Source organism: Schistocerca gregaria, chromosome 3 (assembly GCF_023897955.1).
Source record: "Schistocerca gregaria isolate iqSchGreg1 chromosome 3, iqSchGreg1.2, whole genome shotgun sequence".
Taxonomy (NCBI): domain Eukaryota; kingdom Metazoa; phylum Arthropoda; class Insecta; order Orthoptera; family Acrididae; genus Schistocerca; species Schistocerca gregaria.
The window spans coordinates 677,066,079-677,138,167 of NC_064922.1; the positions used below are offsets into that span (position 1 = coordinate 677,066,079).

The window sequence follows — 72,089 nt, forward strand, 5'->3', positions numbered from 1 at the left end:
ACTGTACAAAATTGCAGTTAATCCGTCCGACCACTGTTCACTGGAAACGTCCTGTTTTTACCCCGTCCACAGTTTCGACGATATTAATTGCAATTGCCTTCCATTAGCTGCATTCAGCTGAAACTGATTGCCTATGGCCTCTGACAATTTTAAGAGTACTGCCGCCACTTTACGTCAGTACCTGCTGCCTATACATCTCGCACAAAGTCAATTATTTGTCTTCGTGTATAAGTTTTTGAATGGAAATGTTCGCCACAGATTTATCTGCAAGACATTGTTTTGTGATTAATTTTCAATTCAGTGACGAAGCAACCTTTTAATTCATTATTAATTAATTAAATATTTATGGTACATTATTTCACAATAATTTCCAAAGTACTGTGAATTACTGCAGAATATTGTGCGTTATAGCACAATAATTGTCTACCATGTGGCACTGCCGTACTGCAGACAAATGGCTGTCCACTAAAATCGCGGAAATACGCACACGCAAATATTTTAAACTCCTTAACTGTAGTACCGTTTATAAAAGTGGGGCCACGCAGAGGAAACTCTATAACGGAAGATTTCGGTTATCAGTAGTAGTTAAGTCTAAATACGTGGTTAGGCAGGTTAAAACTGTCGTAAACATACATTCTGTAGTGCTGCCTGCCACATTTTATCTTAAAAACGGAGCAGGATCGCTGTCAAATACTAAACAGGCGGCACAAAATTTAAAAAAAATATGGTTGTTCAATTAACGGTTTGCCGGCAATTGTCATGGGACGTATTACATAGGTTTGAGACTGGAATGTCACCTAAATACTGGACAAGGAAGCACCAGCGCCATGTACACAAGAACCCTTGGGCCTAATCTGTTTCCATAGTTAAGTGGTCAGCAGTGCAGAAGGCCATCGGTATGGTCCAGCATGGTTCTATTTCTAAGCGGGTCGTAGATTTTCTACCCAAGAGGACTGAGTATTGTGCTGTCATCATGAAAACTTTGTCCTCAATGGCACGTTGGTCAGCAAAGTGGCTTCAACTAAAAAGATTTGCATCAGACGACCGGTCTAAGCGACAGGAGGCCCAAGCCTCACGCAAATTTCTGTTCTAGGGACTAATGTCGGGCCAAGCACCTTTTTCTGTTATGTATCATATTTCTGCTAAGTGTATGTCTGAGTGGTGTCTGTTCTGTAGGACATGCCCGGCAGAAGGAACATCTCTCAAGTGTATACATTTCTGAAAAAGACGGTAACGGCTCCTCGATGTCTGTTTCAGTGTGAATGCCCAAATATTGTCCGAACTCCTAAGGGTATCATAATTTCCTAACAGAGAATTTAATGGACGATGGATGCTGTGCTGCCGCGTGCCATAAATTGGAAAGCTTAGTCAGTCAGGGACCGGACCCAGATGATCGAAGCGGTTAAGAAGGCATCCCCTCATGAGAAGTGGTAAGTCAGTGTTCGAGTCACAGTATTCAAGTCCCAATGCGATACAAATTTTAAACTTCTGTCATTGCATTACCACAGTGCCCTATGCCGTCACGATTTACCACCCTTTATTCCCTTTCTACATTTCATGTTTACTTATTTCTCTTATATTCAGATTTTGAACCGAGTTGGCCCAATGCGCGCCAGGGGCTATAGCGGTGCTTAGACCACACGGCTCTGACACCGCGTTTGGTTTCGTGGCAACATATGTTGGCAACAGTCTACAGACACAGCTCCACTTTGCCACTGAGACTCGGCACCTCATACGTAAGTCTTCTTAGTCTGTTTCACTAGTCACTTGTGAGTAAGGTTTGTAAAAATAACACGATCGGCAGCCCCATATTGAAGGAATATTTACAGAAGTGAGGAGAAGAAAAAGGTTTGTGTATCAAGTAGCTTACATAGCTCTCACCCTTGACAAACAAGTGAGTGGCCACAAATACATCGCTCTAGTCCCAAGTAACATTACCTCTAGGCTGGAATACGGCCCCGTTTTGGCGAGGAAAAGATTGTTCGACTTTTTTCGGGTGTGCCATATCCAGCTGAAGCCACCATGATTGTTAGGGGTACCAAATTGTGAAGAAGTTGCATACCACGATTCGCCCGTGGTTTCACAGCTAAGGTACGATGCGATATCTGTGCGCCTAGGAACTAATGTGTGCAACAAAGTGAACGCAGTTCCTGCAACTTCGAAGATTGGAATGGCTACAGCATACTCACCACGATACTGCAGAAGAACAGGCAATACCGAGAAGGATTAAATAAATGCTGGAATCCAAGCGACGGAGTGAAAAACATCACAGAACCAAGTACAAACTGAACGAGACCCTCCACAAACAGCGATTTCAACAGATCAGTTTCACTGATCAACCAGAACATTATGACCACTTACCTAATAACTGGTATGTCTACTTTTCTCACAGTTAACAACGGCGACGCGTTATGGAGTGGGAGCAGTGAGATCATCGTAAGTCGCTGGAAGTAGTTGTCACGACATTTGCACCCACGTCACCTGATTTCAGAGAGGTGGGTGATGAGCTCTGACGCCGTCTTCAGTCACATCCCAGATGTTAACGATCGGGTTCACGCCTGGCGATTTGGGAGGCCATCACATCAATGGGAACAAGCCACCGTGTTCCTGGAACCACCCCACCACATCCGTGGCCTTGTGACCTGCCGCATTATCTGGCTGAAAAATGCCACTGCCTTCGGGAAACATGATCATCAAGAAGGGGTGCACGTGGTCTAAAACCAGAGTGTTACACTCCTTGGCTATCATGGTGCTTTGCATGAGCTCCACTAGATCCATGGATGTCCACAAGCATGTTCCCCAGAGTATAATGGAGTCGCCGACAGCTTCTGCCTCAGATCTAACGTCCAGTGCTACTGGTCACATGCCCATTTCGTTCGTAGTTGCCGAAGTCATTGTGTGAACATTGGCATAGGCGTGGGTCGTCGGCTGCGGAGGCCAATTGTTAAGTGTTCAGAGCGCTGGGTGTTAGAACGCGTACTATGCCCAGAATTAGCCCTTTAACTGCTCTGAACGTGTTTACACGATCGCCTTAGTACTTATCGCCGTATCCTCTGAACGTGTTAACGCGTGCCAGCAGCCTTTCTACCTGGTAGTCTGAACGTGCCTAAACGTAGACGACACGTTCAGAGTACCAGTTAGAACGATTGGTGGCGCGCGTTAACACGTTCAGAGCACTCAGCGACAGGTACAAAGGCACGCGCAGTAACACGTCCAGTGCAGTTAAAAGGTTAAAGTCTGACATCAGTTCCGCCACACCTCACCACCTTTCCTGTTTTCCCAGTCCACCCAGCCTACGACATCCGACGTCTGACTGACATTTGTCCCCACTACGTCGGGACGTCGTTTCACCTTGGTTTCTCCACATGTTCAAGACACTCACCACAGCACTACTCAGACATCCGACAAGTGTGCAGTTTCCAAAATGCTCGTGCCGATCCTCCAGGACATCACAATATGCCTCGTCGAACAGCCGACAAGTCCTGCAGTTTGCTAAATGGTTGTGGAGGTCCTCCAGGCCATCACAATCTGCTCTCAGTCAAACCAAGATACATTGGCGCCTCCCACATTTTCTTGTGGACAACACACTCATTGATACTACGTGCACCGTGCGTGTGTCACACTAGCAATCGTTCCACGCCTGGGAGGTCTTATTGCGACAGTAGATCGGTGGTCGTAAAGTTATGGCTGACCAGTGTGAGTGGTGAAGCACACCGGGACTTGAATAGAATGAAAAATAGCAAGCCGCACGAGGTAGCAGTGTGATCTAAGGCGTCCTATCACGGTTCGCGTGGCTCCTCCGGTCGGAGGTTCGTGTCCTCCCTCGGCCATGGGTGTGTGTGTTGTCATTAGCATAAGTTAGCTTCACTTAGATTAAGTATTGCGTAAGCTTAGCGACCGATGACCTCAGCAGTTTGGTCCCATATGGTATTACCACAAATTTTAAAAAAATTGCAAATGCCCTGACTTTGTCGGACACGTCTCTACTACTAACGTCCATTGACGACCTGCCGCTTCCTATACAGCGGTGAGCCATCGTCTTTTGCCGATTACCTGACTCATAATATCCATTGTATACCGTTCCCAACGCAATATTCCTTCGGAATAGAGATCTAATGATCCTGCCTCCATGAAAAACAGTGATTCCTGTCAGATTTTAAATTGATAGAGTGTGACATTCTTCTCCATTCCCTTTTTTTTACGATGTTTTTACGATCCCTGTTCTTATTCCGTGCTACATGACAGCGAATGGTTATCATTCGTCATAAATACTTGAAGAAAAGCGTTTTTATAGCAATCATCTGTACATATTGAACGTTAAATTTCTGTTCCGACACTAACAATGTTGAGTGTTTGTGGAAAAAGTTCAAGGCAATAGTAAAATGCGTTTTAGACAGGTACGTGCCGAGTAAAACTGTGATGGACGGGAGAAACCCTCAGTGGTCCAACAACAAAGTTAGGAAACTAGTGCGAAAGCTGTGAGAGCCTCACTCCAAGTTTAAACGCGGCCAAAACCTATCAGACAAACAGAAGCTAAACGATGTCAAAGTTAGCGTAAGGATGGCTATGCGTGAAGCGTTCAGTGAATTCGAAAGTAAAATTCTATGTACCGACTTGACAGAAAATCCTAGGAAGTTCTGGTCTTACGTTAAATCAGTAAGTGGCTCGAAACAGCAGACACTCCGGGCTGATGATAGCATTGAAACAGAGGATGACACGCGTAAAGCTGAAATACTAAACTCGTTTTTCCAAAGCTGTTTCATAGATGAAGACCGCACTGCCGTTTCTTCTCTAAATCCTCGCACAAACAAAAAAATGGCTGACATCCAAGGAATAGAAAAGCAACTTGAATCATTCAACAGAGGAAAGTCCACTAGGACCTGACGGGATACCAATTCGATTCTACACAGAGTACGGGAAAGAACCTGCCCCCCTTCTAACAGCCGTGTACCGCAAGTCTCTAGCGGAACGGCAGGTTCCTAATGATTGGAAAAGAGCACAGGTAGTCCCAGTCTTCAAGAAGGGTCGTCGAGCAGATGCGCAAAACTATAGACCTATATCTCTGGCGTCGATCTGTTGTAGAATTTTAGAACATGTTTTTTGCTCGCGTGTCATGTCATGTCTGGACACCCAGAATCTACTCTGTGGGAACCAACATGTATTCCGGACACAGCGATCGTGTGAGACCCAACTCGCTTTGTTTGTTCATGAGACCCAGAAAATATTATATACAGGCTACCAAGTAGATGCTATTTTCCTTGAGTTTCGGAAGGCGTTCGATACAGTTCCACACTGTCGCCTGATGAACAAAGTAAGAGCCTACGGAATATCATACCAGCTGTGTGACTGGATTGAAGAGTTTTTAGCAAACAGAACACAGCATGTTGTTATCAATGGAGAGACGTCTACAGACGTTAAAGTAAACTCTGGTGTGCCACAAGGGAGTGTTATGGGAACATTGCTTTTTACAGTATATATAAATGACATAGTGGATAGTGTCGCAAGTTCCATGCGGCTTTTCGCGGATGATGCTGTAGTATACAGAGAAGTTGCAGCATTAGAGGATTGTAGCGAAATGCAGGAAGACCTGCAGCGGATAGACACTTGGTGCAGGGAGTGGCAACTGACCCTTAACATAGACAAATGTAATGTATTGCTAATACATAGAAAGAAGGATCCTTTATTGTATGATTATATGATTGCGGAACAAACACTGGTAGCAGTTACTTCTGTAAAATATCAGGGAGTATGCGTAGGGAACGATTTGAAGTGGAGTGAAAACGTAAAATTAATTGTTGGTAAGGCGGGTACCAGGTTGAGATTCATAGGGAGAGTCCTTAGAAAATGTAGTCCATCAACAAAGGAGGTGGCTTACCAAACACTCGTTCGACCTATACTTGAGTATTGCTCATCAGTGTGGGATCCGTACCAGATCGGGTTGACGGAGAAAATAGAGAAGATCGAAAGAAAGCGCGTTTCGTCACAGGGTTATTTGGTAACCGCGATAGCGTTACGGGGGTGTTTAACAAACTCAAGTGGCAAACTCTGCAAAAGAGGCGCTCTGCATCGCAATTTAGCTGGCTCGCCAGGTTTCGAGAGGGTGCGTTTCTGGATGAGGTATCGAATATATTGCTTCCCCCTACCTATACCTCATGAGGAGATCATGAAAGTAAAATTAGAGACATTAGAGCGCGCACGGAGGCTTTCAGACAGTCGTTCTTCCCGCGAACCATACGAGACTGGAACAGGAAAGAAAGGTTATGACAGTGGCACGTAAAGTGCCCTCCGCCACACAACGTTGGGTGGTTTGCGGAGTATAAATGTAGATGTAGATGTAGATGTACTTTTTTTCGGATATGGCTATGGAAATGAAAAAGACGGTAAGGTTAATATCCTTGACTTGGCTTTTTCCAAAGATAATAATAAACATGACATGATAATTTTAGAGAACAGACAACTCCTGATGTAATCATTTATAAATCCTCTTTGCATCCATTCCATTTTATATAAAACATAATTACTTCCGTGTGATGATAGAAAGAGTACTTAAGAACCAACGACTGCTGATAATATAGGTACAGAATCAGCTACAATAAAATACGTGGCAGTACGCAATGGATGTGACGCCAAGATAATAGCAGAACATTCAAAAATAATGATAAAATGAAAGAAATCGACAAGAACAAAGTGAATACTCTCACAAAAGTCAGAGAGTAAAAGCAAAATAGGTACGTCACCTTCCACAACGTAGGGAAATTTCAGACAAAATTAATCACATTTTTATAATCTTTCTGGACTGAGAATGGCGTTAAAACAAACTTGGAAAAGAAACCAACATCTGAGCAGGAAGGAGATCGTAAAATTAAATGTGAACAGTGTGAGAAGTTAAACATTGGTCAAACAGGCAGGAAAGTTAACAGTAGATTTCAAGAACAACTCCGCCATTCTAATTCACCAAATGTAAGTGTTCATTTGAAAACTTGCAAACATACGAAAAGTCAAATGAGGAATAAGGTGAAATTACTACATATAGAAAGTGAGGTCACCGGTATGGATCTATTAGAAAAACTGAGATTTTCTTTAAGTTACACCCAGATTAAGTTTTAAATTAACAAAAAGGTTTAAAAACATAATTTTTAAGATATTTGGATAAAATATTGCAATTTTGGAAGAAGCATATTTTAATGAACTTCAATATTCTGTGTGTGCCCATGTATGTATATGAGGCCAGTAACTCAGATCTTGGTGCCTATGTAACTACGGTTACAGTTATTTTTACATGAGGTATTATCTTAGTAGTCTTCATATTATTTTACAATGTCGTTAATAAATTGGAAATCTGAACACAGAGTCTAAGACAACATATTTAGACACTGATGCATACGCACTATTTCTGGTCAATACCAAAATGACACAAGCCCAGGAATAGATTTACCAAGATTCTGACACAGTTGCCTTCCAAAATGATGAATGTCTAGTAATATGAGGCAATCGGTTTTATAAATGACTTTTTTCATCTTTTTCTTGTATAACTGTAGCTTTACTATTCATCCCTTGCCACTTATTGGTCAGAAAACTAATCAGCTGCTGTTGAACCCCCATCAGTGACATGTAATTGTGCTGACAGCCGAGATTCATAACATTTGTAATCTGATATCTAAGTTTATACTCAGTTCTGTTTGTATAACATTGACTTGCATTATCAAATTGTATTCTCTAAAATTTTACATTTACCTCCTGTGTAATATTATTGACATGGTAAGGCGAAACAAATGCTGTATCACTTGTGGGGTACAGCGGTAAGAGAGTGTGCTACGGCTTACCCCAGTTAATTACTACCAGTCCCACGTCGTCATAACGCGCCTGTGCTTAGCATACAAATAAGTGCACCATAATTTAAAAATTAAATTAAAAATTAAAGTAACTTTTCAATACTTCGTTAATGTATGCTTAAGTATTTTAATGTTAACGTTGTAAAATCTCAGAGTGATGGAATGAACTTATTAAGCAAAATATGGCATCTTAAGAAAGAAATAAGTGGCGTTGAATAATAAAATTAGAAAGCTAGAAATTGGTCTAAATAAGCAAATGTATGTCACAATTATAAGTGACAGTCTCAGCTTGATCAGAGAAATATTTGTGTTAAAATCGTTGTTTTTACGAAAACCTGAAGCCGTTAAATATTGCACTCAGAAAGCTATAAACTCACATGTAGCCTCAGTTTCATGTAAAAACATTGACTATGTGACACCATTAATCGATCTATTTTAGTTTTCAAGTTACTTACTATAACCCAAATTTCGAACAAAAAAGTTCTTCTTCGTGATGGATTAAGTAGCTTTTGTATTTATGATGGAAAGTTCTAATTACAGCACTCGATTACGATAATGCAATGATACAGCTTACGAAGTTTCAGGAATTTATTGTATGTTGCAGTGAATACAAGTAATTTTAAAGGTCGCATTGGGTAGCCGCACGGTCTCGGCGCCTTGTCGCGGTTCAAACGGCTTCCCCAGTCGGAGGTACGTGTGCTCCCGCGGACATGGGTATATGGGTGTTGTCCTTAGTGTCCGTTAGTTTCAATTAGATTAAGTAGTTTGGAAGCATAAGGATCAATGACCCCAGAAGTTCGGTCCCGTAGGAACTTACTTCTACTAATCTTAAAGAGGCTGTCATGCTCTACTCTCGGTTCTATTCGAAAAAAATTTACTGGTAAGGTTTAAATGCAGTCTAGCTAAAGCTATTCATACAAACATTATGAAGACTGTAAATTATTAAACGACAGAGCTGTGAATTAGGGCGGTTGATAGTATGAATACAGCCAGAGAGGCACTGGGAGGAGACACTTCGCACCGAGACATCAAACTGTTCGCGCCATTCAATCGCAGACGTGCATTGTGCCTCCGTTGACGTCAGAGCTGGACAGACTTTAATGCGTTTTCGGTGAAAGTAGAAAGCGAACTAGAGAAGACTGTACACCGTCCTTTTCACGGAAGTAACTGTTCGTGTGCCGCGAGTATTACTGACGAAACAGCGTGGCAAGTGGCGAGATTATTTACCGCTTCTAAGGCGAGCAATTAACTTGGTGATTAGAAGTCAGGGTGACCGAATATTTTACTTGGAACTTCCCGCAGAGGTCGCCACTGAACTGTTAATAGTGCTGTTTACGACAGGGATATTAGTTACAGTAGTAAGACATATTTTGTGCATGTGAACTTTTACAGAATATTCAACCACTTAAAATTCCAAACTTTTATTTATAGTCATAGTTCCTGACCTCTGTGAGCGGGCTGTTCACATCTGTAGTTTTCAGGCTCTTGTAGATGGCGAAGGTAAGTGGTCCTACAAACCCTCCTCCCTACCAAGTCAGTAAAGCAGCGATGAGCCATTAATTACTCTCTGTGAGGTATCTTCTTTAAATAAATGAATGATTGATTTACGTCTCCCTCACTGCCGTGAAAGAGGCACACTTCTGTTTTACGCCTACTAGCGACTAGGCACCTTTTCTATTAGAGGTATGGTAACACTTTTGTAACATGTAACATCTGTGTAAATATCGAAAAATATATCTAAGTTAATTTAATCTGTTGTTCTAATAATTTAATTAATCTTAATCACCATTATATTAAATAATTATCTATGATACTCGTGACAGCTTTGGATTATGGGACTTCGCCATTTGGCGATAACAAGAAAGAGATGCATTTCGCCAGCAGAAATTGTCAAAGCTGTTAGTGCAGATTGCGCGGCGAAAAGAGAACCTCGTCTCCTGGAGCGTTTAATTTGGGCATTTCAAAGTCAAATACCTTCAAATTTTTCTGTCATTACTTCCGTTTCAAATAACACGGTCATGGCATCCCTTTGTTACACAGACAATGGCACAATTGCTAGTCTTTTGTCAGTAAGGTTACAGGTCTTCCAGCTAGTCTTACGCACTTACGTTGATACATAAGTACGACGTTTCTTTATATCTCATCCTTTAATTTGTGCCAAATTTTATCACAATTACTGCTTCCGAAATCCAATATCCAACCTCAAACCTTTCGAGGGATCAACTGGTAGACATCATTATCCTCTCTTCATGTCATCCCGTCTTGGTAAAAGGACAGACACAAACAGACGAAATACACGAGGGAAAAATGTACAGATGAATCGAAAAGTACGCACAGACAATTTAAGTGCGTTTACATAATGACATGATGAAGTAATGTCCACTTGATTCCCTTCTTCTAGTCAAGTTGTGCCACAAACTTCTCTTCTCCCCAATCCTATTCAATACCTCCTCATTAGTTACGTGATCTATCCACCTTATCTTCAGGATTCTTCTGTAGCACCACATTTCGAAAGCTTCTATTCTCTTCTTGTCCAAACTAGTTATCGTCCATGTTTCACTTCCATACATGGCTACACTCCAAACAAATACTTTCAGAAATGACTTCCTGATACATAGATCTATATTCGATGTTAACAAATTTCTCTTCTTCAGAAACGCTTTCCTTGCCATTGCCAGTCTACATTTTATATCCTCTCTACTTCGACCATCATCAGTTATTTTACTTCCTAAATAGCAAAACTCCTTTACTACTTTAAGTGTCTCATTTCCTAATCTAATTCCCTCAGCATCACCCGATTTAATTTGACTACATTCCATTATCCTCGTTTTGCTTTTGTTAATGTTCATCTTATATCCTCCTTTCAAGACACTGTCCATTCCGTTCAACTGCTCTTTCAAGTCCGTAGTACACTCGTGAAATGATGGTACGGAAAATTCCCCACTTCATCGCAGACTCGGAGATGCCATGTCCCATCTCTCGTGGCCGACTCTAACACCAAGTTCAAACTCACTTAAATCTTGATAGCCTGCCATTGTAGCAGCAATAACCGATCTAACAATTGCGCCAGACACATGTTGTCTTAACATAGGCGTTGCCGACCGCAATGCCGTATTCTGCCTGTTTACTTATCTCTGTATTTGAATAGGCATGCCGATACCAGTTTCTTTGGTTGGTCAGTGTAGTAGTCCTTTATAGTTATCCTGTCCATTTTTGTTACCATTCCAACATCCGCTCCCACCTCTATCACTGGCAACACAGATAATGAAGTTTCCTGAATACATATAAGGTCTGACCTAATTAACAGTAGTACCTAATGTTTGAGTGTTCTGTAGCCTGTGGAGTAGGTATACACACATTGCTGCTTGTTGCCCGTTTGACTTGATTTGAAAGTGTACATTTTTTATTCCGGTCTATGGCTGTTTTCTTATAATTCATATACTTACTCAATCATACCAGGTGTTTTATTACTGACCGGTTACGTTTATATTATCTGTAACCCGATGTTTATGTCACTTAAAATGCTGGACCTAGGTTTGTTGCATTCATGTCACTCTAAACCTGATGTCTAAATTAGCTGCATTTAAATATTTATTATTGACTTGTAATTTTATATCTATAATGTGTATAGTTCCTTAATATGTTTTGTTTGTAGGATTACTGAAATGTATAAGGTCAGCTTTAATTTTTGTAATCAGTTAAACCCAAAGTTTATGTCATCTGTAGTCCAAAGCCAAAACTTTATTGCTTTCTTGTTTCATTGTAGGCCAATAATATGAGTCCATGTACTATATAAGTTCATGATACGTTTTCATTTCTTGTGCTATTGTATAAAAAACTTTTTCGATTATCTCACTGTCTCCAGCATTCGATGTTTACATTTATTTGTAACTTGCCTTTCACATTATATGTCTGTTTATTTTGACAAATGTCAAGGTCAGTTTACAGTTATTATTTGTATTCTACGTACAGGGTGCCACAGAAAACAGTGAAACCAAAACAAGAAAAAAGATCTCTAGTAAGTTTGGGCTGTAAGCTGCATATCTTATGACAGCTTGTTCAGTAGAAGAGATGTGTTTCACGCTATCGAAGATGAGCAAGTGCTCGTAGCTCTTAAGGTATGCATTTTAGACCCCGTGTTTAGTGACCATATTTTCCTTGTTTTTATCCATACTACCTCCATCCAGAATTAGTTCTCCCAGTTGAAGAGATGTGTTTCGTAGTATCGAAAATCAGTAAGTTCTGACAGCCCATAAGGTATGCATTTTCGATCCCCTGTTTACTAGACTTTTGTCCTGTTTAGTGTTGTGAAACTGGCCCTATAGCGTGTCGGTGTTTCTTGGAATACCCTGTATGTACAGTGTTCAACCTCAATCATACAGACTGCCGACAGTCGTCCATGTACAAGTAGAAACTTTGGTTCCAGTATGCCTCCTCTGTAGTTTTGACCTCATATATGAGTCGATATCATTAACTTTTCTTACATTTATAAAAAGAACGGCACTTGATAACGTGTTTTAAATATGGAATTGTGGCACTGAGTCACTATAATGACAACTTCATTGATCCTGTCTTGGGCATGGATGTGTGTGACGTCCTTAGGTTAGTTAGGTTAAAATAGTTGTAAGTTCTAGGGGACTAATGACCTCAGATGTTAAGTCCCATAGTGCTCAGAGCCATTTTTTACATACAAATCTGTTATATGTAGAGCCACCGTAATGCCGAAAATATAGTGACTTTCTTTCACTTTTAAAGCATATGACTTATTCAGCTGCCATATTCTTACGACTTAGCGTTGTCTAGGATAGTCCTCCTCATTCTACATTTAATGTAGTTCGATCGTTTACCACAGCCTGTTACCAAAATTGAAATATTATTTTATTAATCATACTCTCTTTCTTTTTCCATTGTCTGTGGTATAGAGTTGCACGACTCTGATATAGAACTTCATATGTTTTAGTCGTTGATATTGTAGTCTTTTGTCATCTTTGGTCACATATAAATTTGATGACACTGCTTCACAACTTTGAGCAGTCTTTACGCAACCTATTATGTATTGGAATTTGACTACTTGCATAATTTATAACATTACCCAAATTACCTGTATTGTATACACCGCCGTGGAACATCGTTTATTTGGTGTGTTGTTGGGTCATTTATGAGTGGTATGCATTTTTTACCGATCTGATGTATTGTTTTGTAAACAGTTACCATCATTTCGATGTACAGAAGTATAGTTTTGAGATTCTTACTTTTATTGGTCTGTTGATACTACATATGTTTCTTCTTTTTTCCTTAGTCTTCCCATGATGATGGGCAAAATAACCGAAACTGATGAAGAATAAAATAGAATATCTACATCTGAAGGCTATGAAAAGTTCTTTTCTTTCAAGCTATCTGTGTAAAGTAATCTCATAAATACATTGAACATTAAGCGTTGTACACCTAAACGTAGAGTAAATTCTGTCATAATGTGGTAGTGTGCATTATCAAGCAGGGTAGCACTTTCCTGCCATTCTGTCACATCTCCAGAGCGACCACACTTATTGCGCTTCTTCCGTACAATCGACTGGTGCATACTGCGGTATAACAGATCGATACCACACTCACCAGCGTCTCACAGTCGACAACAGAAATGGACGTTTCATACAGACGCCGATAACGGTCGCGCGGGGGACGATGGATCTAACGACGCGTACCCACTGCGCCACGCCTTCAGCAGCTCAGACTGCAAGCGCTGTCTGTCGCCACAATGTAGGACGGCCAGTGGCATCTGCGTGTGTCTCTCTCAGTCTTCGACAGTCTTCAGTCTTAACAGTACGCTTACACATTAATAGCAAGAACCTCACACCACACGATGCTCTTAATTTGCTTCTTACAACGGCTGGACTTGGAGAAAGCTACAAATTAACTAAAACTTTTTCTGAATTTATGAGTTCACTAATAATTTCTGCTCCTGTCCACCTTCCCTACCATGACAGCTGCTGCACCACCCTGAATCCCACCTCTTCATACAATTCTATACGACGTAGTACCGAGCACACTTCACTGTCATGACATATGTCAGCAATGGATGGTCACATGGCCAGCTCATAGCAGTTCCACACCATCTACAGCGCTCCGAAGAAAACTGTCCTCAATTTTATTTTCTATTTTTCTGTGTATTATTCTTGTCAACAACTTGAGTGCATGAACTATGAAGCTGACTGCGGGATAATTTTCGTCCTTTTCGGCTCTTGCTATTTTCTGAATTGCGTGGATAATGGTTTTCCGAAAGTCAGATGGTATATTGCTTGACCTATACATTCTGCAAACCAACGTGAATAGTCGTTTTATTGACACTTCCATCAATGATTTTAATAATTCTTATGCAGTGTTATCTATCCCTTCTGCCATATTCGATCTTAAGCCTTCCCAAGCTCGTTTAATTCCGATTCTAGTACTGGACATCTATCTCCTAATCGACTTCTGCCTCTTCTTCTAACACGTTATCAGACAATTCTTCCCTCTCATATAGGTCTTCAATGTACTCATTCCACCCATCCGCTCTTTCCTCTACATTCAACTCGGCAATTTCCACTGCACAAATAACGTTACCATCCCTGCTTTTTATTAGGTCGAAGGTTGTTTTGACTTCTGTAAATGCTGAGACAGTCCTTCCGGCAACAATTTCTTTTTGTTATCTTCACATTTTCAACCGGCATTTCGCCTTAGCTTCCCTGCACTTCGTATGAACTTAGTTTAGTTTTAATTTTGTTATCTCTAAGTATTTTAATTGGTAGTTTTAACATGTTTGATTTTATAAATTATCAGCTTTATTGTTGATTCATTATTACTTCTTTTCCTTTAGCTTTAACTTGTTTTGCTACTTGTTTAGTTTTTCATTCTTAAATACTTGTATTTCAGTATTCCTGAATTTCCCTGAATATTCTTGTACTTCCTTCTTTCATAAATAACTGAAGTATTTCTTTTGTTACCCGCTGCGGGTGGTAGCCGCGCGGTCTGGGCACCTTGCCACAGTTCGTGTGGCTCCCCTCGTCGGAGGTTCGAGTCATGCCTCGGGTTTGGGTGTACGTGTTGTCCTTAGCGTAAGTTAGCCTAAGTTAGATTAAGTAGTGTGTAAGCCTAGTGACCGATGATCTCAGCAGTTTGAACCCACAGGAACTTACCACAAATTTCTAATTTTGTTACCCATAGTGTCTTCGCAGTTACGTTCTTTGTACCATTGTTTTTCTTTCCAAATTCTGTGACTGACCTTATTAAAAATGTCCATTCCTCTCCAAGTGAAATGCCTACTGAGCTATTTCTTATCACACTGTCTACAACTTCAGACTAAGTCAAGCATTTCTGTTTATTATTTTGCACTTCCATTTCACACTTCTTTGAGCATTGGGACTTCCTGGCAAGTCTCATGAACTTCAGCCTACTCTTCATATCTACTAAACTGTGATGTGAGTCTGTTTCTGCTCCTGGGTACGTCTTACAAATTCTCTGTTGCTATCTTACATTTATTGCACAACTCAATTAGTCTTTCTCGTCTCTCATTCCTAGTACCAAGCCCATATCCTCGCGTACCCTTTTCTTCTACTCCTTTCCCTAAAATCTCATTCCAGTCCTCCATGACTATCAGATTATCATGTCCCTTTACGTTCTGAATTACCCACTCAATATAATCACATACTATATCTGTCTCTTAATCTTCGGCCTGTGACGTCGCCATGTATACCCGTACTATTGTTGCCAGCGTTGGTTTTCTGTCGATTATGATAACAACAACCCTATCACTGAACTGTTCACTGTAACACTCTTTCATGAGAGAACCATCGAGGGAAATAAATCTTCAAGGCTGAAGTTAAAATTCAAGGTGAAATGATGTCAATGATAAGATTCTCTGGTGACATTGCCATTCTCAGTAGAAGTGATGAAGAATTACAGGATTTGGTGTATGTAACGAACAGTCTAGTGGATACAGAATACGGATTGCGAGTAAATAGAAGGAAGACGAAAGTAAGGAGAAGTCGCAAAAACGTTTGAACCCGCTGTTCCCGTATCCCTACAAGCATGAAGGTACGTCTTTGCTCCTGCTCAATGTGCAAGTCCCGCCTCCATACCTATGAGGGCTTTGGATAGTGAACAGTATGAAACGTACATTGTTCATTTTGACTGAAGACATTGAAATAAATCGAAAACTACACATCAGATCAAAAGTAGTTATCACTGCAATTTCCAATTTGTTTGTCTCGGGGGAGGACATCCAACTATACCATACTCGACCCCCTGCTCAAACCTGTGGGTGGGTGGCGGGAAGCAACTTAGAAATCTTCAGTATGAACCACACGTGTTTGGTTGCGGATTACAATTCTACGGAAGAATCTACATGCGTTTTGTCAGAAGCATTTTCTTCGTTTCGCCACACATGACGCTGTAATCGGAGGAATAGATATGGGTGCACAATCGCAACTTAGGACATGCTACTCAGCGGCTCTTGAATATCCAAAACGGCACGTGGTACCCAATCCGTGCTTCGAAGATAGGACAGACAGTATTTCGTAATTTATAATAGGAAACTCCATTCCCAACGTCGTATTCCTGCGACATAGCGAGCGGGGAAGTACTCGACATGGCACCGTGGCATTGTAACGAACTACGACTCGTCACAACAGACAGTATACTGCGACCAGAGCTCACGTATCGGGCAGACGCAGAAGTTATATCGGATGTACTCATTACAATACTTGTGCAGTGTTTATTGCTTGCACACCTACCTATCATCCGGAGAAGAGATGAATGTTGCAACCACAGAAGAAAATAGTGAAATGATCCTGGGTATGTAGATAAATATTCAGCCTGCTTTTGTCTACATCTACATCTACATTCATACCCCGCAAGTCACCCAACGGTGTGTGGCGGAGGGCACTTTACGTGCCACTGTCATTGTCTCCCTTTCCTGTTCCAGTCGCGTATGGTTCACGGGAAGAACCACTGCTGCAAAGCCTGCGTACGCGCTGGAATCTCTCTAATTTTACATTCGTGATCTCCTCGGGATGTATAAGTAGAGGGAAGCAATATATTCGGTACCTCATCCAGAAACGCACCCTCTCGAAACCTGGACAGAAAGCTACACCGCGATGCAGAGCGCCTCTGCCATTTGAGTTTGCTAAACGTCTCTGTAACGCTATCACGCTCACCACATACCCTGTGATGAAACGCTCCGCTCTTCTTTGGATCTTCTCTATATCCTCCGTCAACCCGGTTTGGTACGGGTCCCACACTGATGAGAAATACTCAAGTACAGGTCGAATGAGTGTTTTGTAAGCCACCCCCTTTGTTGGTGGACTACATTTTCTAAGGACTCTCCCAATTAATCTCAACCTTGGTACCCATCTTACCAACAATTAATTTTACATTTTCATTCCACTTCAAATCGTTCCCTACGCATACTCCTTGATATTTTACAGAAGTAACTGCTACCAGTGTTTGTTCTGGTATCATATAATCACGCAATAAAGGATCCTTCTTTCTATGTATTTTCAATACATTACATTTGTCTATGTTAAGGGTCATTTGCCACTCCCTGCACCAAGTGCATATCCGCTGCGGATCTTCCTGCATTTCGCTGCAATTTTCTAATGCTGCAACTTCTCTGTATGCTACAGCATCATCCGCGAAAAGCCGCATGAAACTTCCGACACTATCTACTAGGCCATTTATATATATTGTAAACAGCAATGTTCCCATAACACTCCCCTGTGGCACGCCAGAGGTTACTTAAACATCTGTAGACGTGTCTCCATTGAGAACAACATGCTTTGTTCTGTTTGCTAAAAACTTTTCAATCCGGCCACACAGCTGGTCTGATATTCCGTAGGCTCTTACTTTGTTCATCAGGCGACAGTGTGGAACTGTATCGAACGCCTTCCGAAACTCAAGGAAAATAGCATCTACTTGGTAGCCTGTATATAATATTTTCTGGGTCTCATGAACAAACAAAGCGAGTTGGGTCTCACACGATCGCTGTGTCCGGAATACATGTTGGTTCCCACAGAGTAGATTCTGGGTGTCCAGACATGACATGACACGCGAGCAAAAAACATGTTCTAAAATTCTACAACAGATCGATGTCAGAGATATATGCCTATAGTTTTGGGCATCTGCTCTACGACCCTTCTTGAAAACTGGGACTACCTGTGCTCTTTTCCATTCATTTGGAACCTTCCGTTCCTCTATAGACTTGCGGTACACGGCTGTTAGAGAGGGGCAAGTTCTTTCGTGTACTCTGTGTAGAATCGAACTGGTATCCCGTCAGGTTCAGGACTATCCTCTGTTGAGTGATTTCAGTTGCTTTTCTATTGCTTGGACACTTATTTCCACGTCAGCTATTTTTTCGTTCGTGCGAGGATTTAGAGAAGGAACTGCAGTGCGGTCTTTCTCTGTGAAACAGCTTTGGAAAAAGGTGTTTATTATTTCAGCTTTACGCGTGTCTTCCTCAGTTCCAATGCCATCTTCATCATCTCAGAGTGTCTGGATATGCTGTTTCGATCCACTTACTGATTTAAAGTAAGACCAGAACTTCCTAGGATTTTCTGTCCAGTCGGTACATAGAATTGTACTTTCGAATTCACTGAACGCTTCACGCATAGCCCTTCTTACGCTAACTTTGACATCGTTTAGTTTCTGTTTGTCTGAGAGGTTTTGATTGCATTTCAACTTGCAGTGAAGCTCTCTCTTCTTTCGCAGTAGTTTCCTAACTTTGCTGTTGAACCACAATGGGTTTTTCCCGTCCATCACAGTTCTACTCGGCACGTACCTGTGTAAAACGCATTTTACGATGGCCTTGAACTTTTCCTATAAACACTCAACATTGTCAGTGTCGGAACAGGAATTTTCGTTTTGATCTGTTAGGTAGTCTGAAATCTGCCTCCTATTACTCTTCATAAACAGATAAACCCTCCTCCCTTTTTTCATAATCCTATTTACTTCCATATTCAGGGACGCTGTAACTGCCTTATGATCAGTGATTCCCTGTTATGCGCTTACTGAGTCGAAAAGTTCGGGTCTGTTTCTTATCAGTAGGTCCAAGATGTTATCTCCACTAGTCGGTTCTCTGTTTAATTGCTCTATGTAATTTTCGAATAGCGCACTCAGTATAATGTCACTCGATGCTGTGTCCATACCACCCGTCCTAAACATCTGAGTTTCCCAGTCTGTATCTGGTAAATTGAAATCTCCACATAAGGCTATAACATGGTGAGGAAATTTATGTGAAATGTATTCCAGATTTTGTCTCAGTTGTTCTGCCACTAATGCTGCTGAGTCGGGAGGTCGGTAATAGGAGCCAATTATTAACTTACCTCGGTTGTTGAATATAACCTCCACCCATAATAATTCACAGGAACTATCCACTTCTATTTCACTACAGGATAAACTACTGCTAACAGCGACAAACACGCCTCCACCGGTTGCATGCAATCTGTCCTTTCTAAACTGTCTTGTATGGCGAGCGTTTTCCAGACTAAGCTTGCTGTCGTTCGTCCTTTTACAAGGTTGTGCACGCCATTATGTCTGATGGCAGCGCACAGACCGGTTAAAGGAAAGAAGCTATAGTCTTGCAGAAGAAGCTAATGAGGTAGCTGCACTTGCACCACAATCCACTATAAGTTCCCAGAAATTACTCCGCTATTCCGTTATGTCCGTGGGTAGCATTGTCACAATACTGTATCGTAACAATACTGTTTCGTAATAAGTATCATCCCATACCACGTGTGGCTGAATGAAGAATTCCATGCCGCCGGTTTCAGTAACCGGGTCGTGGCTTGTGAATGGTCAGCCACCCGTTGTGGCCGAGCGGTTCTAGGCGCTTCAGTCCGGAACCCGTTGCTGCTACGGTCTCAGGTGCGAATCCTGCCTCGAGCATAGATTTGTGTGCTGTCCTTCGGTTAGTTAGGTATAAGTAGTTAGTCTAGGGGACTGATGTCCTCAGATGTTACGTCCCATATTGCTCACAGTCATCTGAATTTGTGAATGGTCACGTCAACAAATCCATACGACCCACAGGCTCTTCGCCAAGGTACTATTTTCCGATGAGTCTACATTCACAAACCATAGTTGCGTTAACCGGCATAACATGCATTACTGGAGTGTTGACAGTCTCCACTGGTTACGCCAAGTTGACCATCAGCGTCCCAGGTTCCCGTGTTCGATTTCCGGCGGGGTAAGGGATTTTCTCTGCCTCGTGATGGCTGGGTGTTGTGTGATGTCCTTAGGTTAGTTAGGTTTATGTAGTTCTAAGTTCTAGGGGACTGATGACCTAAGGTGTTAAGTCTTATAGTGCTCAGAGCCATTTGAACCATTTGAACCATCAGCGTGCTTGGTAGGTTAACTTATAGTGTGGCATCTTGGGGAGTTAACGCAATGTTCCGTATTACATCGACAGACACTTTTGGAATAGAAAGTATCGGTACTGCTGTAGGATGCTGCCCTGGGCGTTCGACAACGTATGTGGATTCAGAGTGACGGTTGCCCTGCGCAGTACATTATTGAAGCACAGGAGATATTAGACCGCGTTTACACTGGTCTGTCGATCGGCACAGGTGGCCCTATTAATTGGTCGCTAGATTTGATGTCTACGGATTTCTTTATGTGTGGATATTTAAAAGATAAGATGTTGAAGCAAGTGCCAATAGGTCGTGAAGACATGGTCGATCGCATCAGAAAATCTGTGCTGACATTTCCACCGGCATGCTTCTGTCCTGTGTGCGCTCATTTACAAAGTGCGTCACTAAGTGCACTGAAGTTGATGGTACTACATTTGAACACTTGCTCCTAATTGGAAAAGTAGAGTAGCGTCACCTCGAAGCATGGTCACAATAGCGCGTCGAGTTGTCCTTTGTTCGATATGTCAGAGGAATACAACATTGCGAATGGGATTTGGAATTAGATGTTATGAAACAGTAGTCTCTCTTCCCCCACCCCCCCCCCCCCCCACCCACCCACCCCTTGCGCCATCGCGGTGGGTCCCACGTGCCACTGGATATTCAAAGGTCATTGTCTAGTACAATACGATTGTATTCACATTTCTATATCTCGTATCACACAGCCATGTGTGGCGAAACGAAGAAAATGCTTCTGACAAAGCGAATGTGGATTTTGCCGTACAATCGTAATCTGCCATAAAAGACGGCAGTTCCAAATGGAAGTTTCAAAATAACCCCCCGCCATCCACGCACAGGGTGGGGTGGGGGTGGATTGTTGTTTTCATTCTATGTCCTCCACCGAGACAAACAAATTATGATTATAAATATTTTTTCATCCGATGTGTAGTTTTCGAGATCTTTCAATTTCTTCGCTTAAAATGGACTTCCTGTACAACCAGAACACCCAACCAGCCCTGGCAGCAATTGATTTTAACTCTTGAGGGCGATGGTAGGGACTTCTGTCGAAAGCTATAGTGCTTTTTTTCGAAATGACGAGGCATGTAAACCGATAAAATTTGATAGAAACGTGTTTCTCTCTTAATTTCCAGGCTTTGCTACGTCAGTTACAAATTTTTGCAATTAAACCGTGGTTATTTAAATTTTTGGTCCTTCTTTCACCTGTGCCTCCGGAAGAAAGATATAAAGTTTCAGAAACAGTTATCCGCTGATACATAACGCTGGCATTATTAAATACGACTGTATCGTAGCTTTCATCGACTACAAGGCGAATCTATCTTTATTCGCTCGAACTGATGAAGTGTGGTTTGCACGCAGTTCTTGCCCCAAATTCGACGGACTGGCATTGTACACAGCATTTTAGGGGTAACTAGAAGTTCCACCTTAAGTCGGCTAAGAATTTTTCTATAGCATTATGTATTAATTATATCATCTGCACACATTCCTTTAATTGAAGAGAACTTAGCAATATTGTGACTTTCTTTTCTGTATGACTTCCTCAATTTGTTTCAGTATGTCTAAGAACCCTTGAAATCAGAAATGTTCATCGTACTTGCAGTTCAGAGGGTCCTGTCTCCTCGATCTCACTTGATAATTGTGAATCGTTCGAATAATTTTTCTTTTACACCTTCACGTGTTTCATTTTGACACGTTTTTCGTAGTGGGTCTAATCTTTCTTCCACGTATACAATTGAGATTCACATTTTACGAAACCAACTGTGCACATTCCTTAACCATAAACATTTGTTCTTTGTTTCGTTTGACCAGAGGATTAAATCTGACACTAAAAACTGTTACTCGTAAGTACTCAATGATATATTTCTTTTATTTCTTGGTCTTCGCAAATTAATTTGAAAAGACAGCGATGTTTTATTGAATGAGTAGTAATACTGTTATTAAGAGGATAGCACTCACGTACATTTGGACTTGTAATGAAGTTGATTTCAGTTTTACCTTCAGAAGTAATAGAAAAATAAAATCTTTGTCATAATTGTATGATTTGTTTTACACTCCTCTCTTGTTATCCATTCTTATGCTTTCGTTCCTGGTTATATCAGTACGGACATATGGTCCGTTTAAGTCTCCTTAGTGAACAATATGGTAATATGAAAAGGAATCCGCTGCATTGTTGTCTGTTATTTTAATCACAATATTACATTTCAATAGTGCTTCTCGTATGACAGTTTGTGATCTTTTTGTAATCGGAATAAGCTGATATGCTCTCGATCAGTTACGGCGCAATTGTGGCCATTTCGTTAAGAAAATTATAATTTACGTACATTACATTGAACCTGCTTTTTTTGGTATTGACGAACTCCCATTTGCTCGCGCGATTACAAATTTCTGCACGCGTCATTTTAAATTTCACTGTAATTCACTAAGCGTGCTAATTCCAAAGGAAACACTTCGTGTTCAATATACTAATTTACAGGGTAAGAGAAAGTCATTTTGTCATAAGACATTGTAATGAAAAATTTTTGCGTATTCTTCTCTCTGGCCGATGTGAAGCGCGTTTGTTGTAACCTGAAACCACGATTCGTTCATGAATCGGTCGGACTTCGGATAGAATGTAGTCAGAATGAATTTTCGCGATTTTTCACTACTCAAACTGCAAATAGCGGGTATTACATAACGGAATGTTTTCTTTCGGCTAGCGAGGTACACTAATTTTGTTCTGGATTGTAATTAGCACAACAATCACCGTTCAAATTAGAAATCATGGAGTCGTCAAAATTATTTCCTGTTTCTTCTAATATTTCCACAATTTCTGACGATATTTCGACATCAAATATGGCTCCAAGCACTATACGACTTCACATCTGAGGTCATCAGTCCCCTATAGAACCACTTAAACCTTACTAATCTCAGGACATCACACACAGCCATTCCCGAGGCAGAATTCGAACCTGCGACAGTAGCAGCAGCGTGGCTCAGGACTGAAGCTCCTAGAACAACTCGGCCACAGCATGAGGATAATGCGAACATCATTCGAATTAATGTCCAAGGAAATACTTACTAAATAGCAGGTAAGTAAATCTTCAGGAGAAGTAGGTATTTCGATTGTATACTATGTTCTTCATGTTTCATCTTTGCAGAGTTCAACACATTGATTGGATTCCATAGTACTGTGAAACTCTGGAGTTTTCACGGAGGCACATACTATTAGTAAGCGTCTCAAAGGGAACACAAAGAAATTTAGCTCAGTTTTATCGCCATTGCAAAGGCAACTGATAATTATTATGGATGTTATGTGAAAAGCAGATCCGAGATAACAGAAACTGTGAGCAGTTTTGTCAGAGAAACTATCAACGGAAACTGAAATTCGCTTGACAAATTAAGATAAGATTGTGCAGTGTTCGCTTATCCTTGCGCCTTCAAATAGCCAATCAGGACTATGCATCTGCCGTGTTGGCCATGAGGTATCTGCCACAGCTACCGTAGGGATGTACATTTCTGCAGCAGCCCGGTAAGCTACGAATTTGGTAATTCTCAACGTTTTTCATAAAATACTTGCAGAGCTTCTAATCAGTGACATAATTTTTCTTTCCGTGTATTGTTCCTGTACAAAACAATTCTAGGCAGATTTCGACATGTAGGATGGGATCGTTCCCTTGTAAGATCTATTGTTTTTTCGTTTGCAGTGCAGGAGTGCGCTCTCATGGATGAAATTATCACTCAAACGATTAATGAGAGTTTTAATAGCTGAGTTTAATAACTGTCAAGATCTACATCTAAATGTGGATGTGGTGCCTTTAACGAATTTTCTCTGTTTCTCGTGAAATTACTTTAAGATATCATTGGGCATATACTGTGGATTTTTTACGCGAGCTCTGGAGAACTGTCAATACAAGAAAGTCAGGGAAGACATTAGCAGCCTGAGAATCTCCCATTATGGTTTCAGGGCTATTTTACTCACCTAAGCGTTGTGCATTTACCTCTCATACAGTACTTATCGAAATGGTATACCCGTTTGGCTGTTGCCAGTGTTAAGAGCTTCTAGCGTTCCCAATTACATCCGTATAATGATACTTTGACGAAGTTAGGCGGCACAATTGTTAGCACAGTGGACTCGCACTGCGGAGGACAACTCAATCCCGAGTCGGGTCATCTTGATTTAGCGAATGTAACTCCATCCTCTGGAGTGTGATACTACGGCTGGCCAATTTCCAGTAATACAATGAAAATAGCCGTTATTTAGGTTTTATTTTTAGGCTACCAGTTTCGACTTTACATTAAGTCATCTTCAGGCCTACTTAAAACGAGTAACTTTGGTGTTAAAAAGCACAGCAGCACTGTAACTGGTCTCGTGAAGATTATTACGGACATGGGCGCTCCTTGGACAGCTGTTTTGTATGACGTAAGTTACTCGATTTAAGCAGGCCTGTAAAGTCGAAACTGGTAGCCTAAAAACAAAACGTAAATAACTGCTATTGGTGTTGTATTATTGGGGACCCTGATTTATATTTTCCGTGATTTCCGTAAATCGGTTCCGGCAAATGCCGGGGTAGTTCCTTTGAAAGGGCGTTGCTGACTCTTTCCCCATCCTTCCTCAATCCGCCGGTGAAGACCCCCCCCCCCCCCCCCGCTAACCAATAATACTTAGCCAGTGTTAGGAATAGTATGACACCCAATCCTATTAAGGAATCAAAGCGGTAGTTTCTTTTGTTTCTGGTACATCATGAGTGAGTTATGAAATGAGAGGCTGAAGTACAAAAAATGTTAAATTTTGCTGAAAGTAATTCATTTGCCCCCCCCCCCCCCATCCACATGCATTGATTAAAACTCATCTTGCAACCTCTGTATGATCAGCAGTAAAGAAAATGCCAGCTTGAGAAATGAATAGCGAAGTCTGATACCATCCTTTCCCTAGCCTGTCGAGTGAAATTGTATTCAAACTCCGTTTCACATGACATCGCACCTGAGTGGAATTAGGACACAGTGTGGCTTTGCGTGATTCCAAAATGCGCCTATGGGATATGGCGGAAAGGTAGGTCCCATAAATAACGAATAATAGAAATTAATTTACAAACGAGAATGATATAGACATCTTTAACTACTATTGCTACATCCTTTAGATGTTCAAAATACGAATCTATATCAGCATTGCACAGATATTGAGAGCTGCTGATTTCGTCTAAAATGTCTGCTGATTGAGCACATAGAACTCAAGGTTGATAAATATTTGCCATAATACTGATAATCGTTCATACCTTAGGCAGTCTACTCTATTGGCTCAATCGATTCTTAATTTTTGCGCTTTTACAAATTTTTACAACCATTCGTTTCACGGACCTTCTCGCTGAATGTACGGAGGCTACATTACCCGTTTTACACCGTTAGGCTACCTGGCCTATCTAGTTCTTACTTGTCCACGTACATAATTATTCTGTCGTTGTTTTTGGGTTAATCTCCAACACAGCATGCGATGATTTAGTTTCTCTTGGATCTAGCTCCGAGAAACAATTTGGTGTGTTTCATGAAATAGCTTTTATATTCTTTTCAAAAGGTTTATTCATAGCTAACTTCAGATGCCTTCTCAGAGGTACTTTGGTTTGTGGTATCCTGTTCTTTTACTAAGGGATCAGGTTCTCCTGTTGGTTCACATTTTAAAAATTGATTTAGATCCGTGTTTTGTAAAAGCATTTTGTAACTACCTTCCGATTCTGTTTCTAGAATGAAAACATTGTTAACAGTTGTGCTTTTCAAATTGATTCTGTATTTTCATGGGTGGACTTGTTCGTTAAATTTCTGCGTACTGTGTTTCATTTGATTGCTGTTCTTCGGACGATCAAACGTAGTGCACCCAGCTTCGTCCTGTGTTGATACTGTTTTTGCAGCTGTGGCGACCTCCACTAACGTGGAATTCGGATTTCCTCACTGTAACACGATTGAACGTCTGAACGTCTGTCTTGAGATTTCTTTCCTCAGGGCCTATCTTTCTCTGCTCCTACTATATTCTATCTGAGCATCTGTTTTTATTTTTCTACCTTTTGGTGACTCCTTCGCTTTGTTCAGTCCCCACAATGCTAATTAATTCTTAAGTTCAGACACATTTGCAACATTTAGTTACATTTCATCATCTCCACATTTTGTTGTCTCTAGGAGCTTTCTCGCTATCTGTACTTGGGCCGTCCTCTATTGAATCGTATCTCGTTCTGTTACGTTTTGAATGCTACCTCGAACATTCCGTCATTCTCTCCGCTTTCGATACTGGTGACTTTTTCTTCTGTGTATACATGAGTAGAGACATAGCCTAACATGTACTGTAGCGCTCAGAACCACTGAAGATGGCTGTTTATAGCTGAAGTCTCGATATGCAAGAACAATAAAAAATCAGTCGGAATGCAACTGATTGCTGTGTTGCTATCCTTCCTTATATTGGGCATAGTTATTACTTAATATCGTGACTCATTGTACTAGAAATCGAAACTAAACAACTGGTTGCTGGTCACTTGTTCTGTGCCGCTGAGGAAGACTTCCCCGGCGGCAAGTAGTGTGTCCGCTATCTTTGCTATGATGCAAGCTGTTCTTTCATCCTGAACTCTGATGCTGTGCAGTGCAGCACGAGGCGTTACGCCACCAACAGCATAGAGGACTATAACAAGCAGGGAATATTTACACGTCAATAATAATAATTATTATTATTATCACAATAATTTCTGCACGCGCCAGTTCGTGTTATCCTACTACATTCCCTCACTGCAACTCCAAACGCTTATAGCTTCCAATTTTCAACTACTTAGTACAAGAGCGGGTGTTAAGCCACTATAGGCAATATCACTATAAACACGGCGACAATTTCGACCAACATCTCCACTTATCGAACATAACGTCACGCGTTATAAGCGAAGTCCTTTTTTGTCTTTAAGAAAATTTGCAGTAAAATTCGCTGTATGTATGCATTAAGGTGTGTATTTCGTTTACTGTCCTTTCTAATATTTGAAGTCACTCCGTCGACGATGTCTGTCTTCGTTTCAGTTGATCTCTATGCTGATGTTGACCGGGATTGCCGTATTCACGTGTTGTTTCGTATTACAGGTCTACCTGTCTTTTTCATGGTAAAAAACTGCTGTGCAGCATTTTGACTTGCTCGCAAGATCACAATTTTCCAGCGTCTAATACACTGAAAACTAAGCGCGAATTGTAGACCCAAAATGTTTCGTTCGAGCTCATTCACACGTTTGTCTGTCACGGCGAGGTAATAATGTGTATGACGCCGTTTTTGTATCTAACAGGGCACATTCATTTGACCGTATCTTTGCTACACGCTTTCAACACCTTCGAAGAACAAAGCAGTTTTTCCTATAAATTTTGTAAAAAACCTAATGAGCACACGATATTTTACGGATGCCGTGATAGAGAGCTTTAGTAAGTCAACTGAAACGTGTGCAGTTTGCCATATGGGTGCCGGCCGCGGTGGTATAGCGGTTCAGGAGCTCAGTCCGGAACCGCGGGACTGCTACGGTCGCAGGTTCGAATCCTGCCTCGGGCATGGATGTGTGTGATGTCCTTAGGTTAGTTAGGTTTAAGTAGTTCTAAGTTCTAGGGGACTAATGACCTCAGATGTTAAATCCCATAGTGCTCAGAGCCATTTGAACAATTTTTTTTTGCCATATGGGTATTGGTCAGTTTGGGAGGAAGCCTGCACTATGAAAACTCTCAGAAAATGTAGGCTCCCGAAGATCGTCGGATATCGCACTTCATGTGGCATATCTGCATTTTTTTTCTTCTTTCTCGAAATACAAGACATGCTACGTTCTTCATCTAAGTGTTATTAACAGCTGAGTGTCACTTAAGGAGTGTCGCTTATTTAAACTGTACGATTATTAATCGCCGACTCTCTGATAATCGAAATGCGACTGCTGCTAAATCTCACCAACAAAGATTTTACACAAAGAAATGGGATGGAAGGGTTGATAGTCATCTTCTATGACTTGTACTTCTGACGACTATTAGTTTCTGCATATCGCACTCGTGATGTCTATTCGTTGGAACACTGGACCAGTTGACCTAAAATTGTGTTGCGACTTGTGCGTTCATTTCAACGAACACCCCTTTTTTTTAGAATCCAACATTCATGTTGCGCGTTACTCTAAATGCTCCCAAGTGGGATGACAGCCTGAATTAATTATGTGTTTGACACGTGAAATGAAAGTTTCATAATAGAAAAGAGTATACTTGCCTGTGTCTATTACGTGTCTGACGAAATAAAACAGAATCTGTGCCCACAGCTATTATTTGTTTGACGTCATGAAATAGTCCAGTCATTCTCGTTAGAGTAGGACAGTCACTGCTGTAAATGCTAATTGTTTAAACAAGTGTTGTAATTTTAGTCAAACGTGCCCGTAATAAAATGTAATTTGTGTTCACTTTAACAGGCGCTTTCCTCATCAGGAAAGGCACCTAGATCTGATGCCCAATTATTTAGTTGGAGCCTTCCAGAAGCTCTTCAATTACATGACAACCCATATGTTATTATGTTGTCATACTCCTCAGTTAGCTATTCCTCAACAGCTCGCGAAACAGATATGTTCTTTTTGTTTGTGATCTAAGAATGATCTTCCATATAGTAATTCGGCTAACTTCTGTTAACCACTTGGCAGTCTATTTTCTTTCTGTGATGAGAGATTAAAACATAATGTAGACATACGGGTGAGAAGTTTGGGGGAGGGAGTGTCAAACTGATAAACCTGCAGTTTCTGGGCCAAAAATCTTGTTTAATTAATGCAGTTTGTTTGTTTTTCCTTTAATGGAAGATTATTTTCGTCTTTTGCAGGATTTCTCTTAAATGCGGTTTTATCAAATTAGCCAACAAGATAGTGCACACTAGTTATTATTTGCTCATTTAAAAGTTATTACATAACAAAAACTACTTCTTACATACTAGAAAACGCTGACCATAGGCTTTTTTTTAATGTGAAGTGGGATTTTGGTACAGTACCACCAACTTCCTACTCTTGGTGTGATTGTAATTTAGTTCTTGGCATGCAATGTTCATTCCGTGTTTCCGTCACAGTAGCAAATCGTGACATATAAACAAATAGATTGTTTCACATGTTCCTGACACAACTAGAAACTTGTTTTCTGATTTGGTTTCGATCACTATACCATCAATGGAGTTGTTTTCTTGCACAGAGTGTTCTCGTAGCTAACTATCCACGTAAAACGCAGGGACTCTTTTTTTTCCGTTACAGTGTCAGTAGTTTCATACATGGTCAAAAGCAATAGTCAAGTACCATACTGTGAACTCTCCCCATGGCTCAGTTCGAGCCTGCAAATTAGTGCTGGCTTTCTCGTGGCTACTCTTTAAAAAAAGTACCTGACATTTTAATTCAGGTACCGGTTTCTTTTCAAAATATAAGGTTAGTGCTTCTTAAAATTATCAACAAAATTTGATTAGTAATAGTTGACGATAGACATTTCTCGACAAAGATTTATGTGATGATGAAATCTTCCTGTATCTCCACATGAACTGAACACACAACACTATCCATTAAAAAAGCAATATAAAGTTAATAATTCCGGAGATCAAGTTGTCACTTGACTTACGTTACTCTAAAATGTGTAGTGATATAGCGATAACAATAGGCAATATCAACTCCACTTTTGTACTGGCCTGCGAAATTTTCCCTTAGATCTCCTAAACGATACCGCATTTTTTATGACAACATTTTATTTCTTCATTTAGCTCTTCTCCCCATTTTTATTTCAGTTTCTTCTGCCTTCCTTTTCACTTTTTCTTCTAGCTTCATATGCTGACTTCAATCCCCTCTTTTTTCGTTTCTTGAGCACACAAATGACCTACGACGAAACGTCTTGCAGATTAACACGGTGAGCCGGATCGACGATCGAACTCAAGATCTTCGCTTTTTGATGTCAATTTGGTCTGCTGTCTTTATTACCCAACCAAGACTCACGACCTGTCTTCAGAGCATTATATTCGTGAGTAACTCATCTCTTGCCTTCGAAACTACACTGCTTTCAAGCCAAACTTCTGGGAAGTTGGCATTGTGTTAATGAGTCCTGGTACTGTCGGATGTAAAGCTTCGAGGAAGAAGCGTGGCTCAGTGTGTTCGGCCAGAGGGCTGCCTACCCTCAGTAATAAAAAAAAGTAAAAAATAATAATAATAAACATGAAAATAATTGAGTGAACCTTTCAGCGACAAATTCGAGGGGGTCTCATGTGACGTCCGTCCCTGCGAAGTAATGAGAACAACGACGATCAAAGTGAAGAAAAAGTCAAATAAAAAAAATCGGTAGAGTACTTACCCATAAAATGCAAAGGTCATGAGTTTGAGTCTCGTTACTCCACAAAGCTTTTATCTGTCAAGAGGCTGCACATCAGCGCACCCTCGCGGCAGCGTAAAATATTCACTATGAATCCACGATGAGTCCGACATCCTGCTTGCAATTTTCAATAGAAGCATAGTTTCCGATAACGCATTACTGTTATATGATGCCAGTTTTGTGTCACGAGAAATATAGCAATAGTTTCTTTAATAGGACATCTGCTGATACAACTGTTTTTACTATACTCGTATTTACAAATCTTATCGACTTCCACAGCACTGTGGTTACTATGCTCTTATTTTTATAAACGTATTCTTATTGTTTATTGGCTTCTTGTGGCTATGTGTTCTGTACAATTTTTTTGCAAATAAAACTTGTCGAAAAGCATCTGGTTGTATATTTGGGAAACACTTCAAGATATCGAAACAGACACCAAATTAAGGAGATTAATAGTTTTGCAAAAAATACATTTGTAAAATGATGGTAGAAAACGATTTTTTTTCATTGTGGTTACCCGTAAACTTTTCGCGTGCCAAGATTGTTTAAATCCCATATACAGCAGGTGCCCATTTAATCCAAAAGTATAGTTGGTAAAAACCAGCATCTTCGCCATCATTGATTTAATAATGGGACAAGAACACTGCAAGAATATAAAATCAACATTGTAGTGTTGCAACGTCATTTAATATGCTGACACTTTACAGTTTTAAGAAACACTCGTTACTTAAATATTCCACACTCAACCAGTAATTTTATAGATCAGTCCTAGATGAACGTATGTATGTGTTTGTGTGTATTTGTACGTTCGATCACGTTTGTGTGAATGAGTCTGTGTGTACGTACACATACTTATCATTGTCCCACTGTAATAAGTAACTTTTTATTCTATATTTATGTCTCAGTCTTAATTATGTCGAACGCCCCATAGGTCATTGTCAACTAGTTAATGGATTCCAGCAAAGCGGTTTCATAACAGAGCTGCCAAGTAATGTCAGGAAAATTATGAGTTGCTGCAAGTTCCTTATAATATGTCCGCCAAGCTGGGCCATACTTGGTGACTAGGGGAAACGGATGAGGTTCCAGGAGCGTCGTCGCCTGGACGACTCGGCGGGAACATCCGGCTGCGGCGGAGACCACATACCAGCGAATCCTCTGTCGGGCACGCACTTGGCGTTGACGGGCCAGTCGCAGATGCCTTCGGCCTTGTTGTACTGCAGCCCGCTGGGACATTCGAACGTCACCGCCTGCCCGTGGTCGCACTTGCAGAAGCGGCTGCAGTTGAAAGCGTGCGGCAGCTGGATCACCAGAGTGTCGTCGCCGTTGTACCTGGGACAGCCGCCGACGGCGGGGCACTCCGTGCTTCCTTGCGGCTTCACTGGAATGACGTCGACGGGCGCGGGCGCCGTGCTGGAGGGCTCGCGCGTGAAGATGACGGTCTGGGCGTCGGGCGGCTCCGGCTTGTCCGCCTCGGGTTGGGGCGTGGCGCGCGTGGAGACCGTCGACTTGACGGGAGCCGGCGTGGCGGCGGAGCAGCCCGCGGCTGCCGGCCAGTCGCACACCTTGAGCACCGCGTTGAAGTGCAGCCCGCTGGGGCACACCATCATGGTGGGCTCGGTGGAGACGCACTCGTAGAAGACGGAGCAGTTCCTGTCGTCCCGCAGGAAGGTTACCGCGCCCGAGCCGGAGAACGTGGAGCAGCTGCCGACGGGTGAACCGAGGGCAGCGCTCGTCGTCAGGACTAGCCAGAGGGTGGCGACGATGAAACCTGAAACAAGCAATGACAGCATGAGCGGAATACGTTCTCACTTGCTAACGAATGCAGAGTGTCAAAGATTCCTTAGTGGTCCACGATGTAAGAACAGTGAAAATATTTGATGCTCTCCGCGAAAGTATGGCCACAGTAGATCCACGGTTGACCAGTTGTGACATGTGTGCTTCCCGCCACATCCTAAGCCCCCAGGAGTCTCCGAGTATTTCTGTCCTCTTTTATTTTCTTTTGTTCTTACTTAAGTTTCTTTAACATCAAATCAAAATGGTTCAAAATGGCTCTGAGCACTATGTGACTTAACAGCTGAGGTTATCAGTCCCCTAGAACGTAAAACTACTTAATCCTAACTAACTTAAGGACGTCACACACATCCATGCCCAAGGAAGGATTCGAACCTGCGACTGCAGCGGTCGCGCGGTTCCAGACTGTAGCGCCTAGAACCGCTCGGCCACACTGGCCGGCTCTCTAATATCGACTGAAGCTTTGTCCATACACCTTTTACCTCTTCTGACTTCCCACCACTCTACAGACTCTCATTTATTAGATTACTGTTTCATCGCAGCAGTGAATTGACTTTTGTGGTTGGTGAGAGGGGGGAGCACAGGGGTTGGCTATACCCCCCATCAAAGGTGAATCCCAATGGCCTCAATCTCCCCCGCCGTACACCAGCATTTAGCATACACTTTGAATCTCCTACAGAACCTCTAACCCCAAGCATCATGTCTCTCCGAAGTACCTCCATCATACCATTTGAAAAGGCCATGGAATACCATCAGATGGTCTTATGCACTGAATGGCGACACTACCTCCCAGAGTTCTTTTATATGATCAAAGCACTGACGACACAGTTCAAGGCATCACAAGGAACTTGCTCGCAGAGCAAGCCGAGCCCAGCAGGGTGCTATCACGGCGAACGACGAGCACGGTACCCCCACCACCAGCGCCGGGCCGAGAAAGGGGGAGGGGGGAGGCGAATAGAGAGTCGAGGACACGACAGCTGCCGTCGCATTTTCGTCACAAGGCTTAAATACGCGACCAGTTGCATGGAAATGACGACAGAAAATAGTACTGCTAGAAACTTCCTGGCAGATTAAAACTGTGTGCCCGACCGAGACTCGAACTCGGGACCCTTGCCTTTCGCGGGCAAGTGCTCTACCAACTGAGCCACCGAAGCACGACTCACGTCCGGTACTCACAGCTTCACTTCTGCCTGTATCCGTCTCCTACCTTCCAAACTTTACAGAAGCTCCTCTGCGAAACTTGCAGAACTAGCGCTCCTTTCTTTCAGGAGTGCTAGTTCTGTAAGTTTCGCAGAAGAGCTTCTGTAAAGTTTCGAAGGTAGGAGACGGATACTGGCAGAAGTGAAGCTGTGAGTACCGGACGTGAGTCGTGCTTCGGTGGCTCAGTTGGTAGAGCACTTGCCCGCGAAAGGCAAGGATCCCGAGTTCGAGTCTCGGTCGGGCACACAGTTTTAATCTGCCAGGAAGTTTCATATCAGCGCACACTCCGCTGCAGAGTGAAAATCTCATTCTGGAAACATCCCCCAGGCTGTGGCTAAGCTATGTCTCCGCAGTATCCTTTCTTTCAGGAGTGCTAGTTCTGCAAGTTTCGCAGAAGAGCTTCTGTAAAGTTTGGAAGGTAGGAGACGGATACTGGCAGAAGTGAAGCTGTGAGTACCGGACGTGAGTCGTGCTTCGGTGGCTCAGTTGGTAGAGCACTTGCCCGCGAAAGGCAAGGGTCCCGAGTTCGAGTCTCGGTCGGGCACAAAGTTTTAATCTGCCAGGAAGTTTCATATCAGCGCACACTCCGCTGCAGAGTGAAAATCTCATTCTGAGTACTGCTAGAAATTAAACATGTGAACAAAAATACATACTTGTCACATTATCTTATTATCGTTTAATTCTGCATTTTTATTGCATTATTTTGTGAGCTGCTGTACTACAAAGACGAAATTCAAGTGTGAGATTCGCTGTTCTCTTGCACTTTTTCCCTGTTACAGTTTCATCTGTGCCCGGAGGAGTATCTCTTCTTGCGCACTGCAGACTGCGACCAGTCAACGATTTCCTCAGCGGTATCTTCTTGCCTTTCATTGCAGAGACCAGTTAATCGCAAGTAAACGTGGAACAGAACACTGATTATTAATGTAGCCATCTGTTTGCGAGAAAGAGGAAATCTATGCTGAGGGAATTGTTTATAGAATTTCAGGGTTTTTCCTTTGTACTGACATCTGTCTTTACACTCTGTCATACTGCAAGTCATTAATTTCTACTAGCAGTTCGGGATGAATCTCTCCAACATTCACTGATATGGAGAGAACACTAATTTTTATTATTTGAGTTTCTATTCCCCCAGAAGGGGGCGGGCTGGCAGCACCTTATTATGCCGCTCTTCAGCCTGCAGAATTTGTTTTAAAAAGATGAAGATAGTAAATAATAAAAACAGGCGATAGAATCGAAGACATAAATGGTAAAATGGCGGAAAATCGTGGAACTTAAGACATAGAACAAAGGGTTGATCTTGCTAATAAAATACAGAAGAAGCTGACAGGTAAAATAACACAGACAATTAAAAAACACAGCGACAGTCTGGTTTCTGTTCGTAAGAGACATAAAATTCACACCCAGCGATGGCATGATTCCAGTTCGCAACAGTACGGGAAGACGAACAACACTGAACATTCACTTGAACACCGCACTATAAAGTTGGCAAATATGACATACCACAGCCGAGGGCAGACGGGGAACCTGAACAGATGATGGGAGAGATAAAGGGGGCGCAGGAGAGGAAAAACGAAGGGGGGAGGGAGGGTGGGAAGGAGCCGATGAAGGATGAGGACCCATAAGAGGGGGGGCGATGTGCTGGGCAGACACGAGAGGGAGTGGGGAAAGGCAGAGGAGGGGAATACAAAAGGACTTGAGCGCCAGGGAGGAAGGGAGGCAGGGAGAGGTTAAGTGGGGAGAAAACATGATGGAAAGGGGTAAGAGGGAGCCCAGGGAAGGGACAGAGGAAGGGAGAGGGGAGGATCATAGCTGATAGGAGGGATAAATGGAGGGAGAGAGAGCATTATCTGGGAGGGGGAGTTGACAGAAGCCACCTTTGGAAAGGAGAAAAACGGCAGAGATGGGAGAGGAGTGGAGCGACCAGGGGGTGATGGGGATCAAGGTGGTGGGAGGTGTAGAGTATGCGGAAGGAGAACACATCAAAATCACTGTCTTATGCTGTCAGATCTTCAAAAAGGCCCCGAAAATTCTTCCTTAATGACTACTAAAAATGTGAATAACGTTGACGGTCTTTGTCAGCCACAGCATCTGCCGGTCAGAGTGGCCGAGCGGTTCTAGGCGCTACAGTCAGGAACCGCGCAACCAGTACGGTCGCAGGTTCGCATCCTGTGTAGGGCATGGATGTGTGTGATGTCCTTAGGTTCGTTAGGTTCAATTAGTTCTAAGTTATCTTGCATGGGCGATGATTTAGGAAAATGAGCTGGATTTCCTATTACCAGCTGCCATCTTGCGAAGCTATCGATTTGTGTAAACAGCAAAGATTCCTTGCACAAAAGACTGAGGTGGCATGCATGGCCGAATCACCACTGTTGTACAAGATGGCACCGCTATCAAAACTGACGCTCCCGTACTTCACAGTTGGTGCTTCTCTGGTTTTATCGCGACTGCTCGGAGCCGCACATTTCCCTCACTCCCCACCACGTCGCAGCTGCACTATTCGCGAGTAAGAGCGTGAGCAGACGCGGGTACTAACGCTTAAATTATGCGAAATGTCAAGCCGTCCAGACGTTTATTGCTTTGTGCTCTGTAAAAACTAATCCCTCTTGCAAGGTCAAAATTACGAGTAGTAACCTACACAATTGCTGATAACTGCTGAAGTCATGACACTAATAATTTGCTTCAACGGATTCTTCACTCTGAAGTAGAACGTACTGCTATGTTAAGCGTTCTGACTGACTGTAGCGCATGTACCGGAGCTGTTAGATAATGGCCACTTCAGCTGCGTATCTTGGGGCCCATCTACTAGAAACTAAATTGTCCTGGGATACGGCGTGACATATAAGAAATGAGTCACCTTGATTTGTTGCAAGGTGAGACACGTAAGCAAATTACACCTTCGATGCTATTAAATAAGACAAGTAAGTTCGTTTATTTAGTTGTGCACATAACTGAAGAAAGTGTGCTGAACACTATTATACAACATTTAAGAAGAGTCAAACTGTATTGGTATGGAGCATAATACTTTACCTTCCTCTCTGTCAAAACACAGCAATAAATAAGTAACCGTAAAAGTGAATAACGAGTGACTTTTAATTGTGTTACAGAACAGTGCTGAAGGATACGTGTATAGCAACTAGTGGACGTTCATGTTTTATGTTGTTATTCGCATTAACTAAAACAACTAACGCAAGTATTTAGTGTAACATGTCAAAAGTAGGCCTGAAAATCGATTATAATAAAACTAAAATAACGTATAAGTAGTCTGTAAGTGAAACAGCATAAATTAACAATAAAATCACAGATCCGGTTGAATGCTTTGGCTGCTGAGGGCATCTGGAAAGAATCCCTCGATTTACAGGAATAGAGATCGAAAGGTAAGCAGTGGTGATTCAAAGTACTTGTTGTAAGCAAACGAATTTTTGTATGCAAGATTTCGATGTGTATCAAGGAGAAAAATTAAGGTTAGTTTGTATTAAGATTTTGAAACGTGGACATTAGGGATCAGCTATTGCAACCAAACTCAATAAAATAGGAGAGATGATCAACGTACGATGGAGAAATATATACCCGAAATTACTAGGAGAAGAAAATTTGCAAATGGGTGAGACATCTTGTGGGACTGTAAGAACTATTTATAATCGCAATGGGAAGTAAATGAATGTTGACAGGACTCATAGACAATAAAATGTGTAGCCGATATAGTCAATATGTTCAATATGGGCTTCAAGGGTGAGGAACGCCAAGAGGATGAAGTAATGGAAGGTAGTTCGTTAACATTAGAAAGAGTCCAGTATGGACGTAGACGCGTACAGTTGAAAACTGTTTTGGTTGGGGAAACCTGGAAGAAGCCAAATGATAACGGACGCTCTTTCTTTTCGCTAGAAACTCACCTGGAGTGTACGTTTTGTCGTTAAAGTAGAGCTGATAAGTTAAAATCAATATCTTGCATAGGTGATTTTAGCTTAAATAATTTTCTTACACAATTATTTTCTTAGACAGTATGTAGATGATCAGAACTGAAACAATCTCTTGTAGTAGTTTCGAATATATATACACAATATTTCATTGTATCAGTATTATTCACAGTATAGTCTTGCAGGTATCGTATTCATCATCGATGAAGTACATTATTGGATTTAATCCACACTGTTGAGATAACTGTCTAAATCTCATTCTGTAGCCTCTCCATTTCGATAGGTTTTCGGATTTGCTGTATATCAACGACCATTTGTGGTTATTTCGAGAACATGAAGCATAAATACAAATCATGTGTAATTTTGGTGTCACTTATGAAACAACTTTGCAATTTTATTTAACAATTTGACGATGTCAAGACTATCATCAGCTTCACAAACGTCAGTTATTTGATTATGACACGACACATAATATTAATTTAAAAAACAATTCAATAGATCGAGAGAAGCCTTACCTTTCATTGCTTATTCGTATCTGCTCTCGGGCTGCTGGATACACTTCAGAGACAATTAACAGATCGCAAACTACTGGTTGGTAGGACTGTCTTATATAGTTCTATGAGGTAGATAGCGCCGATATAAAACCAATTAAGTGGACCCTCTTGAGATTATCGTTTGAAGTGGACTACTAAGAAGTTATGAAGTGTTTTCAACTATGCATACTTTAATGGGCATTTTTTTTCCGAACAGAGTGAATTCTATAGTTCCATTTCCCAATGCTGTACTTCGTATCTTGAAAGCGATTCGTTTTGAGAGCTTTATTTGCTCAGTTCACTCGAGAGTCATTTCCTGATAACTGATTAGGAAGTTCCTATGTTCTAAGAAAGATCTCAGCATCTATCACGATAACGATGTGGTACCTGTTCACTTCTCATTCTGGTACTCGATGAGAAAGCCACGAAAAATTTGCACATCGAAACAATATGTAGAAGAAAATTTCGTCATCTCCATTTGGAGTCGACAGAGGAAAACGAGGATGAAATCATTCAAATTACTTCAGATTAGTAGTTGAGGGACAATATTTCGCAGTAATGTGTAAAAGAAATGTGCAGAAACGATTAACAAGACACATATTGATTTTTTGGATTGCAGAAAATTTTAATTATAATAAAAACTAAATTATTTTTTTAATTCCTGTATTACGACCTATTTTAGTTCCTTCTCGACAATATACGCTGTAACTCTGATAAAATTCTATTATTACGAGAGCAGCAATGTATGCAATACGAGATATCAGACCCACTCTTGATGGAAAAAAGGAGGATATTAGGTTTTAACTTAATGTCGAAGATGTGACCACTAAGATTAAACAAAGATCTAGACTGGCAAAGTTTTGAGAGGTGCTAGTACCACCTATTGCGCGTTACAGAATGCACAGAAATTTAATAAAGAAATGCGTCATATTACTGACGAAAGCTGTCAAATTGTTATTTGTTTCTCAGGAAGCCAAACTTTTTTTTTTGATTCGTACACAATGTGCCAATATTTTTCATTTGGAGTAGACCCACAGATTTTGTAAATAAAATTTTTATAAGTTTGTCAACTTCAAATGTGTTTTTGACAGTTAATGCAGTAATACTCACTTTAACAGGTTTAATTTTAGAAGCTTAGGGTGAAAAACGTTTAAAAAGTATTAAGTCGTATACATTTTTTACTTTGAGTGACACAAAATGGAACTCCAGCGAAATTAATACACAACTGCTCTCATTGGGAGCTTTAATTTACTTAGGTTTAACCTTAAATCTTCTCTTCATTGATTTCCAAGTATATTTCTTTCTTCTTCTTACTTTTTTTAAGACGATTAACAGTGGCACTGAAATCCCTTTCCAAGAAGTATGAAGACGGGAAAACTATGGCATGATACTCTGTAATACAGGACAAGTGAAGGTACGCCTCTCTGAAGGCATAATTGCTGATATGTGTTTCTACACCATACCATAAGCACTTCGACAGCGATTACTTCTATCAGTTTCTTTTTCGTAATATGAGCTCCACTTCTTCCTTGTCACTGTTTGTATTAATAATTCACTGCCACATTTCCATAGCGAAACACACCCAGATCTAGCACCATTTTTGAATACTGAACATAGGCTGAAACGTCTCCATCCTGGAGCTTAGTGTTAAATTGGGAAACTCGAAAAATTCGCGCTGTCCAACGTTTTGCTTCATTTGTTTAGTTCTGGCAAGAAAAAACGGACTGTGACCATGTAATTGGAAGTAAAGCTCGTAAAATTTAGTAAACCAATATGCTAAATAAAAAATGTTTGGTTTCCATTTGCTTCAGTTTTCTATTAAAACTCGATCTTTAACATCGAAATCTCTAAAACTCAAAGGGTGAATAATCTTGTCAAATATTAGCCTGTTGACTGTAAGTGTACTGCAATGTGAAGAAGTCATCGATCAATGTTCTCGTCATTTTCTCCACACAACAGCCAAAATAAACTGCAATTCCAAGCATTGCTTCGAATTTTGTTTAATGCAAGAACGAAAAATTTAAGGGACTGATATAATGAAACTTCCTGATTTTTAGCAAATAATCGTTGTCGATGGATGACGCAGTGTACTGCCAACACCTCAGGTACATTTAGTCTTAAATGGCATATAAATGCACCATAGTTCGCTAACTGAGAAGTACTCCTGCTGCCAGTGGTATTACAATTAATAAAGGGATGGTTTTTTCCAAGAAATAATCTTTCAAAACGTTAAATATTGAATCACCTTTAGTATCTGTTATCACGTCAGGGAAACCTTGGTCAATAACAAAAAGAAATAATACCAATAATAATGCTTCATTAGCAGGCGAAGTTAGCTCGTCCAGTTGTATGAAGAGCGGGTGTTTTGCAGATAATTACCCAAGACGTTTTCAATATCCTAACTTATTTCCCCAATACGTCTTTGATCTGTGTTGTTGCTCAGAGGAATTGCTTTGAGTGTACCATAAGGAGCTCTGAGCAGAAATGTTTTTTTTTCAATTTCTTCAATTTCTAAGAAAACTAAGCGTTCCCAGACAGTAAGATGTCTACATCTACACCCATTCTCCGCAATGGGAAGTAAATGGATGTGGCGGAGGGATTCCTTGAGTACCTTTATCGGTTCTCCCTTCTATTCCAGACTCGTAATGTTCGTGGAAAGAAAGATTGTCGGTATGCCTCTATGTGGGCTCTAATCTATTTGATTTTATCCTCATAGCCTTTCGCGAGATATACGTAGAAGGGAGCAATATACTGCTTGACTCTTCGGTGAAGGTATGTTCTCGAAACTTTAACAAAAGCCCGTACCGAGCTACTGAGCGTGTCTCCTGCAGAGTCTTCCACTGGAGTTTATCTATCATCTCCGTAACACTTTCGCGATTACCAACTGATCCTGTAACGAAGCGCGCTGCTCTCCGTTGGATCTTCTCTATCTCTTCTACCAACCCTATCTCGTACGGATCCCACACTGCTGAGCAGTATTCAAACAGTGGGCGAACAAGCGTACTGTAACCTAATTCCTTTGTTTTCGGATTGCATTTCCTTAGGATTCTACCAATGAATCTCAGTCTGGCATCTGCTTTACCGACGATCAACTTTATATGATCATTCCATTTTAAATCACTCCTAATGCGTACTCCCAGATAATTTATGGAATTAACTGCTTCTAGTTGCTGACCTGCTATATTGAAGCTAAATGATATGGGATCTATCCTTCTTTGTATTCGCAGCACATTACACTTGTCTACATTGAGATTCAATTGCCATTCCCTGCACCATGAGTCAATTCGCTGCAGATCCTCGCGCATTTCAGTACAGTGTTCCATTGCATCATCCGCAAAAAGCCTCAGTGAACTTACGATGTCATCCACAATGTCATTTATGTATATTCCGAATAGCAACGGTCCTACGACACTCCCCTGAGGCACACCTGAAATCACTCTTACTTCGGAAGACTTCTCTCTATTGAGAATGCCATGCTGCGTTCTGTTATCTAGGAACTCTTCAATCCAATCACGCAATTGGTCTGACAGTCTATATGCTCTTACTTCATTAACCGACTGTGGGGAACTGTATCGAACGCCTTGCAGAAGTCAAGAAACACGGTATCTACCTGGGAACCCGTGTCTATGGCCCTCTGAGTCTCGTGGACGAATAGAGCGAGCTGGGTTTCATACGATCGTCGTTTTCGAAACCCATGCTGATTCCTACAGAGTAGATTTCTAGTTTCGAGAAAAGTTATTATACTCGGACACAATACGTGTTCCAAAATTCTACAACTGATCGACGTTAGGGATGCAGGTCTACAGTTCTGTACATCTCTTACGACGTCCCTTCTTGAAAACGGGGATGACCTGTGCCCTTTTCCAATCTTTTGGAACGTTACGCTCTTCTAGAGACCTACGGTACACCGCTGCAAGAAGGGGGGCAAGTTCCTTCGCGTACTCTGTGAAAATCGAACTGGTATTCCATCAGATCCAGCGGCTTTTCCTCTTTTGAGCGATTTTAATTGTTTCTCTATCCCTCTGTCGTCTGTTTCGATATCTACCATTTTGCCACCTGTGCGACTATCTAGAGAAGGAACTACAGTGCAGTCTTCCTCTGTGAAACAGCTTTGAAAAAGACATTTATTATTTCGGCCTTTAGTCTGTCATCCTCTGTTTCAGTACCATTTTGGTCACAGAGTGTCTGGATATTTTGTTTTGATCCACCTACCGCTTTGACGTAAGACCAATATTTCTTAGGATTTTCTGCCAAGACAGTACATAGAACTTTACTTTCGAATTCATTTAACGTCTCTCGCATGGCCCTCACCACATTACATTTCGCTTCGCGTAATTTTTGTTTGTCTGCAAGGCGTTGGCTATGTTTATGTTTGCTGTAAAGTTGTCCTTGTTTCCGCAGCAGTTTTCTAATTCGGTTGTTGTCCCACGGTGGATCTTTTCCATCTCTTACGATCTTGCTTGGCACATACTCATCTAACGCATATTGTACGATGGTTTGAACTTTGTCCACTGATCCTCAACACCATCTGTACTTAAAACAAAACTTTTGTGTTTAGCCGTCAGGTACTTTGAAACCTGCTTTTTGTCACTTTTGCTAAACAGAAAAATCTTCCTACCTTTTTAGTATTTCTATTTACGGCTGAAACCATCCATGCAATAACTACTTTATGATCACTGTTCCCTGTCCTGCGTTAACTGTTTCAAATAGTTCGGGCCTGTTTGTCACCAGAAGGTCTATCATGTTATCGCCACGAGTCGGTTCTCTGTTTAACTGCTGAAGGTAGTTTTCAAATAAAGCAGGTAAAAAAATTTCACTGGATTCTTTGTCCCTACCACCCGTTATGAACGTTTGAGTCTCCCAGACTATATCCAGCAAATTAAAATCTCCACCCAGATATAACATGGTGAGGAAATCTAGTCGAAATATTTTCCAAATTATCCTTCAAGTGCTCAGTCACAACAGCTGTTGAGCCAGGGGGCCTATAGAGATATCCAATTACCATGTCTGAGCCTGCTTTAACCGTGACCTACACCCAAATTATTTCACATTTCGGATCTCCGTCAATTTACTTTGATACTATTGCACTTCTTATCGCTATAAACCCGCCTCCCCCTTGGTATACATTCCAAACTGAGTTTAGAATTTCATTACTGTTTACATCTGGGTTTCAGCCAGCTTTCCGTCCCTAGTACTATGTGGGCAATGTGACCGTTTATTAATGAGAGCAGTTCTGAGACCTATCTATAGACACTCCTGCAGTTTACTATTAGCACATTAATATTGTTATTCCCTCTTGCATTTTTGCCTAGTCCTACCTTGGCGTGTCTCAGGAGACGTGTTGTCGGGCCTAGGGAGAGAATTCTCTAACCTAAAAAAAATCATGTGCTCTCCACACGTACTCCGCTATCATTGTAGCAGCTTTCAACGTGTAGTGCACGCCTGACCTATTCAGGGGACCCTACATTTCTCCACCCGATAGCGGAGGTCGAGAAATTTGCACCCCAGATCTCCGCAGAATCGTCTGAGCCTCTGGTTTAAGCCTTGCACTCGGCTCCAAACCAGAGGCCCGTGATCGGTTCTGGGAACGATACTACAAATAGTTAGCTCAGATTCCACCCCGCGAGCGAGGCTTTCCGCCTTCACCAACTCCGCCAACCGCTTGTACGAACTGAGGATGACCTCTGAACCCAGATGGCAGGAGTCATTGGTACTGACATGAGCAACAATTTGCAGTCGCGTGCACTCAGTGCTCTCTATCGCCGCCGGCAGGCCCTCCTCCACATCTCGAATGAAACCCTCCAACAATCAGACAGAGTGAGTACTGGTCTTCTACCCCGACCTTTCTGCTGTTACCATAAGGGGCCCCATCACCCACCTAAAGTTGGAGCTCCCAATAACTAATAAACCACTCGCCCGTGTGCCTGCTCGGACCTTGCTGAAGGAGCGGCCACATGTCCACTCACTGGCAGAGCTGGCGATGCGACACGGCCAGCCTCCACATTTACACTTCGCCTCGTGCACCACGATCGCCACTGAACCCGCCACTCCCCTTGGGGAGAAGGTGGCCCAACCACGCCCGATACCCGCGAACATGTCTCGACAGCAGGGAAAGTGGGTGAAGCATGTAACACCTGGGGTGTACCATGCGACGCACCAGACTCCCCACTGCCGCTACACTGCGGCCATCAACACGTTCAGCGGTTCGCGAACAGTGGCCAGCTCCTCCTGCTTCCCTACACAGCAGTCACACATCCTATCCATCCTAAGAAATCAATTTACTGTAGAGAGTTAATCAACTTTTAACTAGTCTGCTAATTCACTAAAGGCGGCTGATAGTTGACTAAAATGTTGTTAGTAGACACTTCTTGTAGAAAACAATGAAAATAGCACTACCTGTCTATGGACTGTATTGAAAACAAACGCTAGCCCTTCTGGCACCATGGCTGACTAAAGGGACTCTCTCTGACTGTATTCAAAACAAACACGAAATCTGTGGAACAATATTAGTAGCACTGGACTGTTAAAGCTTCCTAAAAGCAAAAACACACGGAAGAATAAGTGACAAGTAAGAAAAATACAGTTAATACTTAAATAAACGTAGCTCGCCTCACGGCAAACGTGATGCAGACGGCAGTTACGACGACACTGACACTACTGGCACTATCATCTGTTACGTCGAAGAAAATATTCTGTCCACCAAGGGTTTCTTCTGTAGTTTTTCTTTAGTTGTTCAGAAGGATATCAGACCTTCACTTGTTTTATCAGGATGACACATTATCGGACAGGTCTCCAGCTTGGATGGTTTCTTAGCATTGTTGCTTAACACTCTGTTGTATAGAACGTGCATAGGTGGTCGTTTGTCTGACGATGGTGGAATGCACTTCAAATGATCAACACTACTGTCTACGCTTCTTTTTACACTCAACAACTTTCAGTATCATTTATGTGTATATTAGAATTGAGGTATTTAGGTAAATATGGTAAAGCATTGCAATGACAATGAAACTCCTCAATTCAGGTCATGACTGGCGCATCTCTGGGATTAGAAATTTTTTTTCTCCGACATTCCCAAACAACATACCATTGATTCATTTCAGCTTATAGACTACCTAACTGCAACTGCAGCTTGTTCACAAAGAGATGAACGAGGCCTTCTGAGCTCTGGATCGGTAGAAGTCGGTAGAAGTCGGTGGGCCTCGCGCCGCTAATGCTTCGTGTACGGCCACTGCTAACGTCCAAGATGTAACAGAGAACATTGCGTATGAAGCCATTGCGATGTGACTGCTGTGCCGTGTTGTCCAGTGTCGCACATTAATACACCTCCTGTTACGTGAAGTAGCGGTTCCTGGCCGACTACGGGCAGCACCAGAGACTTTTTCCAGTATGTGGATTAGGACAGTGGGAATAGAACTAAAATTATTAATAATACGGCTGAAAGTTGCTAGAAGGAGAGCGAAAATATAGAGTTACCCCATTCTCTTTCGTAGCCGATGAGTCGCACAGTGACGTACGTAAGACCAAGCTTCATCTCCGTAGAAAGAGCTCTTCAGGTTTTTGCGATCTGACAGACTAGGATCCACTCTTGTAAACTCACATCTATATCTAATACAAGACTAAATTCTTTCTCGTTCCTTTTTAATTTCGCTTTCGTGAACTTCTTGCATCTCCCACGATGCCGATAAAGACTACTTTGGGAATCACTGGTTCGTTTATTGCCTGACCAGTATCGGTCTCGCATGCCTCTCATCACAGGCGTCTTGTATACATACCGGGCACATGCCAAATACGTCTGGCGATAACATTCCTGTAACTATATAAACACGTGAGTGTGGTCATAAAATGACCAAGGTAATTTGAGTACTGTGTAAAGGCCAATGTCCTTTGATTGATCTAATCTTGTTTTAATCGCTAGAATAGAATCAGTGTAATTCATCGTAAATATTGGTGCATTGGCACTACCAGTTATACAAAATCCCAGTGTGAAAGTAAAATGTGCATCTTTCTTTTAACGCAAAGACCGGTATTGCCAAATTTATATGATTCCTCTATTAGTATTTGTTGACATTTGAATTCAGTCAATTTGTCAAATCAAAATACATGTATTGCGTTACTTCGTCTGTTTCCTCTTATTGCTTACAAGTTGAAACATTTCTGCACTTCGCAACAGTTGTGAATTTACGTTATGACATTACACAACAGTTATCATTTGAGGCACAACTATTCATTCCCATTTTTTGTTTTCTTTCCTTCTCATCAAATATTACTACGCGTTTAAATAATTTATGACATTTAACTGACTACAGTCTGTTTAGCGACGTACGTATCTTTTTATTAGTGACTTTCTAATCGAACATTATAAAAGAAAATCCATGGCTTCCCGAGATCTGCAATGTTGCAGAAGATCTGTGAAATGCATTCTCTATATTTTTATTTCAAGGCAACGGACAACTCCCACCGACATTTCTTCGTATCACCTACTTCCTGCCGTCTGTCCTGTCTACGTGGAAAGCAGAAGGTGAAATCATTAGATTAATTGCATGTAATCCATAGCTTAACTTACTCTGTTTAATATGTGTACTAATATTTCCTGTCATGACCTTGTTTCTAAACATATTATGCAAGATTGTAATCAGGGAGCGAAAACCACGATAGTGGCACTAATGTGGTGATGCTGTTGATCGACCGCCATTGCGGCAGTGTTAAATGTATATTGCGTGACCAGTAAAAAGAACTTGCCTTTTCTCCAAAATTTGGTTTTTGAAGTCCGATTCATCTATGTTTCATCTTATATTTCTTTCTACGTTCATACATCACTGTATTAGCAGCAGTCGAGTAGCAGGCCAACAATCACTGTTCGTGCCTGGTTGCAAATCCGCTCCTATCATTAAGACAATTCCGTTTTCTCATCTTGCTCTTCCATTTAATCATTAATGAAAGAGAGAATTTATTACAGCGAGACGTCGACGAAACTTGTAAATATCTTACACAGTTTCTTACATGTTTAATGTCCAGTATATAGAAAGAGTCGCGAAAATATTACGATGGAAATTAGAAGAGTGACTCCATGGAAAGGAAAGTAGGAGGTTCAAGAGAAAAAGGAGATGACCCGTGATTGAGAATCACAACCCACCACTGCACGAGTGAAGGACAGCACAATTATTTTCTTTATCTTAAAGTGCATACACTGAGATTTTCGTCCACCACGTATCTAAAAAATCTTAAGCATATGTAAGGCAAATTTTTTCATGTAACAGTTTTTTCTTGTCCCAAAATGGATGTTGCTGTAACATACCACATGCAACTGCGAAGTCATGCCGCATTGCTATATGAGCGATGCGTAATTGTTGATATAGGTAAAAGTGAATGTTAGGCACTGTTACCAGGTAGACACTTTTTCAAATCATAATTCATTCAAAATTCTTTCAATTATTTGTTTCTTGAATTTCGTGTTACGGTGAAAAATGGATAAAACGCAAATGGCTGTGAAAGAAAATAATAGCAAGGAACTTAACACCAGACTAAGAGAATTTGCTGATACAGACGTTGAAAACTCATGCAATTCAGAACACGATCTAGACTCACCCTCTGGAAGTGATGCTAATTTTTCAACTGACTATCTTTCGCGCGGACTTAATAATGACCTACACAATCATTTACGTAATGTGACTGTTCAGAATCATGATGTTTATCATGAAGTAAATGTTCCAGTGACGGTACTTCACTTCAATAGAACGTGCTAGTAAGCAGACCAGCAACCGATCCAATTACATTGTTGTTACGAAATCTATAAACAAGGGAAGAATACATAAAAGTCTTTGAACTGAAAAAATCGAACTTTAAACATTTATCAACACAACAGTGTAAGTAGGCTGCTTAGGTTTTTATGTTGGTAACGCCACGTATGAAAATCACTGACTGTGCGGTGTGCAGTCTGTGGCTGGTTTGCGTTGTCGGAATATTTGCTGTTGTGGATGTGGGGAGAGAGATGGAGGAGTTTTGAGAGCGGTCGATCTGGACGTGTGTTCATCAGAAAGAGTAAATTTGTAAGACCGGATGTCATGAACTGAAATATATATATTATGACTTTTGAAGACTATTAAGGTAAGTACATTGTTTGTTCTCTGTCAAAATCTTTCTCTTTCATTTGCTAAGTATGACTATCAGTAGTTAGTGCCTTCAGTAGTTAAAATCTTTTATTTAGCTGCCAGTATTGGCGCTCGCTGTATTGCAGTAGTTCGAGTAACGAAGGTTTTGTGAGGTAAGTGATTCATGAAAGGTATAGGTTATTGTCAGTCAGGGCCGTACTTTTGTAGGGATTATTGAAGTCAGACTGCGTTGCGCAAAAAATATTATGTGTCAGTTTAGTGTTGATCAGAATAAGTAAACAGAAACATGTCTGAGTACGTTCAGTTTTGCTCAGCTGTTTGAAAATCAAATAATGTAAGAGGTTTATCAACACAGTCATTTATAATTTTCATAAGGGGACTTTTCAACAGAAAAGAATATCAGATGATTTACGAGAACTAGCCATTGATTAAGAGAAAATTATTTCTTATTTTAACACTTTGTCAGTGCAGTATTGTACTTGAGCAGATTATATTGCACAGTGAAAGAAGGCTTAAGCTGGTCTCCCAAAAGCTGTACAATCTTTTTAAAAAGAACACAAATAACAAAAGGAAGTGCATTCCAGCAAGAAAATAAAGGCAACAATTTTCTGAAAAAACAGGGTGCTAAAATACTGCATCAAGATCAGTGCAAGACATTGTTGCTGACTTTCCACAATGGATTTTGCACAAAGATGAAGAAATTAAAGATAAATTCAGAATTCGTAGCAGTTGTAAGTGAAACGGTCACAGCCGCTGTGTCTCAGTGAGACAATTCTGGCGAAACGGTAAAGTCTGAATTGACAGACATAAATGTCTCTTTCAGCAAAACATTCGAAGAATGGCTTAACCAAGTGACTGCACGAATTACGAGGGCATAAAGGAATTTTCTCGTCAGGAGCATAGTTCACTGCATCCTGACGTCTGCTGATAGAGAGTATGACAGGCTCACCAGGCCTGCTGTATATCAATTGACACACGATAATGACATTGATTCCAGTGATTTATGGCCAAGTCGGAGTAACGCCTACACTATCTTCAGTACATCTAGAAGAAAGTGTAATTAGGCACAGACAATTGCATTACTTTTTAGCAGATAAACTTGTACAACATCCCGTTGCACTGTGTTCAAAACATTTTTGAAGGGTGTGCTACCCCATTCGTTAACTGACTAACAGAAGATTCGCTTCACAACAGTGTACATCCAGGGTGATGGCACCCTGTGGGACACAGACCCAGCAAAACTCTGCCAAGCAAACGAAGAATTCGAAACAGTGTTTCTAAGCCTCGGTCATGATACCACCAGGGAGGAATTAGGAAACATATTAAACAAGGTAGTCTCCGTACATATTCTGAGAAATACTTAAACATGACTCGCTACTAAATAAAGATGTGTTAACAACTCTGAAGGCAAAGTTACCTTCAGAAATCATTGAGAAATCAGTGCATTTTCTGGACGACAACTCAGAACATTTTATGTCAGTAGTAGACACCACAAACCTGATACGTGAAGACGTAAAGGCCAGTTATCATGGCAGTAGCGGTTACAATAGTGCGCCACCTCCAAATCAGCTCCACGGGCAGAGCCACGGCTTGGCCCAGATGAATGACTACCACAGTACACAAGTGACGTCACCTCCTTCAACACCTGGGTATGACGCACAACGTGCTGACTACCACCCGCCGAACTTGAATCATAATAGCAGGAGAAAATACGATAATCAGTATCACCCTGGTTACCAAGGTAACAAGGTAAGACAGTTCTGTGGGAATAATGGCAACGATTACAGAAATTTGCGTAATTTCATTCGCAACCAAGGAAATGTGGATAATACTCACTTACCGAATAAATCAATGTATGATGGTCCACATGACCTGACTGGGAGAGTGAGGCTTCGTCGTTAAATATCGTTAACGTCACCCGTGAACCTGAACTGACAAACAATAATGAGGCTTCATCAAACTAACTGTAACATCACTAACTCCTTCGATGCCGGTAGTTTCGAGGGGCTGGGGCAATCAAGGCAATCACTTCAACCTGTTTATATACAAAGAGGGAATTCGATATATGAGAGTAGCTAAGAAATGGATCCACACATTATGTTCTAATAACACTCAAGGATTAGTTCAAGCTTCAGTTGATGCTGTCACTGGTGGTCTGTGAACATTATGCCACAGAACTTGTTCACTAAGATTAAAGTGATAAGTTAAGTGCCGACGTACCCGACACAGCACTGCCGTATAGCTGGAGCTTCAGGTGTCAAGTGGCAGACAAAGTAGATGTCAAAATAGGAAAAAGAGTTACCTTTCACCCATACCAATTTTGAACAGTTTCCTAGTTGTATACTTGCTTGCTGAAGCTTTACCGAGAAAAGGACGTAAATTATCCTCTTCTTTGGGTAACTGTTATTTATGCGTCAAAGTCAAATACATCGTAGTTGGTCAGTGCAAAGCTAGGAAATACTACGAGGGTATTAAGATAAAATTCCTGGAAACGAAATGTTCACCTGTGAATAATTCTTCAATACTTTATAGTAAGAATGAGGAAAACGAAGCTCACAGCCATCCCAAAGTATCAGAATGCATCTGTCGCAGTTCAGAGCAACAATCAAAATTAAGGAATGCATTTATATATATTTGGTAAGAAAACAGATGATATATCTGTGTGTGTGTGTGTGTGTGTGTGTACCATATGGACTTGATGTCACATGAAACATTGTCCCGAAAATCCTATCCATCCCATGGGCTGAACAAGGGGCTGTAGTGAAATAAAAGGAATGTTTTGATGGAATGTCATTGAACCACGTCAGTCACCATACTGTAGGCCGTTATTACCAGTAGATAAAACTAGTGGCCATATTACGTTAAACCTGGATGTACATGCCATTATCAAAATGACTGTACCACTTTGCACACAATCAGAAAACTTAGATAAGTTGATGCAGAAATTCCATGATGTGAAATTTTTAACTAACGTCGCTCTCAGGAATAACATCTTATCCTAATAAAATAAGTGCAATAAAGAATTTCTCCAGTCAAAGAATAAACGACACCTAAAGGCCTTCATTGCTCTGTCTCTATTCGTTCGTCATTTTGTAGCAAATCAATTGCTCAGTGGTCCAGGTGTATAAAATTTGTTAAACAAAAATGTGTTATCGTGATTTGGAAGACATATGTCACAAATTTTGATAATATAAAAATTGTTTGGTAAATTCTGAAATCTTCTGTCATCCCAACAGGAATTGCCCTTAATGCACATTTTTTTCTGGATTTGAAGGCTGTGTGCCTGAAAAGAACAGTAAGACTAAAGGAAACATGATTAGTTTCGCAAGTAGTATATCTTCAGAATGCGAGTGTGCATATTCGGCTTCTGAAATGGAAGAATTAGCGGCAATACGGGGGTTCAAAGCATATCAGTATAACATTTACGGTTGACACGTTAATGTATTTTCCGGTTACTATCACTGAGGTTTTTCATTAACCTGAAAGTTACTTTATGTTTAAACAACTTACTGGTATGCTGCCACTACGGTCGCAGGTTCGAATCCTGTCTCGGGCATGGATGTGTGTGTTGTCCTTAGGTTATTTAGGTTTAAGTAATTCTAAGTTCTAGGGGACTAATGACCACAGCAGTTGAGTCCCATAGTGCTCAGAGCAATTTTTTTTTTTTTTTTTTTTTTTGTATGCTGCCGGGTCACATCACCAACAACCGCGGAGAGGAGCATTCCTTGCCATTTTCGTGGCATAACTACAGCGTGTAAGAGCTATGCGAAGGAATTTAAGACCTCGGCGTTCAGAGAAACTCCAGAAAGATAACACTCACGGACACTGTAAGGCCCTGCGCCATCACAAACCAAAGATGAGTGACATCAGAACTATTGCCAGTGAAATTCATTATCAATGGTTGAGGTTGCATTAACTTGGTCCTTTTGTTTTCTGATAAAGGATAGAGCCGCATTCCACGCTGAATTTAAACAAAAACCACCATCTCTATTTATAGGTTTCGTGCTAATTTAATTTCAACATCTGGATTGGCATGCCAAATCCTCAATGTTGTTATTTTCATATGATGACCGGTGTCAAGACATGCCACAACTGCAAGGAATGCGATAGACATGCGGTTTATACAAACCAAAATCATACTTTGCAGATCCTAAAAGGAACCTGATCTTAGATGGAGGCCGAAAAAGCACACATCACATCGTATTTTCACAAAATATGACCGGTCCTGTTGGATGCGTCTACGTCTACATCTGCACAGATACTCCGAAAGCCACAGTACAGTGTGTGGAGGAGGATACCCTGTATTCGCTTTGCTTTTGAGGTTTACACAACTTGGTTAAATAGTTCTCCTTCCGCCATAAGTAGTTCTCATCCGTGACCGTGTCTACAATATTGATTCTTAATAGGACTTCCTCTTCTCACGCAGGGAACTACAGTGAAGTGACATTGGGATAATGCGCGGGAAGAAAGAAAATTTTCGTGGTTTTGCACAAAAACGAACTCTCAGACTTCATATTTTCATAAAATTATTATTCAAACAAGATACTATATTACAAGAAATACGTCTTCTCGCCACGAGAACTAAAGACGGAGTCTCTCTAATAATTATAAAAAAAAAAATACAAAAGTTTCCATCATTTGTCTTTCGCTTTCCTGCGTAGCAAAATATTTATTTTCCGACGCTTACAGTTGCCGTGCTGGTGTTTCTTATCGTTGGTAATAACTTTTACCGTAGCATGTCGAGGCTTTTCCTTTTTGTACCTATACAATTGCCACCACACTGTGCGGTGACATGCAATGGAGGCGCACAGTGTTTTGTATACACCCGTACAGCTTAAATCTAAACTTTTGCCGAAAGGGGTACAATGACCTTTATTTGTCCGCGTATTTTTCTTTGTATTTTGGATTGAAGATGTCAGCTTGTCTTACATACACATTATCTTACAGAAAATACACAACCTACATACGGAATGATAATTTACTAAGTATTTACATGACAGCATTGCGAGAGCGGGTACTTGTCCTTTTGGCAACATTGCCAGTCTCTGTGCTCATGTGCATGAAATACGTTTGTTGGCTGTGCAAGAACCACCATACTCCACGCATTATTGTTTACGGTCGTTCGCCCTTCCACTCCCATCTTAGTGTCACATTCACACTGAGTGCCATACTATCCGTCGATTAATTTGCTGTGGCGTGGACTTTCATTGTGAGTGCTGTGCATGTGCGTTTACTCTTCAAGAACCTATGCTGCGGCACATAATTCACCTTTGATACAGCCCGGGGAGGATCTTCTCCATTGTATCCACATTTTCAGTGGGGTGAATACTTGATATCTACACCCGATATCAATGTATTAGATGCTTGCACAATTGTAGTTTGCTGATTAATATATCAGACGTTGCGTACCACGACTTTACCATAAATGATTCGTTGCACTATTCCACACAAGTTTCTATACCACCATCTATTCAGTTGTTCACTTTGGCGTGAGAATTCTTTATAATCATTGAGGTTTTTTCCTGTTTCTAGTTTTTCAAGTTAATCTTTTACATATGGCTCGATATACACTTAAAATTCACATAAAAGTTTGACATTACAATGTATATTACAATGGCTTTCATCTAAGGCAGACTTTCCACCCACTAATTATATCAAACGTAGAGAACTCTTAAATACTAAAACATTAAAAAATTCCTTCTTCAGTTACAGTTACTGGTTAGTACAGTTTGTTTGTTAACTTAAAAAAAAATCCTTCGTACATAAATACAAATAACTCGTCTACATTCCATTACATCGTGTTACCAAATATGCATTCAATGCATCCACATTATTAATATTACTTTAGGTTTCCATACTCTTCGTAAATAATCCTCTTCAGTTCTCCTTATGATGCTACTGGCTGTAGTGGTTTTGATAGCACAAAGTTTGATATACTTTGTGAAAATATGATAAAGATCTATGATGTATTTGACACCATTTTTGTTTTAGGATATGGCCCTGCGATACTCTGAGAAAACATTTCCAGTGGAGCTTTGGTTAGCATGGGGTGTAGTTCTGTGAACTTTGACACATTGGATGGTTTTGTTCTTCGGCAAATAGCACACTTTTTTACACTATTTACGAAATACGTCGTCATAAATTAGGAAAGTAACAAAGTTTGGAAGTATTGTCTGTACGTTTTGTTACTTCGTAGTGTCCGGATACTTCGTATGCATGTTTGATAAATTCGTCGATATATTCCTCTGGAACGCATACACACCAATGGTTAGAACCTTCGTGCTCCCGGTGAACAAAACGTCTTTGTATAACTGATGCCATTTACTTACCTTATGGTTTGTATTCTGATTGAGATTTTGTATTACCTTTTCTTGGTGTTGCATGACTCCCATCTGTTTACAAAATTTTTTGTAGTCTGATTTTTGTGTATTACTTTCCATCAATATTGTTCGGATCTGTGAATCGTGTTTAGACAGTTCACTGAACTCGTCAAGTCCCTGTGGTAATCTGGATAATGCATCTGCGATAATATTCTGACTGCCTTTTATGCATATTATTTCAAAATTTAATTCCTGCAGGTTCAAATACCACCTCGCTAGTCTTCGGTATAACAGTTTACATGTTAAGATACAAAACAATGACTGTTGATACAATAGACCTTAGTGTTTTTACTCCAAAGAAAATACTCGCATTTCTTAAACGCCCAAATTACAGTTAAACTTTCCAATTTTCAAACGGAATATAATATTTCTGCCTTTGATAAAGTTCTGCTGGTAAAGCTGATTACTTTGGGTACTGTTTTTCCTTCTTCTTCTTGTTTCTGGAACAAACATGCATCCAGTCCTTGAGAGCAGGCGTCCGTGCTTAAACAAAAGTCCTTAGATATGTCAGGATGCTTGCTGATAATGTATTTTTAATTTTGGTAAAGCCCTTCTGGCATCTCTCATCCCATAGCCAAGGTTAATTCTTTCTTAACAGGTTAAGTAGGGCATCGTTATTCATAAGCTGTTGTGGAATAAATTTTCGAAAACATGAGGTTTGTCCTAGATATGTTTTCAATTGTTTGATGTCACTTGGGGGTGGGCAAATATGTATGGCATCTAGTTTCTTTAGGTCTGGTAATATACCATGTTTTTATATGCTATGTCCTAAAAATATTACTTACTCTTTCCCAAAGTTAGATTTTTTAAGATTTGCTGTTACTTTGTAAATCTCTGAGATAGGTCTTCCATTATACTGATGTGTTCTGCCCAAGTTGATGTGGCTATAAACATATCGTCAACATAAATTGTAACTTTACTGAGCGATTCTGGTCCTAAGACTCTGTCCGAAGCTGATATAAATACGCCTGCGCTAATGTTTAAGCCAAAGGTTAGAACTTGAAATTCATGACTCCTGCCATTGCAGACAATGCTGTGTATTTTCTTCTCTCCTCGTGTAACTTTATTTGCCAGTAGGATTTCTTAAGGTAGAGGGTGTTGAAATATTTGGTTTTACTAAGTTTTAGCAGTTATTCATCTAAATTATCTGGTTTTGTTCTTACTGGTACTAGGATTTTTTATGTGTCTAGCGTCTTGTCGTACTGATCCATCAGGTTTGCTGACTGGTAGTATTGGCCTGCAATATTGTGGAAATGGTGGCTGTATGATTCCCCATTCGCACATTCTGTTGATTCCCTGCTTAACTGCTTCACGCTTTGCCCACGGTATAGGGTAAGACATAACACATTATGAACATAGTCTTTAATTACTCCTGGATTCTTATTAAACACATTTGCACACTTAAAAAGTACGTCAAAAAGCTCCTGTCGTCGTGTAGAATCTAGAATATTTGATTCGTTCAGTTTTTGTTCTACTAACTCCTGTTTAGCTTCAGTGTCGGACACCTGTTCGTTTTCATATTTGTTGAGCAAATACGCGGTGGAATATGAATACTTTACAGTGACATGGGGTTCTGGGTTTACTGTCATACCTCTCCGGTGTGGTAATCTGGCTGACAGAAATTCTTTGATCTTTCACAAAGAAATAGCACTTACCATTACCTATGTCTATCGGAGTTTTCTAGGTTCTAAATGTGTCTATACCTATCAAGCAGTTGACAATAAGTTTCTCTACTATTTAAAATATGGCACTGCACAGAAAATTGTTCAATGTGCACGGTGATAACAGCTTGATGGTTTATTAATTTGGTTTTGTTGTCGGTAGCCATATGCAATTCGCAGTTTTGTACTGGCAGAACTGGAAATTTATTCCGTCTTTTTAATTCAGTGAAAAATGCTTAGGACAATAAATTTGTTTTTGGATCCTGTATCAAATATTAAATGTGTGTCTATGCATAAAATTTTCACTCTGATTACCGCTTGCACTTATTCTTCTAGTGTATTTTTCGCCGGTCCTAGTTCATGTTGGTATATATCGTCTTTTATATCTTCTTGTTCATCGAATCGTACGAAACATGTTTGAAAATCTGATTTGCCCCCTTCGTTTATAGGGTCTCAATTATGACCGATTCGGGTTTGCCCGCGGTGTAGTCTGATTTACTTCAGTACACGGGACAATTTTTGTCAGTTGTACTGTGTGACTGTATCTCTAGTTTGTGTCATTACCAGCTCGCGACATACTTTCTCGAGTGTTCTTACGGTTGTTATAAAATGCTGCCGTATTGTGATTTTGTTGCGCAAAGGCTAGCTGTGGTACGGCGTGCGGCCTTGGTGGTACGGCTAACTGTTTTTATTTACACGCGGTGCGTAGTTTTGAGAGAAAGGATTGAAATGAGCTTGTGGATGGTAATCGTTCCTGTTATACGGATAGTTGAAATCTCTTGTTCCTGCCATTTCCATTCCCATGTCCATTACTATGGTTAATGTATCCTTGCGGTTACGCTTACCAACCTTGCTGTATGTTCGCGCCTGGCTTTTTGTATTGACCATTCGAGTTATGTTGTGGTGTTTGGCTGTCTGATGCCCTGGTAGTTTCTCTATATATATTAAATGGATTGAATCGAAAATGGATAGAAAATATTCCGTGTTGTGTTCGGGAGTAGTAATTAATTTTTTTTACGAATGTGTGTCGGCAAATGACTTTTAAAAGTTTTTAAAACATCAACCTAAGAAACAGGATTCGTCCAATAACGTGTTTTATTGAGATACTTCTAAAATTACCCTCGCAAGCTGCCGTATTTGCTATTAATAGGGGAGTGGTTAAAAACCTCTCGCCTAAGTCTGTCCTGTACGGCTTCTGACCAGCATTTGTCAAGAAATCCTCGTTCACACAATAAATATGTGGCACAATGCTCAGCTACCTCGGTTGCCCACAAAAGTACATCGCCCTGCGTGTACACAACAACAAACCTGATCTTTTGTGCTCCCGTCCAGTTTCTAGGAAACCCATGTCGAAAAGCACTAATAACTACAATAGAATTCACCTTCTTACCTTCACTTGTAGATGTTCGAAATTGAAGGTGTCTTATTAGGCCTTCCTCGGCTAATATAGTGGACAAGCTGTTTGCATTTTGTGATGTGTTTACATAGTAGTCATAATTATTTACATTTCTCGTAGGTATGGTTCTGGTGTTATGCCCTGTAAAGCTACACTCTGTGGTCTGTCATTACTACTGGCATTGTTTGTATGGTTTGCAATGATCTGTGTGCATACATTACTTTGATTTGCTGTGGTTGGCACTTTGTTTATGTGTACAACTTCTGTCACTGTATCACTTCCACTTCAGTAGTTGCGTATCCTGTGCTCTGTAGCTTGCAAATTGGTGTTCACTTTATCGATAATATCATTTTCCTTGTGCTGAAAAACATTTTCAGCTACATCATTGATTAATCTACATTCCTTCACTACCTTTTCCGCTGCGGTACTGATTTTGTCCAAAGTACCTGCTTCAAATTTTGAAATTACATCAGGAGAAAGAAAACTGGCGTTCTACGGATCGGAGCGTGGAATGTCAGATCCCTTAATCGGGCAGGTAGGTTAGAAAATTTAAAAAGGGAAATAGATAGGTTAAAGTTAGATATAGTGGGAATTAGTGAAGTTCGGTGGCAGGAGGAACAAGACTTCTGGTCAGGTGATTACAGGGTTATAAACACAAAATCAAATAGGGGTAATGCAGGAGTAGGTTTAATAATGAATAGGAAAATAGGAATGCGGGTAAGCTACTACAAACAGCATAGTGAACGCATTATTGTGGCCAAGATAGATACGAAGCCCACACCTACTACAGTAGTACAAGTTTATATGCCAACTAGCTCTGCAGATGACGAAGAAATTGAAGAAATGTACGATGAAATAAAAGAAATTATTCAGATAGTGAAGGGAGACGAAAATTTAATAGTAATGGGTGACTGGAATTCGAGTGTAGGAAAAGGGAGAGAAGGAAACATAGTAGGTGAATATGGATTGGGACTAAGAAATGAAAGAGGAAGCCGCCTAGTAGAATTTTGTACAGAGCACAACTTAGTCATAGGTAACACTTGGTTTAAGAATCATGAAAGAAGGTTGTATACGTGGAAGAACCCTGGAGATACTAAAAGGTATCAGATAGATTATATAATGGTAAGACAGAGATTTAGGAACCAGGTTTTAAGTTGTAAGACATTTCCAGGGGCAGATGTGGACTCTGACCACAATCTATTGGTTATGGCCTGTAGATTAAAACTGAAGAAACTGCAAAAATGTGGGAAATTAAGGAGATGGGACCTGGATAAACTGAAAGAACCAGAGGTTGTACAGAGTTTCAGAGAGAGCATAAGGGAACAATTGACAGGAATAGGGGAAAGAAATACAGTAGAAGAAGAATGGGTAGCTCTGAGGGATGAAGTAGTGAAGGCAGCAGAGGATAAAGTAGGTAAAAAGACGAGGGCTGCTAGAAATCCTTGGGTAACAGAAGAAATATTGAATTTAATTGATGAAAGGAGAAAATATAAAAATGCAGTAAATGAAGGAGGCAAAAAGGAATACAAACGTCTCAAAAATGAGATCGAGAGGAAGTGCAAAATGGCTAAACAGGGATGGCTAGAGGATAAATGTAAGGATGTAGAGGCTTATCTCACTAGGGGTAAGACAGATACTGCCTACAGGAAAATTAAAGAGACCTTTGGAGAGAAGAGAACCACGTGTATGAATATCAAGAGCTCAGATGGCAACCGAGGTCTAAGCAAAGAAGGTAAGGCAGAAAGGTGGAAGGAGTATATAGAAGGTTTATACAAGGGTGATGTACTTGAGGACAATATTATGGAAATGGAAGAGGATGTAGATGAAGACGAAATGGGTGATACGATATTGCGCGAAGAGTTTGACAGAGCACTGAAAGACCTTAGTCGGAACAAGGCCCCCGGAGTAGACAACATTCCATTAGAACTACTGACGGCCTTGGGAGAGCCAGTCATGATAAAACTCTACCAGCTGGTGAGCAAGATGTATGAGACAGGCCAAATACCCTCAGACTTCAAGAAGAATATAATAATTCCAATCCCAAAGAAAGCAGGTGCTGACAGATGTGAAAATTACCGAACTATCAGTTTAATAAGTCACAGCTGCAAAATACTAACGCGAATTCTTTACAGACGAATGGAAAAACTGGTAGATGCGGACCTCGGGGAGGATCAGTTTGGATTCCGTCGAAATGTTGGAACACGTGAGGCAATACTGACCTTACGACTTATCTTAGAAGAAAGATTAAGAAAAGGCAAACCTACGTTTCTAGCATATGTAGACTTAGAGAAAGCTTTTGACAATGTTGACTGGAATACTCTTTTTCAAATTCTAAAGGTGGCAGGGGTAAAATACAGGGAGCGAAAGGCTATTTACAATTTGTACAGAAACCAGATGGCAGTCATAAGAGTCGACGGGCATGAAAGGGAAGCAGTGGTTGGGAAAGGAGTGAGACAGGGTTGTAGCCTCTCCCCGATGTTATTCAATCTGTATATTGAGCAAGCAGTAAAGGAAACAAAAGAAAAATTTGGAGTAGGTATTAAAATTCATGGAGACGAAGTAAAAACTTTGAGGTTCGCTGATGACATTGTAATGCTGTCAGAGACGGCAAAGGACTTGGAAGAGCAGTTGAACGGAATGGACAGTGTCTTGAAAGGAGGATATAAGATGAACATCAACAAAAGCAAAACGAGGATAATGGAATGTAGTCAAATTAAATCGGGTGTTGCTGAGGGAATTAGATTAGGAAATGAGACACTTAAAGTAGTAAAGGAGTTTTGCTATTTGGGGAGCAAAGTAATTGATGATGGTCGAAGTAGAGAGGATATAAAATGTAGACTGGCAATGGCAAGGAAAGCGTTTCTGAAGAAGAGAAATTTGTTAACATCGAATATAGATTTAAGTGTCAGGAAGTCATTTCTGAAAATATTTGTTTGGAGTGTAGCCATGTATGGAAGTGAAACATGGACGATAACTAGTTTGGACAAGAAGAGAATAGAAGCTTTCGAAATGTGGTGCTACAGAAGAATGCTGAAGATAAGGTGGATAGATCACGTAACTAATGAGGAGGTATTGAATAGGATTGGGGAGAAGAGAAGTTTGTGGCACAACTTGACTAGAAGAAGGGATCGGTTGGTAGGACATGTTTTGAGGCATCAAGGGATCACAAATTTAGCATTGGAGGGCAGTGTGGAGGGTAAAAATCGTAGAGGGAGACCGAGAGATGAGTACACTAAGCAGATTCAGAAGGATGTAGGTTGCAGTAGGTACTGGGAGATGAAGAAGCTTGCACAGGATAGAGTAGCATGGAGAGCTGCATCAAACCAGTCTCAGGACTGAAGACCACAACAACAAACAACAACAACAAAATTTTCATTAATTTTGTCTCTTTCATTTTTGGCACAGACTGTTTCGATTTCAAGTGACTCATCAATAGTGAGTTCATCAATAGCTGTTGGTGCATTTTCGTAATTCTCTTGCAGTTTGTTCACTATGGTAGAGATGTTCTTTACTGTGGAAGTTAACTGTGTTCGTGTAGCTTCCAAGTTTGCGAGTGTGTCTTTTATCGCTTTTATTTGTTGCTCTACTGTATCATTCTGCTCGTTAAGAGTGTCTCATTTTTGATTTATTTCCGTGATGTCATTGTTTACTTCGGAAAGGACATCTTGCTTTAGCTGTTTTTCCATGTCTCTAAAATTTTACATTCATTTCCCCGCGAAAATTCTTTGTCAAATCACTGATCTGTTGTGTTGCTGTATCCTGGAAATCTTTCTAAATTGGTTTTTGCCCTTGTTTTATGTTGTTTATGTTTTGTGTGACTATGGTAAGGTTTTGTAACAAACTGTCAACTTTTGTATTTATCTCTGTTCGCAAACTGATGTTTGTATTTTTTTATGTCTGCATGCAACTTGGAGTTTGTATTTTTTATTTCGCTGTTCAAGCTATAAAGTTTTAGAAGTGTCGCGGCGTCTGCGATATTTTGGTTGCTATCTAATGTACTTTGCTCGTTAACAACTGTACTTTGTAAACCAACATTTGGATTTCGTGTGATGGGTGACGGTAAAGTGTCGTCAAAAATCCTGTTATGTGCGCTTTCTGTTTTCCTGTGGGAGCAGTATGCTGCTCACTCAGATAAGTGATGTAGTTTCATCTATTGTCACTAACGTATCATCAAAGTTAGAGGTCTGTGAAAGCTCACTAGTACTTGTCACTTCGGTTCTGTTCGTCTCTGAACAGCTTACTTCATCTAATTGTGGAAGACATGGCGCTGGTATTTCAGATGTTCTGTCTTGCAATTGTACGACATCTTGGCTCACTTCGTTTTTGCCATTGTCATCAATAATGGAAACGGATTTTTGTGCCATTTTGATTGAATGTTAACATTAAAAATTTTGGAAAACAGAAAACTGAAATATATTATTATTGTAAATTTAAACATGCGATTTACGTGTCGTCAAGCGTTAATTGGCTACTTTCATGATGCAAGAAATGTTATGACACAAAAGTTTCAAACATTTCTCTCGCTAATCATTACGTAAAATTTCTAAAAAATTCATTGCAATAAATCTAGGAAGGGAAATTACGGAAAAGGATGTCCAATTACTACGCAGGAGACGCTACCAAGCCTAGCCAAGCAAGCGGTTGCGTAGCGGTCCTACATTTGCTACGATTAAATGAACGGCTATTTCCAAAATTTTCCGTAAATTCCAGTTTCACGTTTCATTTCCTTCTGAATTGGTTACATTATCCACAACAATTTCTGGTTCTGGTTACTTCGGTCCCAGTCGTGAAGTTACACATGAAAATTTGAAAATAATTATTACATGCAAAAAATATCATACAATCTCATACATAATTTTGGATAATTTACATAGCTGGTTTCATGGCTTTCTCAATGTCAGGTCACCAGGTCGCCAGTTGTGAAAATTTATATAAAAAATATGTAATATAATTAAACAAACATATTGATTTTCCGCACTTTCATCATTTTGATTCCTTATAAATATTTAAGCGAATGCCATGTCTCTCACTTTTAACTTACATCGATTCCTGTATTCGCTGTGCTGTTGATGTTTACACAAGTTGCTTAAATGGTTCTCCTACCGCCATAATTAGTTCTCATTCTTGACCGTGTATACAATGTTGTTTATTAATCGGACAGCCTCTTGTAATGTAGGCAGCTTCATTGAAATGACATGGGAATAATGTGCGGAAGAAAAGAAAACTTTCATGGTTTTGCACAAAAACAAATTCTCAGACTTCATATTTTCATAAAATTATTATTCATTTAACAAGAATGTTGTCGCAAGATATAAGTCTTCTCGCCACGAAAACTAAAGACACAGCCTCTCCAATAATTGTAGAAAAAAAGAGCTTACATCGTTTGTCTTTCGTCTTCCGGCGCAGCAAAATATCTCTTTGCCGACCCATACAGTGGCCGAGTTAGTGTTTATTGTCATTGGTAATAACTCATCGTAGCGTGTGGGTTTATCCTTATATACCTACACAGCCTAACACGCAGTGTTATGTTGGCGGCAGTAGAATCGTTCGGCAGTCAGCTTGAGTTGCCGCTTCTCTAAATTTTCTCATTTTTGTTTCTCGCCTTCCCTTAAGAAAAGAGAGATGGGGCCCCTCCACGGCAGCACCAACGTGGTGACCAAACCAAAAGTTCTACCGTCATCTCCGTCAACATGTTAGTTATCTAACAGGTGGATCACAGGTTGCTGGGCTATGATGTTATCCGTGGGTCTGGGTAAGAATACGCATCAACACGGTCCATCAGGTGATAGATGGTGGACGAAACGCGAGTGAGGGTAGCGATTTGGAGAGCAGAGGGAAAAATGTGCCAAGGCTCGTGCCGTGGGAAAAGACCTCTCCGACAGTGGGATGGGTAGTAAGGGCAGTAGTGGCTTACTAGCTGCGATAGTTCATGCAAGGTTGGGTTTTTTAGTATGGGTATCATGCATCATTACCGTGGCAGGCGATGTCGATGTATCCGAGTTTGCTGCTTCTGCTGCATTTCTGCAACAATCAGGATCGTTACATATTAGTGGGAAATCGGCCATAGATCATTTCATTGTGTGTGGGGTGTGTGTAGCTTGTCTGCGTGTAGTGTACCGTACGGCTTCCCTGCATGGTGCCAGTTATTCGGAAAGTGTGGTTTGAGACCCCGAAGCATCTCCGCAACACTTACTGAGTTGTTTGAACCCGCCGGTAACAAGTTTAGTAGCTCACCTCTGAATTGCTTGCTTGTATTTCGTCACTCGAGCAGTACTCTTGAATAGATTGTACCAGCGATACTATTTGAAAACCTCCTTTACAGGTGAACCACTCTTTCCTAAAATTCTCTGAACAAACCGCAATCGATCAGTCACCTTCCCTACCACAGTTCTCACACGCTCGTTCCCTTTCATATGGCTTAGCAACATTACGCCCTGATATTTGAGTGACTTTACTGTGACAAGCAAGACACTACTAATACTTTCTCCAAACAGTATAGGTTTGTTCTTCTCACTCATCCATATTAATTTACATTCTTGTCTTGGTTTGGGCAAAATGATCGTAGACTTATGAGCCAGCTAGGTACTCACTCTCGCGGTATAAAGCTGATCGACAGCGAACGCTTCTCTGACCTGTTCTTCACTATAACCATTCACGCTAAAACTCAGCTGACATAGACTTAAGAGTCTAGGGTGACATGGAGCCTATGAATCAAGGTACAAAGTTGAGTAGGACGGTGACAACTACTAGCTTGCAGATACAAGTCACTGTGTGTTGGATTCCTTCGAACTGCATGTCCCGACGTAGCATCAACATTCCTCTTGACCAGAGCATCAAGTAATGAAGAGATCCATTCTTTTCCATCTCCGTCGTGAAACAAATATTGCACTGGATTGAAGTAAGGTGTTCTGAAATGTCGTTTCAAGTTCTTACCGCCAGGAGGGCAAAAACAAAAAACATCTTAGACATTTACGAAAAAAGCAGGTTTCAAAGACTCCAAGACATAAACAAATTGGTAATAATAGGTGACAACTAACTTCCCACCGCAACTCCATCTGTCTGCTCGTAATACTGGTAATTGAATAAGAAGTAAGTGGAAGTCAACACATGTCGAAATAGGATAGTTAATTAAGAACCAGACCTAACCTTAATCAGCTTTAGCGAATCAGACAAAGGGACATGATGAAAGAGAGATGCAACATCAAAACGTACTAAAATTTCAGAGATATAAATACGCATTTCGTCTAATTGACGTAATAAATCCGCAAGTTTTTAATGTGATGCTCACATGAACCTACTATAGCGCTCAGTAGAGCAGTAAAGGGGTTTGCTATACAATACGTCGGAGCACCAATGTTACTCGCAATAGGACGAAGAGGAATCACTTTCTTGTGGACTTTAGGGAGCCCATATATCCTGGGAGGGGGGGGGGGGGGGGACAGCTCAACAAGAATTGAGACATTTGACAATCTCCTGCTACAAGGAACTTTCCTGCAAGAAGCTGTTAGTCTTTCCTTCAACGGACTTTTTTGGGTCAACACCGATCCTGTGATACACTGAATCAGAAAATACTGCATCTTTTGAAAGAACTCCCTCTTGCCCAAAACAGCAGCAGCTTTGCCCTATCAACAGCGTTAATTCTTATTGTGCTATTCCCCTTATGCCATGGTCTTTGTAAGGTCCACAAGCAAAGGGTTCCTATTCGTCCGATTATGAGTAACAATAGTGCTATCTCATACAAGGAGCATTTCGTATTTTGCGAAAATATGATGTGAAGTGCGTTTTTCGACCAGCATCAAAGAGCAGGGCCCTTTTAGGTGCCGCAAAGGATGATGCTGTTTTGCTTAAGCCGGGTGCCTACCATGTTCCTTACAGATGCGGCATGTCATATATTGGTCAGACTATCAGAACAGTGGAAGACCAGTTTACTGAGTGTAAGCTGCACACACGCTTACAACAGCCGAGCATATCTTTCGCTTCAGAACATTGAATTCGCACTGGTAATCCTATGAAATATATACGGAGATTCTGGCATGTCCTTCCTGCTATTGTGATAGCGTTTTTGAGGAATCTATTGATATTAAATTAGCAAGTAAACTTACGAAAGATGGTGGTTTTCGTTTAAATTCTGTATGGTATCCTGCCCTGTTCCTTGCCATATAACAGAGGGACAAAGTTAACTCTATCTCATCTGTTGATTGTCAGTTTCATTAATGACACTTCTGATGTCGATCTTCTCTGGCTTACGATGGCACTAGTGTTATAGTGTATGTGTGGTGTGCGTACTGTAAGACCTTCGTTACACACCATCAGATTATTTGACTTGTCGCTCTAACGAAGTAGGCGAGCGTCAGCAATATGTCTCGTTGTCTTATAGTGGAGTTTTTATCTTTTGCCTTTAGGTCAGACGATAGAAATGCCACTTGCACGCTTAGAGTAGCAGATTAACAATGAGCAACATTAAACAGAACTTTATTAATTTTCACACACATTTATTAAAATAATAACAAGCATAAACATTACTTAACTTGATTCTGGAGTCTATTTACAATTGACAATCTGAAGTTCCTTTGGTGTTGTTATGTTAATCTTATTCTCACAAATCTCTGATACTTGACAAAGTGTCTATACATTTATCTTCATGGCTATGTACAGGAATATGATAATCTTCTTAGGTGCAGACTGAAACTTGACTATAGACTGGTACAGACTAATTCAGACTGGTACAGACTGGTGCACACAAATGCAGACTGACTAATCGGAGGTCTGTACACTTGTTATAATACTTCGCACTTTCAGATATCACTGCGCGAGTGTGATCTGTGAGGAGAAAAGGTTCTATGTTAGCAGCAATCTCATTGGCTGCGTTACATATTAATACATGCATCGGCGGAAGCAGAATTTAGTCCGTCTCCAAGGCAGCGCCATCTCGTAGTGCGGAGACGGATGAATGCTGCGCCTGCGCTCTTGTGCTTAGTGGGGCGCGCTCTAGTGGGAAAGTTGTGTACGCGCTTACTATGCGGAACTATGTACACAACCGTATGTGCATGTGTGTTATCTCTCCAGACTTTCTCTGAAGACCATAGGTTTAACTTCATTTGCACAGTGCTTACTTGCCGCAGTTATGCCTAGAAAATAGCAGGGTGTGGTACTGTCGAAATGTTGGCAGTTGTCAACGGCGTCATCCGGCTGAATTTGCGTAAGTTATCTGAATACTGAATACTCCGGGAGAAACTCAGGTGTCTCAAGTTACTTCATGCTCGAACTGCAACATCAACCACCTTTCCACAAGAATAAAGATATTAGATGATATACATAAATGGTACTGATAATGCCGTAGACGATGCCTTATCACATCTACAATAATATCCGATTGATGTCGCCAAAGCATCCGAACAAATTACCAGTTACTGAATTCTCTTACTGAAAGACGCATATTATAGTCAATGTTATTTTAACTTGTGTACCAACATGGCCACACTTCAAGGTGCAGATCCCAGTGGTTCAAAGTCAGGACACTAATCACATGAAACCCTCCTCTATGACTAATACAACGCTACAAAATACAAAGCAACAGGTTTTACAGACGTAACATTCAAATTAAGAACTGGTGCGTGTGTATACCTGACGTTTGCAGAAATACTCTAGTTTGGCATAAACATTATGCTTGGGTCCTCTGAGCTATGGTATACCAACATGTCTATGAAAGTTGAAGCATTATTGTTATTTTCCTAATATGAGAATATAATGTATATATACTAGTTCCTTAAAACTTGTCAGGTCTATCAGAGAACAAAATCCACAAACTACATCTTATGGAGTCTTTCGTGACATACATAATTGAAATGTTCTCGGTTTTCAAGTAGCGGCAATTCGAATAAAATCTTCAAGCTTTAAATGACCTACTCCGCCATCGTCGTCAAAAGTTCTCTGACAGCCGGGGCTTCGCTTCGCAAATTCGCGGAGCTTCATACTCTCGTGAGTTGTAGAATGGGCGGATCATGCCTTTCCTACTTCTTCCTGGGGGTGTTGGATGTTGTCTTCTCGTCTGAATCTTCCTCAAGGTTTCGTTGCTGTTAGTAGTTCTTCTGGCTCATGTTGCGGAGTTCCTTTACACCAGCAACAAGTCTGGCCAACTTCTGGTCGGGCGCCACTGCAATTGGTTGCCTAAATTGCGGACGAGGTCGTTCTCCGACATAAAAACAATGCGCCGCATTCTGGAATCGGTGTTTGAGCAGCGGTACTTTAGCTACTATGTGGAGTTCCCCGGTGCCGAAGTCTCGTGGCAGGCGAAGCGCTAACCTATGCGCCTTGTTCTGGACCGCCTGCAGCTTTGCGATGGATGAGTCGGCCGCGTTGCCCCACACCACAGCAGCGTACCCTAACACTGGCCTGATTAGTGTCAGGTACAGAGTAATGCCGCAGTTTGGGGGAAGGGTCGTCGCTGGGTTGATTAAGGGGTATAACAAGCGCAGTCTGCCAAGCGCTTTATCCCGTACTTCCCTGATTTACGCCTTCCACGTCAGGCGCCGATCCAGGGTGATGCCTATGTAACGCCCGGTGTTCGACCATGGGATGGGGCCTCCCATGATGTTGAGTGGGTGCAGGTCAGTAGCAATCTTTTCCTAGTGAAGATCACCGCCTGATTTTTGGCAGCGCTAAACTTGAGCCGCCATTTGATGGCCCAAGCTCCCAGGACGCAAGACGATTGCTGGCGGTGACGCATCAGCCTTGCGTTGATGCTTCTGTCGTAGAGCACTGTATCGTCCGCGTAGAGCGCAATATGCACACCATGCCTCTTCGGGACGTCGGCGGTGCTACAGTGAGTAGAGGAAGGGGCGAAAAAGGAACCTTGCGGTACCAGAGCTGCAATGGGACGTGCTGTCGACGTCCCGTCGTCGGCGCGCACGTGGAAGGTGCGCCCAGTGAAGTAGGATTTGAGCAGGCGGGCGTGCGGTACCGGTAGGTATTGGTAAGTAGTTTATGCACAAGGCCGTCATGCCACAGGCTGTAGAAGGCTCTGGAAACGTCCAGGAGTACCACCCCAAGATACTCACGACGTTCCAGCTCCCCCATCGCCTGCTCTACCAGTCGAAGCAGTTGAGCTGTGTGGAGTGGCCCCTCCTGAAGCCGAACGGTTCGTCAGGGAGCAGGCCTTCCTCCCCAGCATGTCGCCACAGCCTCTTAGCATACAGCCTCTCGAAAACATTCGAGACTGCGGGCAACAGCTTATATAGGCATGATGACATCAGCAGCAGCCAATCAGATAGACGCAGTGTGGCGAGCGCGCGTAAGTAGACGCACGCAGCTAGTGGAGCACCGGTGACGTCAGATGGCGCCAGGAGCAGACGCCACGTTTGAAACTGCCGCTCGCGCGTCGAGCATATGTCTTTGCTTTCTTTCGGTGTCCAACGCCCGCCCGCATGCCCTGGTGAGTGTGTACCCCTTGTCTCTGTTGAAACTGTTATTGTATATACGAATCTCGGCTGCTTCCTTTATAACTTAGTCCCAATATGTAGATGTATGAGAGAACACTTATGTATTTTCGAACTGTATTTTACGTCCGTATTCTCGGCAACGCTCCGCTGTGGCTGACTTGTCAATCTCCCTTTATTTTGTATGGCGCTTATGCTCAACACAATGCTCCGCAACCGTGCTAGTTGTTTGTCCTATATACATGCTGCCACATTCACGCGTACACCATATACACTGGACACTGTAAGAGCAATGTCGTCTTCAACAGGGCGCAACATATCTCGTATCTTGGGGGCGAGCCGGAACATTGGTCTTAGAGCATGTTTCTGCAGCAGACGTCCTAATTTTCTGCTAGTTGCTCCACAGTATGGCAGGAATGCAGTCCGTTTGGCCTCCTCTACTGATTCACCAGGTGTCTTTCGTCGGAGGCCCTTGAGAGCGTCTGCGATCTCTCTTTTGTTGCATCCGATTACCCCAACACCTTTTAAGTTCTGCGATTGAGACTGTAGGTGTCGTCGTCAGAGATAATCTTGGCTGTATGAACCAACTTTTTCAGGACCGCTTGCTTGTGAACAAGTTGGCGGAAACTATTGGCGTTCAAGTACCGCCTCGTGCACTCTATGACCAAGCTGGCCCCTGCCTTCCGCTCAACCAAACCATCCAAGAATGGTAGCTGGCCGTGCTCCTCCATCTCGACAGTAAAGCCAGCCGGTGTGGCCGAGCGGTTCTAGGCGCTTCAGTCTGAAACTGTGCGACCGGTACTGTCGCAGGTTCGAATCCTGCCTCGGGCATGGATGTGTGTGATGTCCTTAGGTTAGTTAGGTTTAAGTAGTTCTAAGGTCTAGGGGCTGATGACCTGAGATATTAAGTAGCATAGTGCTCAGAGCCATTTGAACAATTTTTTCTTCGGCAGTGAATTAAATGTTGGGATGGACCTCATTCATGTGATCGACAAACAGCTGAAGCGTATCTTCACCATGAGGCCATATCAGGAGGGTGTCATCAACGTATCGTGGAAAGCAAGCCGGCCGTAATGCCGCAGTTTCAGAGCCTGCTCCTCAAAGAAATTTGCAACTTCTGGAGACAGTTGTGATACTATGGCTGTGCCGTCCGTCATTTCATAATATTCATCGCAGAACAAAAAGTACGTTGTCGTTAGGATGTGAAGGAAGAACTTAATGATTCCAAAATGTTGGGCCAATAGATCCAGCGCGTCTTGTATTGGCGCCCTCGTAAGAAGTGACACAACGTCCAAGCAACCATTAGGTCGGTTGGGCCTATCCTCAATCTTTTGAGTGTCTCAACAAATTTCTGCGAGTTAACAACATGGCGTTCACAATGTTCCAGTTTTGATGCTAATAATCCTGCCAAATTTGTAGCAAGTCTGTTGGTGGGCCAACTGATTGCACTAACAGTGGGCCTCAAAGGAACACTTTCCTTATTTATCTTAGGTAATCCATAAATCCTGGGAGGTGTGGCGGCACGAGGCGTTAATTTCTTCACCATCAGGTAAACCAGACTCCTTTAGTAACTTCCCTGTCTTTCTGACATCTTATGTTACCAACTCCACTTTGCTCTGTCGATGTTGCTGTTCCAGTGCCTTCTGCACTTAGGCTCTCATGCTGCTTTTTAGAAATATGTCAAGCTGTATGGAAAAAAAACGAAGACAGCACCTTAAACTATCGGAAGGATTCTTGCGGACTTCATACCGACAGTTGGTAAGTCTTTGGCATTCCTAACAGATAATGGATCGTAATATCAAACAGATTTTGGCATACAAATTTCATCATCCAAGTAATTCAACTGAACGTATTTTCGAAGAATTTAATCGTTTTGTACAAACGTGTGCAGTTACACATCACGTATGTATTGAACTATTTGAGCACATAGTTAAGAACATACCAATTTACACAACCAATAAACACCTTCTTCTATAGTAAAAAAGTTAACGATTGGATAAAGCCACTGCCACGCCTTCCTAAAGAAGAATTGACTCTGGAAGAAAAGAACGAATTCATTGACTGCACTCACTGAACAAGCTAGAACACATAAGAACGCATATGACAAAAATTAGGGCATGTACAAGAATATTCAATTGCAGAAATCGTGTTATTGAAATTACATCAAGAAGTTTAGAATGACGGAAGAAAAATAATAAATAGCAACCACTGTACACTGCACCATACAAGATTACCCAGATCTCACATCCAGGTGTGTACCTTTTGGCTTTAGCAAACATGAATAAAAGTAATGGACTTTTCAAATCGTGACGATTGTAAAGGCACCAGCACGAGCAGTAGTGATGATTGAACTTCTCTGAATACAGAAAATTTAAAACATATAAATGCTTAACTTGTAACTCATCTAAAAATATTCTCTAAGCAATTTCGTATCTGAATAGTCTTGCTGTAGTGTACTAACGTATGTACAGGGAATGCTATACAAAAATCTGTGAAATTTGAAAACAAACATGTTTCTATGTAACTAAACGAATAAGAAATCATAGAACTGTATAGATAATCTGCAAGAGGCTATAGTTCGTGCACAGTACGTTCATATGTGACACTGATGAGCAATTAAGATAAAGAAGCAATTAAGATGAAGTGCCAAACTACAGTCTCAGAAGAGACTCTTATTTTCTAAATTAAAAGAGTGGACTGTTACGTATAAAGTGATCAATGCTTTTCTAACAACAAAACTTAGCACTTGTATGTGTGTGTATCAGTCGTTAACATGATTTGTCAGTAATCAGTGGTTATTCGAGCATGACAGTAAACTGACTGACGTTAACGTCAGCTCTCACGAAGGGCACAAAATGTAATTGTTTATGATATAATTAACGATTTGGTACAGCTGTGCTGTTCTCTAATGGTTTGTACTTGTGAAACGAAAATTCATGTGCCTGAATGAGGCCAATTTCTAGTCCATAAACTGTTAATAGATAAATGAATAAAGTTAGTGACGAATGAATATTTTAGTGCGGAAGTTGAATGTGCAAAAGGTGTAAGACTGCTCTGATTGAGCATAACTTCAGAATTTTACTTTGATTTCCGTGCATTTTGCACATGCGTGCGATAATT

The 72,089-nt window shown here is 41.2% G+C and overlaps 1 protein-coding gene across 1 annotated transcript; it reads right to left on the bottom strand.

The window, feature by feature from the left end:
• Positions 1-31,215: 31,215 nt before the first annotated feature.
• Positions 31,216-38,038, bottom strand: LOC126355946 (probable chitinase 10). The gene is made up of 2 exons (XM_050006529.1): positions 37,971-38,038; positions 31,216-32,318 (listed from the first exon to the last, which is right to left on the bottom strand). The coding sequence occupies exons 1-2, from the start codon at positions 37,975-37,977 to the stop codon at positions 31,612-31,614; spliced, it is 714 nt and encodes a 237-aa protein (XP_049862486.1). The 5' UTR covers positions 37,978-38,038; the 3' UTR covers positions 31,216-31,611.
• Positions 38,039-72,089: the final 34,051 nt, after the last annotated feature.